This window comes from Nicotiana sylvestris, chromosome 9 (genome assembly GCF_000393655.2).
Source record: "Nicotiana sylvestris chromosome 9, ASM39365v2, whole genome shotgun sequence".
Classification (NCBI taxonomy): Eukaryota; Viridiplantae; Streptophyta; class Magnoliopsida; order Solanales; family Solanaceae; genus Nicotiana; species Nicotiana sylvestris.
Genome location: NC_091065.1, coordinates 93123240 through 93195328, shown reverse-complemented (window position 1 = coordinate 93195328; position 72089 = coordinate 93123240). Strand labels below are relative to the sequence as shown.

The following is a 72089-nucleotide window of genomic DNA, read 5'->3' as shown; positions in this document are numbered from 1 at the left end:
GCATCTATATCAAGGGTATGCCTTTTTAGGGGTCTTACAAGTTCGATATATAGCCGAAACTTTGTGATCGGGTTTATGCTTTTAGTAAGGTCTTACATGTTTTACATGCTGTTGAGGTCTTACAATTTTGTATACTTTGTACAAGTATTGTTCATGCCTTGCTTGAGGTCTTACAGATATAGCTGCTGCCTTCTATAAGTCTTACGAGACCGAGTCTGCCCGCTCGGGGTTTTATGGCCTCGAGTTTTGATAAGTCGATAGAGGTGGAACTTGACGGCAGTCCCCGAGTCGTCGAGGGTTTCTTGACTCGGGAGCCATTAGTTGAAAACTTTGTATTGCCTCATCGAGGTCTTACGATTTTGGAGATCTCGACCCTGAGGTCGTGCATTTTTTGAGATTTTGATACCAGTCCCCAAGTATTCAGGGTACTTTCGGCATTGGAGATGTTTCGCGATTTTCATGTTGCCTCATCTGAGGGCTTATGATTTTGGAGTCCCGACCCGGAGGTCATTCAGGTGTTGAATTGTTAACGCCAGTCCCCGAGTGTTTGGGATATTTTTGGCGGAGAAGTCATTCTTACGGTTGTTTCGAGCTTCTTTTCGAGTGTGAGATGTTTTGATAAAAGATATTCTTCAATTGTTTGGTACAAGTGTACATGATTTTTCTGTCGGGGGCCCTACTATACGGGCACGGTTCGTTAGACCGTTTGGCCTAATACATCATTTTCCTATTGGGACCCCATTTGGCGTTCCTTGGCTTTTCTGAGCGGATGGCCTTCCGGGGGGGAGGGGGAGGGGATGCCCCCCAGTGTTCGAGGTTGATTACAAAAGAAGCCTGGAACACTTGTTGGATCTTCCTAAGGTAGCATATGGATGTTGCCTCGTTAAAAACCTTGCGGGTAATACCCTTCTCGGGATGAAACCCGGTCAACAGAAAAGAGTGAAACGGATGCTTTAAAACCTTAAGATCTTTGAGCTGGGTTAGCGTTTTGACTGCTTCGGTCGGGCGCCTACACAAGGTTCAAGATGAAATATGATATAAACTAAAAAGGAGGTGGTTATACCTTAGTGGCGATGGCGCTTTCGAACCTTGGACGTGGCCTCGCGGCTGCTATTTTTTCGTCGATTTATCTCTTAGTCCCTCTACTATAAGGGACTTTGGCATTTCGGCTAGTGGCGTCCGTCTCAAAAGATCATGTGGATGACATGTCAAAGAATTCCTGAAGATGGCCATTGTCGAGTAATCGGGCCACTTCCTCCCGGAGTTGCCGACAATCTTTGGTCTTGTGTCTGTGCGTGTTGTGAAACTCGCATACTAGATTATAGTTGCTTTGTGAAGGATCCAATTGTACAGGCCTGGGCCATCTGGCGTCTCTGATTTTGCTGATGGCGAACACGATGTCTGACACATTGACGTTGAAGTTGTACTTTGATAAATGAGGTGTCTTCATTGGCCCCGCATTCCTATTGAATCCGGCTCTGTTGATGAGTCCCCGAGGATTTTGTCCTCGGTCTATCCTTCAATCGTTGCAAGGTGGGTTGCGCCTCGGGGCGTTCCATCTGTCTTCGGTATATGGTTGATATCTTTCTTTGTTTGTCTTTGGCTCCTTCGCCAAGAGCCTACTTGGGTATACTGAGCCCGAGGGGGCTCCTAGCTGGTTATCTTAGACCCTAATTTTTGATTGGTACCGGTTGTGGATATCCGACTAGGTTGCGGCGGGATATTCGACCAGATTCTCTTTTAGCTGCTTCGAAGCCACCGAACATCGCTCATTCAGACCTTGAGTGAAGGCCTACACCGCCCAGTCGTTAGAGACCGGTGGCAGTTCCATTCTTTCCATTTGAAAGCGAGATTCAAATTCTCGCAACATATCGTTCTCCCTTTGCTTGATCTTGAAGACGTCGGATTTCCTCGTTGCTACTTTGATGGCTCCGGCATGTGCTTTTATGAAGGAGTCTTCTAGCATGGCGAATGAGTCTATGGAGTTAGGATCTAGGTTGTGATACCACATCATGGCCCCCTTTGAGAGTGTTTCCCCAAACTTCTTCAGTAGGACAGACTCGGTCTCGTCGTCATTTATATCGTTACCCTTTACTACGCAAGTGTAAGAAGTAACGTGCTCATTGGGGTTGTATTTTGGGAGTTTTGGCATTCTGAATTTCTTTGGAATGGGTTTCGGGGTTGCTTCCTCGGGGAACGGCCTTTGTATGTACTTCTTCAAATCCACACCTTCCAGGACCGAGGGTGCGCCCATGATATGATCGACCCTGGTGTTATAGGTCTCGACCTTCTTATCGTTGGCTTCTATCATTTTCTTGCCCGATTCGATCCTCCTGGTGAGATCCTTGAGCATTTTTACGATGACAAGGTTAGCTATCGACCCGTTATTGCTCGATCTCTTCGGTACTTGTTCGGCTGGGGGAGCTGTCCTCGGAGTATCTACCACTTGGCTAATTTTCCGGTCGGCATGGGATTTTGAAAGATGTACTTCAGAGGGTCCATCCTGGATATGGGGTATGTGGTATAGGCATATAAGTAATGCCTCAATTTCTGAGCTGTCCAGGTTAAAGCACAGCAAGTGCACTCCAGCAAAGAGTATCGTGCTTCATAGGGTGTAAACTTCTTACTCAAGTAGTATATGGCTTGCTCCTTTCTCCATGTCTCGTCATGTTGTCCCAAAACACATCTAAAAGCTCCATCTAATATAGATAGATAGAGTAGCAAAGGTCACCCAGGTTCTAGTGGGACTAAGAATGGTGGTGTGGACGGGTATTCTTTGATTTTGTCAAAGCCTTCTAACAATCTTTGGTCCAACTCGTTTCAGCATCTTTCCTCAACATCTTGAAAATGGGTTCACATATGACAATGGATTTTGCTATGAAGCGAATGATATAGTTGAGACATCCCAGGAAGCTCATCACGCCCTTCTTGCTCTTTGGTGGCGGTAACTCTTGAATAGCCTTAACTTTGGACGGGTCCAACTCGATTCCCCAGTGATGACTGGTGATTTTACCACTCATTCTAGTATCTTTTCTTTAGCTTTTATGTCTTTTAACTGTAATATGAGGTCGTTTATGGTGTGTATTGTTAGATTTTCAGGTAAATGATGTCATGAAGTGATTTGAATTCAATTGGAGTGGAATTGAGCAAAAAAGGGTGAAACCATGCAAAAACTCCACTGTGATTCTGCATCTGCGGAAGGATGGTCGTAGAAGCGATCACGCCTCTGCAAGAAAAGAACCGCTTCTGCGGAATTGTCTGAGCTTACAAGAAACTGCATCTATGGTTAGATTATTGCTTCTGCGGTGGCACATCTGTGCCTGGTGAACCGCATCTGCGGTTATAGAGATTTAGTTGGCATTTCGCTTCGGCGATGGAATCTCCGCATCTGCGGAGCCGCACCTGCGAGGATTCTTCCGCATGTGCAATTAATGGGATCAGACCTGGGCAATTCAGGCATTTCACATGTTTTCAACCCCAAACCGTTTTTATACTCGTCCTAGTAGATATTTTGGCATCTTTGGCTTATTTTTAGTTCTTAGGGCTCGAGAGAACAAGGTTAGAAGCTAGGGCTTTGCACACACACTTTTGTCTTAAAGATTTGAAGCTTTTGGTTGAGAATTTCTTACCCATTTATGTTGCTTTCTTCATTTCCTTGCTTTGTATTGTATATTTAAGTGAGTAGTATTTTATTCAACACTTGAATCTTGTTTATGGAAATATTCATGTTTAAAGTGTGGATTAAATATCTTGTTGTGCTTATGTATTGAATGATTTTTATTCTTTTATGAAGTGGGTTATTGTTAATTTAATTATTCTTGTTCTTTAATGTTTCCAAAGGGATTAGCTAACCCTAGGACTCGCCCAGTAACTCTGAATTAATGTTGGAAAAGATAATTTGGGGTTGGGAAAGATTAATTAACAAGAACTTGAGGTTTTAACCCTCATTTTATAGATTCTATCTAGGGATAGGATTGAACTACTTGTAGCTATTCCGGGTGTGCTTGATCTCTTAATTGTCTTAGGGATAATTCAATTAGGAAGTCTTGTTAGTTTTCGGAAGAAGCTAATTAAGAATTATTATACGTGGGTAATTAACATAAACTCGCTCATATTTGTAAAATCGTGAAATACATTGGATCATTACTTGAATGTAATTCCCAATGCAACCGTACTTGTAGCCATTAATCATTTTACTTGCTTTCTAGGTTAGTTTACATTTCTGCATTTGGATATAAACATTTTATAAACAAAAATCTAAGTGTTTGGCATTGTGCGATAAGTGATAATTCTCTTACATTCCTAATTGCCTACATATTGTTCTCTGTAGGATTCGACCCCAACTCATAGTTGGGTAAATTATATTGCATGTGATCGTGTCCATTTACTTTTTAGTAGTGAATTTGGACGTCATCAAAATTGGCGCTGCTGCCGTGGAACAATTTGGCGTAATTTAGGTTATTTGAGAAATAAGCGTAAGTGCTTTGGTCCAAACTTCTGAATATTTGTGTAATTAATTTTTCTTACCTTGGTCTATTTTTCTTGTTTGTTTCTTGTTTATTTTCATAGTTTTGAAAAATGGAATCATTTAATGAAAATTGGTCGGATGGTAATTGTTCATACTTTGATGACCCTTGTCTCTATTGTGGAGGACCACACTCGTGGAAAAATTATTTAAATTCTCCCGGGGGTGGATTGTGTGCACAATCTCAAACCTATGAGTGGAGTATTTGTGATAAGTGTGGTTGCCAAAATGGTCATTGGGATGATTGTGCTTATTTGTCCTTCCCTTCCCCACGCCCTCGCTATGATGATTCTACTTTTTGTGATGAAAATTATACGGCTATGGAAGTGGAAGAAGTTGAGCATGGCCGAAATGGAGAGTTCAAGCTCATGTTGGAGTGCTTACTTGAAGGAAGAAACAAAGAACAAAGTGCCTTGGAGGAGCTTTTGAAGAATAGTCTCCAAAATGACTTAGCACTTGAAAGGTCGCACTCACAATTGGGAGAAATGTTTGAAGCTTTAGAGGTCCAAAAATCCTCAGAAGTTAATGATAGCCAAGAATTTTCCTTATGTGGAAGCCGAAAATCCTTCCTTGGCGCTTGATCAAAACCAAGAAGAACTCTCAAATGCTCAAAATGAGAAGATGATGCTCAGTTGGAGACCATTCTTAAAAATGAGGAGAAACATAACTTTGCACTCGAGGACTTGAAACAACGCTTGGATCACAATGATAAAAATATCCACACTTTGGAAGAGCAAATGAAAATATTGGTTGAGGCTCATTATGCCCACCAACTTGAGAGTGTTGAAGGAAGTCAAGAAGAGTCCAATTTCGAGGAAGAAAGTGAGCTTTACTTTGAGGATTCAAGAATTGAACATCCGCCAACCAACTCCATGAGTGTTAGTGATGCCAATAAAAATATGGAATTAGAGTCAACCATTGTAAATGAAAATGTGGTTGAGATTGACTCTAATCCGGGGGAAAAAGAGGATATCAAAATCCGAGAAAAATTGCAAGTTGGAGGTTTGAAGTCACATTCCATGCATTTTTCAACATTGGAATTGTGTGGTGATATGGAAGTTGAACTACATGAAATAATGAAGGACTGTGAGGAGGAAAAACTGATACCATACATCCTACAATTCGAGGGAACAAGAAAGCAAAATGACATTCCTCACATGAGAGCCAAGAAGTACAAAATGAAGAATTTAAGGCTTGGCTTGATCATCGACTTACCACCCCATCGCTCATGGTCACAAGCTTGATTCCAAGCTAGGTGCTCAGTTCATATCATCCAAGTGGCGAGAAAAGTGGTAAAGTTGACTTACGTTGTGCCACGACGTTAAATGCGGCGCTTAGTGGGAGGCAACCCATCATTTTCAAAAAATTTGGTCATTTTTGAAATTTTCTTTTTTAGAATAGCTTAGTATATTATTTTTGACCAATCTGCCAAGTTTCAGATTTTTTGGAGTTGAATTAAGGAGTTCGGAATATTGGAGTGCACAAAAACAGTGGCTGAAAATCTGTGCATCAATCTTCTGGTGTAACCGCATCTGTGGATTTTTTATCGCAGATGCGGTCACGTAGAAGCGGATTTAATACCGCAGAAGCAGCAGTTTCCGCAGAAGCGTTCCTTTGGCCGCATAAGCGGCACCGTAGATGTAGAAATCGAGTAGGTTTTAAAAAAAACAGAAGTCTCATTCCCTCGTGTATATTCTACATTTGTTCCCCCAGCCCTTACTTCCCCAACTCTAACAATCTCGAAAACATCCACTACTCTTGATTTCTACTGCACTCACACGAGACTCAGGTACTTTGAGATAAAATGGACCAAAACATGAGTGAAAGTGCCCCACAACAACATGAAATTGAGGAGGAGGTTAAGGAACTGTTTGATGACTCACGCTTCATGTCGGTTGACTGTCAGCGCCGATATTATGACAACCTCGTCCACAAAAAGATAGTGCTTGAGAAGGGGATCAACGAGGAAAAATTGGCTGAGAAGCTCCCAGATTTCTATGCCTGTCTCTATACCTCCGGATGGTCATGCTTCATTCCCACTCCATGCAAAGCTAATAAGGAGTGGGTTCGTGAATTCTATGCTAACCTTAAGCGCACAGACTTTTCCAACCCACAACTCATCATTAGAGGAAAATTGGTAAGGTTTGGGATAGATCAGATAAATGACACCCTTGGGATTCACAACTATCCAATTGAGCCGGTGCAAGAGAAAGATCAGTGCGACAATGGGGAATGGCTTGTCTCCAAACTCTACCCTCTAAGTATGAGACCCAAATGGGGAAACAGGAGAAAAGGTTTGAGGTCAATTGACTTCACAGTTGAAGCAAAAATGTGGCTATACATCATATGCAACAGATGTCTCCTTATGGAAACGTCTCAGATGTCTCCTACACCAGGGCATTGATCATTGCATGCCTCCTGGACGACATTCCTGTGAATGTCGGTTACTATATCCTGCGGGAGCTAAGGGAGTATTTGCGGGACAAAGACGCAGGGATGATGTTCCCTTCGTTGATCACACAGTTATGCATGAGAACAGAGGTTGAGGTGCGTAGCACCGATCGATGGCTACCAGCTGATAAACCTTTTCATCCACTGAGAGTGACAAGAGAGGGTAGTGCAGCCAAAAGCAAGAAAAGGAAGGTCACCACCATGGCTGCTGGTTCAGAGTCATTTTCACAGGCAGCTGCACCTGAGGGACCATTTGGGGTGCTAAGATCCAAGCTTGCATCCATCCGGGAGTTAGTGTCACAGCTTTCAAGTGGGGCTTCATCCTCCCAGCTTGGGCCCTCGTACTTCTCCAGGAAGAAATCAAGAGTTACTTAGATGCGTAGAAGAGTCAGAAAGAGTCTCATGAGAAGATGGAAGCATCAGTTACCAGACTTGAGTCAGCCTACGGCAACTTGGCCAAGGCGCATGCATATCTCTAGTCAGACTTCAAGAAGGAGAAGGAGAAGAACAATAAGAAGAGCAAGTTTATGATAAAAATGTGGAGAGGCATAAAGGCCATCTTCAAATGGGGACAGCCAGGCAAGAATGGGGGACAAAGATGATAACGAGGAGTATTCCTTCATGTCAGAAGTTGTTGGTGATGGTGATGGTGATGATGATGATGAGACTGATGATGATGAGGCCATGAGTTCAGCACAACATTGATCAACCGTCCTCCCACAGTTTGCTAGTCTGATGCAGACCTCAGGGAGACCCTCAAACTATTTGTGCTTTTTATTTGATATTGTGCAGTGAGGACACTGCAGTGTTTTTAGTTGGAGGTGGCTGTAAGAGTATACTGTATTCATGTTATGATATTGTGTGCCCTTGCCGGGCTTATTTTTTTGCTATGGATACTGTGTACCCTTGCCGCGCTTATTGTGTTGTTAGGGATATTGTGTGCCCTTGCGGGGCTAGTTTGTGTAGCAGGTGCTCTTATTGAGCTTGTTGTGATTAGTCTAATTTTAGTTTTCTTTCGTTATTTAGTTTCTTTAGTAGCTTGTTATTATTTGTATTAGTCGCTTTTATTTTAGTACTCTTTTTAGTAGTTTTGTTCTTTGAGTTTTTTTATTATTTCCTTAGGTTCTCTTCATGCTACGGTTCTTTCCCAAGGAATATTTCTGAAGTGAACTGGGTGACTTTTCCCTATGATAGATGGCGTGATAACTTTCTTAAGGGAATTAGTCTTGTTTTTGCTAGGGGGATACTTTTGGATTATTTGGTACTAATAAAATTAGTCTCTTGTATGTGAAATGTGAATTAAGAATACGCCTCCGAATTTTGGTTTTGAACTAAAACAAGTAAGTTGCATGGTAAAGAATAATTTTTGTGATAAATATTTGTCTCTTTTAGTGACTCTTTGCCCACGAGTTTGAATAATATTGTTCTAGATGCTCTTATTAGAAAATAAAATTGATCCATCTTGATTAAATCATGTGTCATGTGTGTTAGTGTTTGTAGAAATAAATCTTGTGGTTACTTATATCATCTAGAACTTGTCTGGTTGGTCTTTCAATACTAATGATAGTATGTTTGGTTGGAAGGATGATCTTAAGCATTCTTTGTGTTATTTCCAAAACCTCCTTAGCCTTTCAAGTCTACCATTGCATAAATAATATCACTAGTACCGTATTTGAGCCTTTAACCTTTTCTTTGCCCACCTCATTACAAACCTTTCCCCTTTTGTAAAATAATTCCCTCTTTTGAACTCTTCCCTCCTTGAACATTGAGAATGAGGCTAAAAGCCTAAGTTTGGGGTGTGGTGTCAAAGTGAAAATTGGTAAGGTTGTACATTGAGTGTAGGAACATATACCTCAAGTTGTTCATATTAAATTATTCAAGCACCAAAAGAAAAATATGTATATTTAAAAAAGGAGAAATATATGTATGTATATAAATATGGAGCCTTGAAGAAAATTAGAGAGGTATTTAAGGTTGTTCTATGTTGGTAACTAGATGCCAATGAGGAGGCTATGTTGTTTGAAAAGAAACAAAGTGAAAAAAGAAAGACAAATGTGAGTAGTGTTCAAGGAGGGTGAAGTCACTTGTATCCAAATGCTTATCCGACCCTTCCCTAAACCTACATTACAAGCTTAAAAAAAGTCCTTATGGGATCTCCAACCGAATGTTCTTGATTAGGCGATGAATTAAAATAAGGGCAAGCTTATGGTATGAGATGTTGTAACACTTGAAATTCTTTGTGAGAGTGAGTGTCTTTGTAAATTTGTCCCTTATGTTGTATTGTAAATAGAGTGATTTTGGTACTTTCTTTCTTGTGAGGGCACATGAATTAGAAAGGATTGGTAAAATTGAGTAAGTTGAGCATATGTAGTGGACTAGTTCTTTTGAGTCACTTCTTGAGGCTTATTCTTGTCACTTGATTATTTTTAAACTCCCTTGCACATTCTTGAAGTTGTTTTTAAATGAGGGAGTCATTTGGGAAAGATGCACATACTTGAGCCTAATTATTAGTACCAACCAAATCCATAAGTATGGTGCTTAATTGGAGAATGTGATTTGTAAATAATAGCAATACCACTGGTGTTTTAAATGGTAAAAATCCTCATTGAAGTGTTGGTTTTGATTTGTTTGAGGACAAGCAAAAACTTTAAGTTGGGGGTGTTGATGAGTGGTGATTTTACCACTCATTCTAGTCTTTTTTCTTTAGATTTTATTTCTTTTAATTATAATATGAGGTCGTTTATGGTGTGTATTGTTAGATTTTCCGGTAAATGATGCCATGAAGTGATTTGAATTCAATTAGGGTAGAATTGAGTAAAAAAGGGTGAAACCACGCAAAACCTCCCCTGTGATTCTTCATATGCGGAAGGATGGTCACAGAAGCGATCCTGCTTCTGTGAGAAAAGAACTGCTTCTGCAGAATTGTCTGAGCTTATAAGAAACCGCATTTGCGGTTAGATTGCCGCTTCTGTGGTGGCGCATTTGTGCCTAGTGAACCGCATCTGCGGTTATAGAGATTTAGTTGGCATTTCGCTTCTGCAATGTAATCTCTGCATCTGCGGAGCCGCACCTGCGAGGATTCTTCCGCAAGTGCGGTTAACGGGCATCAGACTTGGGAAATTCAGGAGTTTCACATGTTTTCAACCCCAAACCATTTTTATACTCGTCCTAGCAGATATTTTGGCATCATTGGCTTATTTTCAGTTCTTAGGGCTTGAGAGAACAAGGTTGGAAGTTAGGGCTTTGCACACATACTTTGGTCTTGAAGATTTGAAGCTTTTGGTTGAGAATTTATTACCCATTTATATTGCTTTCTTTATTTCCTTTCTTTGTATTGTATATCTAAGTGTGTAGTATTTTATTCAATACTTGAATCTTGTTTATGGAAATATTCATGTTTAAAGTGTGGATTAAATACCTTGTTGTGCTTATGTATTGAATGATTTTTATTCTTTTATGAAGTGAGTTATTGTTACTTTAATTGTTCTTGTTCTTTAATGTTTCCAAAGGGATTAGCTAACCCTAGGACTCACCCATTAACTCTGAATTAATTTTGGAAAAGATAAGTTGGGGTTGGGAAAGATTAATTAACAAGAACTTGAGGTTTTAACCGTCATTTTATAGATACTACCTAGGGGTAGGATTGAACTACTTGTAGCCATTCCCATGTGCTTAATCTCTTAATTGTCTTAGGGATAATTCAATTAGGAAGTCTTGTTACTTTTTGGAAGAAGCTAATTAAGAATTATTTTACGTGGGTAATTAACATAAATTCGCTCATATTTGTAAAATCGTGAAATACATTGGATCGTTACTTGAGTGTAATTCTCAATGCAACCGTACTTGTAGCCATTGATCATTTTACTTGATTTATAGGTTAGTTTACATTTCTGTATTTGGATATAAACAATTTCTAAACCAAAATCTAAGTATTTGGCATTGCACGATAAGTGATAATTCTCTTACATTCCTAATCGCCTACATATTGTTCTCTGTAGGATTCGACCCCAACTCATAGTTGAGTAAATTATATTGCATGCGACCGTGTCCATTTACTTTTTAGTAGTGTATTTGGACGTCATCACGGGTCCAACTCAATTCCCCGGCGGCCGACAATGAATCCCAATAGCTTTCCTGTGGGAACCCCGAATGCACATTTTGCGAGGTTCAATTTTAGATTGTACCTCCTTAGCCTGTCAAAGAACTTTCTCAAATCCGTTATGTGATCTGCGACCCTCTTGGACTTGATGCTGACGTCGTCAACATACACCTTTATTTCCTTATGTATCATATCATGGAAGATGGTTGTCATGGCTCTCATATAATTAGCCCCAGCATTTTTTAGACCGAATGGCATCATCTTGTAGCAGTATACTCCCTACGGTGTGATGAAAGCTATTTTCTCTGCGTCTTCTTCATCCATCCAGAACTGGTGATAACCCGCGAAGCAATCTACAAAGGATTAGAGTTCATGCTTGGCACAATTGTCGATCCGGATATGTATGTTTGGCAGTGGAAAGTTGTCCTTGGGACTTGCTCTATTTAAATCTCGATAGTCGACACATACTCTGGTTTTTTCATCTTTCTCCGTAACGGGTACCATGTTGGCTAACCAGGCTGGGTACTCAACTACCCTGAGGACTTTGTCCTTGATCTGCTTAGCGACATCCTCCTTGATTTTAAGGCTCATGTCTAGTTTGAATTTTTTGAGTTTCTGCTTCACTGGCGGACACATTGGATTAGTAGGCAACTTGTGAGCCACTATGGATGTGTTTAGACCGGTCATGTCATCATATGACCATGCAAAGATATCCTCTTATTCCTTCAAGAAACGAACATACTCCTCTGGCGGTGATAAGTGAATGCTTACGCGAGTTTTCTTGACGGTCTTGGCGTCTCCCAAATTTACTGTTTCGGTTTTGTCCGGGTTGGACTTAGGTTTATTCTCAAAGTTCTCAACCTCTCTGACAATTTACTCAGGTATTTAATCTTCTTCCTCTGAGTCACTATCCTTATGTTGTGTTGTCTCATTACAAGTCACAGTCATCGGTTCATCAGGAAAAGTAATAATAATGCTGTAGAAAAATGTTAAAGATAATAATGAATAATAAATAGCAATGTATTGATTAAATTTGAAAACATCCAAAACAAGTACAGCTCGATGAATTGAGCAATTATTTTGAAACAAAATACATCTTTAAAATAAAATTATTAAAAACATCTAAAATGCCTAGCATTGCTATAGAAATAAATTAGGCTAAATGCCAAGCTACCCAGGGACTCAGCGGGCTCAGGATGGTGTGGCAGTCCAATTCCTGAGAACAACTCCCTTTTCCACAGTCTGAATGGTGAGGCCTTCTTCCCCCTCCTCCTCAATTATCGTACTGAAATCCATTTCCTCTTCCTTTAGGAACAAATTCCTCAGCCTAGCTAAAGCTTCTTCCTCTGCAGTTCCCTATATTGTGTCAGCCTGATGAAAAGTTTGACCCAGATGTGGCACCGGTTGCTCGAAAGAGTAATAAGGTCCAAGCCATGGAGGCGACCAATCATCATACTCCTGCCATGTATACTGGTATCCAAACCCAAAGGTTGTACCATAACTTTTCAGTTGTATTGGTTTAGTAATGCCCTGGAGATTCTTCCCAAGCCCTTTGTCGGGTTCATACCCAGACCATGCTAGTATGCTTTCTATTTTGTTACTCCACCATTTGTCTTTCTCAACTGTATTGACATGTTCGATGTGGTGATAAGTTCCCCTCCTACCCTTCTTCTATTATCGATAATCGGGATGGTTTGACTGGTATAAATAGGATTACATCTATCTTCATAAATGATCACCTCCTGATGGTTCCATTCGAACTTCACAGCCTGGTGTAGTGTGGAAGCCCCAGCCCCAGCGGCATGTATCCAAGGTCAACCCAATAGAAGATTGTATATAGTTGATATGTCAAGCACTTGGAATTCAACATAAAACCAAAGGCTTTGGGACACATCAAAGGCTTTCACATTCATACTTCCTACCCGTATCTCATGAAAACCTTTGCCCAATCTTTTCAGAATAGTCAACGGACAAAGGTTGAAGCTTGAACCTCCATCAATCAGGACCCTGGCAATGAATTTATCTTCAAACTGCACTGTGATGTGCAATGCCTGATTTTGACTTAAACCTTCGGGTGGTAATTCATCCTCGCGGAAGGTGATCTTATGACTCTCCAACACCTGCCTTACCATGTTGGCCATTTCTCCGTAGGTGATATTGTTAGGCACATAGGCTTCACTTAACACCTTCATCAAAGCATTCTTGTGTGCCTTCGAATTTTGCAATAATGATAAGATTGATATCTGGGCGGGGGTCTTGTTCAAATGATTGACAACGGAGTATTCGTTCGCCTGTACTTTCCTCCAAAGATCATCCGGTCCAGTTTCAATGACAATTTGTTTAGTAGCAGCCTCCTTACTCGATCCTCCCAAGTGTTCAGGTGTATAGATCCTTCCCATTCTGGTTATTCCTTGTGCAGCATTAGATTCTTCCATTTTTGCTTTTCCCTTTAGCCTAGCTTTGGCAATGTAATGCCAAGGTATAGCCTTAGAATTGAAAGGAGGTGTGGTTAACACTGTCACTGTGAAAGGCGTGACCACTTCTATCTCAAATGGAGCAGGTGTGGCTGTGGACGGAGCTACCTCTACCTCAAATGGAACTGATGCGGTTACCTTAACCTCGACTGACGACTGCATCTGCACTATAATAGGAGTGAGTGTGATTGCAGGTTTAAAGTCATCGCCTTCCCGAATAAGCCCGATTGACCCCTCATGATCCCATTCCTCATATGTCTTTATCACATGTATCCCGCCGCCCCTATGATCTGGGAGAGGATTGTTGCGGGCATTGGGTGTAGCTTCTTTGGCCTGTATGATCTTGCTATCAATCAATGTCTAGATTTTATCTTTCAATGTTCGGCACTGGTCAATGGTGTGCACTTTCATACCGGAATGATACGCACAGGTTTTGTTTGGGTTGACCCATTGAGATGAGTTCTCCACTGCCACAACAGGAGTAGGAGTGACATTACCCGCGGCCTTCAACCTTTCGTACAGTTGAACAATGGGTTCAACAATAGCGGTGTATTGCCTGGGTGATTTGCGATCAAAGTTAGGTCGGGGTTTCTCTTAATTTGGACGAGTTGGAGGTAAATGATAGTAGGCTGGCTGGGTGTTATAAGTATGATAGGCGGTGGTGGGTTGAGAATATCTGGGAGATGAGGATTGATATTTGGGTGGAGGTGTTTGGTATGTAGATGGAGGTGTTTGGTATGTGAGTGGATATTTTGGGCCTTGAGCCACCATTACGGCCCCCACTTCTCTTTTCTTTGATATGTCGCCGACTGTAATGCTTTATTCGTGGCCTGTAGTGCCTCAAAATTTATCACCATCCCACTTTTGATACCTTCTTCAATCCTTTCTTCGAGTTTGATGATATCGGAAAATTTATGATTCTCAATGACCATTAGCCTTTCATAATACTATGGGTCCTATTCCCTGACAAAGAACGTGTTCATTTGTTCTTTTTCTAGTGTTGGTCTGACCTTGGCTGCTTCTGACCTCCACTGAGTAGCATACTAGCAAAAGGTCTCAGTTGGCTTTTTCTTTAAATTCTAGATGTAGAAGACATCTAGTGCATTCTCCGTATTGAACCTGAACTGGTCAACAAATTCTGATGTCATGCTCACCCAGTTGGCCCACTTCTTAGGGTTCTGGCTTATGTACCAAGACAGAGCATATCCAGTAAGACTTCTCATGAAGAGCTACATTAGGATCCTTTCATCTTTTCCGACCCCCACGAGCTTGTCACAGTAAGTTCTCAAATGAACCTTGGGATCACCTATTTCATCAAACATTTTGAACATGGGAGGTTTGTAACTCTTCAGCAGTCCCACGTCTGGTTGTATGCACAGATCCTCATAATTTAGACCTTCTACCCCTTTGCCTCCTTCGACACCTTGAACTCGTCTTGTTAATTTCTTGAGTTCTTCGGCCATGTTCTTGATAAGCAGGTCCTTCTCAGTGGATTCTGGTGTATAGGAGATTGGTTGAGTAGAGTGAGGTACGATTGCCACATATATAGGGTTGTTTTGGTGAGTGCCAGGGACTTGGGTGTAGTGGTGGTCGTTGGTTGAGTTTTGAGGATCGAGAATAGGTTGTGGTGTGTTTTGAGGAGTGTGATAGGTAGTGGCTTGTGGGTACTGGATTGGTTGATGATGGTGTTGTGGTAGAGTTGGTATTGGTAATGGATTGGGATATTGAGGTGGAGTTGCATATTGATGTGGTATGGGAGGAGGCTGGTTTGGTGTATTTTGGGGAGGTGATGGGTTTTTGGTATTTTGTTTGTTGATGTCAGGGACATTTAGGGTGAGGGAGAGGTTTGTTAAGTTGCGGACCTTCTAAAATTCTCCCTGTAACTCCAGTATCTTTTATTTCAACCGCAAAACCAAGTCATTTGGTGCATGAGTACTTCGACCGTCTGAAGTTTTCGCATTCTCAGCATTTTCCTTTTGAATACCAGTTAAATCATCCATCTTAGATTTCCATTTGCTTCTCATATCACTTAGAGGAGGAGGAGGTGGAGGGCCTCTAGATTTGGTATGATATGTTGATGATGCCAGTATGTGCAAACCAACCTTAGGGGATGGGAATAATAATAAAAATAAAGAAAGACAAAAGGTAAACAAGTTAGTAAGGGTTCTGAAAAGTTTGCATTATTTAAACATATATTGCGGGAATATAAATTCTCATCCTAATTTGGGAGCCTCGTTGTGCCCGAGGTAGGCCTAGCAACAAATAGATTTGGGGAAATTTAGTGCCAATAATTGCATCATTTCTTTAATGTAAAAATAGACGACCCCAAAACGAAACTAAATAAGATAATGTTACTAATGGCACTTGGTCTTATTACATTTAAAAAGCAAGTAATCCTAATCTATTTGGTCCCACAAGGACACTCTCTAGACTGGATGCTCTTGTCGATCAGTTCCCCCAGTTCAGGCAGGTTCAGTAGTAAGAATGCCCTTGCCAAATGTCCTCCTTCGTTTCCCTCAGCGTTCTGGCAATCAGTGACTCTCTTTCTCATTTTCCCTTCAAATTCCATCAGACTGTACTCCAGATATTCCAGCCTTTCGCTGGATTTAACAGCCCTCTCTTTCCATTCATTGATCATTTCCATGTCAGCCTTATGCTGGTCCATATGCTCAGCTTCAAACTCACGAGTTCCTTTGCGCAACTTGTTATACTTCGCATGTGCTTCGGCAACTTCGTCTATGACCTTGTTTCCTGGACCAACCCTTGGCTCGAAGATCCCTACTATGTTATCATCCAACCATGAGGGGTAAAAGTATGTATGACCCGCTTGATATCGATCCAGCTCGATGGTATCCTTTTCCATGACAATCTTCAAGTTCCACATATGTCGTGCTTCATTTTTATATGGGATGGCGTCACCCTGAAAGTCGGCTATGAAGTGACTCATTTTAGCGACTCGAGGTATGACTTGTCTTCTGCATGCCTGTCTCATAACCCTGAGGGAGCATAAGGGTATATGCCCCTTAACCCAATCAGTACCAAGTGGGGAACATCTACGGATCTGATGATGAACTCGTCGGTAGGGAACCACTCGAACATCCATTGAACCTGGTCCTCAGTCAAATTGTTGAAAAACTGCACCCATCCTACAGCATCCTTAGGTTGAGCAAACATGTCTGGGATATAGATCATTCTCTTGGGATGATGAAATGATATGTGATCATTCCACGGCCTTCGCGGAAATTCCTGACGGTATTGTCCCTTTTGGAGATGTTCTAGCAGCCAAACTTGCAGCAGCAAATTGCAACCCTTGAAGAATCTGAACCCCTTCTGATAGCGTTCCAAGGCCCGGTACATATTTGCAATGATCATAGTGGTATATGTCTGTCCCTCGATCACGTCCATCAAAATTTTGGCCACCATGGCCAGCCTGGTATGGATTCTGTCTGCTTGGATCGGGAACACTAGCATACCCAAGAAACACACGATAAACACAAAGACCCTACGGTGAATCCAACCCAAGGAGGTGATAGAGAATTCATTAACAAAAATACGGTAAGAGCTGTTGTGACCGTATCGTTCATAGAGGAAGTCGAAAGGTATGTAGGAGTTCTTCAAGCACTCCAAGTCATCATTCCTTATTAACCCCATCATCTTCAGAAATCCCCTAGTGGTGCAATTTTCTGGTGCCAATAAACTAGGGCTATCCCAAAGTAGCCCAGCAAATCCCCCTATTTCTTCCAGGCGAGGGGCCATTTCTATGTTTTCGAAGCAGAAAACAGCACTTTCTTTGTCCCAGAACATGGTGGCAGCCTCGATCAACATTTTGTTTGGCTACAGGTCTAACAAAGAAGGCAGATTTCCTAAGACCCTTTTCACATGATTTTTGTCACTTGAAGGAAGATTCCTCCGCCAATCTAGAAAAAGTGAAGATATGCTATCGACCATGCCGAACCTGGGGACTTCGTGCCTCATTTTCTGCAAAACAAAAGATGGTTAGGCCCTTTTCCCCTCCAGGTTCGTCTATTTATACAACAATGATTAGCATATTGGCACTTATTTCTCCAAAATTAATGCACACAATCATGGTTGCGTCCGTTGGGATTATGGAAAACCGATGGACTTTTGGGTGAGGCTTGTCTTAAAGGGTTATTATGTGGACAACATATTAACCCGGCTAAGTTTGACCATGATGCATGTACAATTAATCAGAGTAAGGTTGCTATGAAGGTCTAGACTTGGGACCCTTAAGCGGACAACTTGAGGGGGAAAGGGACAGAACTATCGAACGCACCACTGATCGACTAGTTTTACTGCAAATATGTCTTTTCGAATTTGAAAGGGTGATCTATAGGAAGAGCGCAAACACTCATCAAGCGTTGTTATAGGATTGATTACGCACGAGTGGAATATGATGTTGAGCATGATTTATGCAACCATAAATAGCATGTTGTCAAGTATTTGCACGTATAAAAATTAAATATGTGGTATTTAAATAATTGAAAGACAGTTACAAGAAGAAAACAAGGAGTCAAGTCAGTTTTGGGAAATAAAGGAAATCATAAATTAAATCCAAGTAAGGGGGAAAGGGAAAGGGTGCACAGGATAAAGCATACTTAAGACTAATTTACTAAAACAAGTTCATTATGGTAACAACCTAAAATATCCCCAATAGAGTCGACATGCTATCGCGGCCCCTTTTTCCTTGCGGAGCCCGGGTTTCGACATTCATAGGGAACAACTCATTTCCTTTTGGGAATTGGGTATTTGAATTTGAAGAGTCGTCACCTAACGGATTTAAGGTGTGTTAGGGCACCTAGAGAAAATAACTCATGAAACCGGTTTGCATTACCAGAGACTTGGCTAAAGGCTCGAAATAACCTTGAGGGGAAGGTGTTAACACCCCTCGAGGTCCACAACGATGGGTCCTGGCCAAATTTATTTTTTGTGAATTAGTCATTTAACAGATAGGCAGTCTAAGCACACATATGTAAATAAGATGAGGGAAGTCCTATGTTTGTTAGCCTATAGGATCACATCGGTACAATACACGGTAAACCTTCCTAAACTAGAGGGGTTACACGTGGCATTAGCGCACAGGTCATCATATCCTTTACTACCCAATTACCCTCCCCTTGGTCATAGCCTAAAGCATTCTAGCAACCTTAAAATGTATCCTATGCGTGCACTACTCGTCCCTTTATTTATATAGTCCCGGAGGTATTTAGGACTTCTAGTTAAGGTTGATCTAGACTCTCCTACAGTAATAAAAAGGAGAAAACTCTAGGCGACAAACAAAACACGTAGGACTGGACTAAGGGTAGAACAGTTAAAAGGCTCACATTTTACCTCCATAAATAGAGCAAGCAAGTACGTCTCAAATAGTAGTGTTTCAGACACTTCTAAAAAGAATCCTAATAATAGGATATCTAGGTGAGCGCAAATTAGAACATATGCAAAGTTTTATTAAAGTGGGGAACCAATACCTAATCAGTTGCCTACTAATTTTAGAGGGGCTTGTTGAATCTGGACAGCTAACAAAAGCATAGTTTTACAGTATACAGGATTTTAATCGCCCTACAGGATTGCCTAGGCGTGTATCAATGATGTCCTATGAGCATGGTATCTAATTAATCGGAAGTACAATAAACCAGTAAACAATTTTGAATAGGTAGTTTGGTTCGATAGACCCTATAGACATGCTGTCTAGATGTGAGGACTGATTTTAGACAATGGAAACTAAATGCAGCAATTAATTTTAAAATATTGTTGGTATGCAAAGACTGATTTTAAATTACAGGCAAAATGTCCAGAATGCAAGATTGATTTTACCTTATAAGCATGGTTTCTAAATGTTGAATATGCTGAAATCCTATTTAGCATGACTCCCAAATGCAGAAGATTGATTTGAAACTTATAGGCATGATATCTAAAAGTGCAAGATTGATTTTTAACCTATAGGCATAGTATTCAGAATGCACTCAAACAGACAAACAACACAATGATATGATTTAATTGCACAAGTTTATTTGAAACCTATAGAAATGATATCTAGAATGCACAAAAGTGAGGAATATTGCAATGTCCTATAGGCATGGTTTCTAGGATGTAAACACTAATTTTAAAACCTATATGCATGATATCTAAAAGTGCAAGATTGATTTTTAACCTATAGGCATGGTATCTAGAATGCATGCAAATAGACAAACAGCACAATGATATGATTTATGATTGCAAAAGTTGATTTTAAACCTATAGACATAATATCTAGAATACACACACGTGATGAACATTGCAATGTCCTATAGGCATGGTTTCTAGGATGTAAACGCTTATTTAAAACCTATAGTCATGATATCTACCCATTCCTAACAAAAATATGTATAATAATCCCTCCCAGTTTTACTAATTTCCCCAATATCTATTTACAACGAAATTAATATTACAACCCCAGCGTAAATGAATTATAGGAATAAACAACTATACTATAGGGAGCTTGGATAGGCCAAAGCAAAACCTGGAAAACCAGGCCTTCAAATAGTCCCAAGTGCCATATCTCATAGTGCAAGAGAGGGTACCCTTGTGTGTCAAAGTTCCCAAGGGCCACAGGGACCCCGAGCAGTGCTCACACCAAGGTCCTCTTTAAAGATCAACAGCTTATGTAGTGTGGAGTAGCCAGCCCTAGTATGTCAAAGTTTAGAGGGGTCTTATGAACTCCAAAGCAATGCTCACACTGGAGGGGAAGGACCCTAGATGTTCTAAAAATTTTGATGTGGATAGTGATTTATAAGAGTAATTTTGAGAAAAGCAGTTTTAGACTTTCAGGAAACAAGAAGCAAACAGAGTCATTCAATTCCTGGAACTTAGGCAATGGTTCCAGTAGACAAACAACATTCAGATGTAGGATTACATAAGTTAGCTATTACTAAGTGACCAAACACAAAGACAAGGCATGTTGGGGATCGAACAATCACATACAAAGGGGCAGCAGGGATTGTGGAGCAAAGTTGTTAAAGGTGAACATCTAGATAGGGAGAACATGCTAGTAGGGAAGTAGACAAAAAACATGTCTAATTTTGTACATGAGTAAACATGCAAATTTGCTGAAAGTAGAAACACAGATCCACCAAGGACAAGTGGCAGCTATATCCAAACGTATGAATATCTTTCGAATCAGCACCCGACGTCACCAGCAACTCCACTCCAAAATCTGCAGGGAACGTGCAGAAATGCAGTATCAGTACAACCGACCCAATGTACTGGTAAGTATTTTATCTAACCTCGTCGAAGTAGTGACGAGGATTTTAGTTAAAAAGATGCTTATTGCAATAACATGTACAATAGTTTAACAGAAAAGCAATTCAAAGTATAATGTATAAAAGTATCATACACAACTCGGCGAGCCAGTCAATAATTACTAAAAAGAACCACAGTAGAATTTTCACGATCTTTCCTTGTACGAGATATATGTCAAAAATGTCAAATGTCAAATCACATGGCACGGTAACACCTTTCGTGTTTTTACCTCATCCTCACCATGTATAAGTAAATTTATGTAACAAATCTATTAGCACGACAACACCCTTCGTGCGTTTAACTCATCTTTCCCAAGTGATCGTATAACAGAGATAACCAGATCACAATAACACAATAATAGGAATTACTAAGTAGGGGATACACAAGTAACATCAATGGACAAGGATACACATTTGGGTCACGGTAAAGGACTAAACAGAAAGCACGTGAGTAACAACAACAATTGGAAAATAGGATATATCAACTTCAATTAACTAGCATATTGGAGGCCTAAGTACAAATATACCAATTAAGAAAAAAACACATGTTCTTTACAAGTGAACAATTAAGGGCATGAATGGCTAGCATGGTGGAAGGCTTATACTAAAATGCAATATAATAGATACAATATGAGTATAATTATAAAAGCAGGAATAGACATGGTAATTGCAAGTTAAGCAAGTAAAAGACATGGACAGTGCAACAACAATTGTGATAACAGTCAAGAGCAGTACAATAACAACAAGTCACTCCAAATATGTAAATACAACAGCACAGCTCAAGACAAGGGCATAGCCGTATACACGGGAAAATATATCACATCATAATGCATGTCCCTCGTCCTCACCTGCATGGAAACATCCTTCGTGCCATGACCTCACCATAACATACAAACATAACAATATAAATGAAATGACACGTCATCATCCTTCGTGTTTTACACTCTTCCTCACATGATAATGAATAAATAAATGGCACGGCATCACCCTTTGTGCTTTACACTCTTACTCATATGATAATGAATATAAAATGGCACGGCATCACCCATCGTGCTTTACACTCTTCCTCACATGATAATGAATATAAAATGGCACGGCATCACGCTTCGTGTTTTACACTCTTCCTCACATGATAATATATAAATAATGGCATGGCATCACCCTTCATGCTTTATGCTCTTCCTTACCAAGCATATGTAAATAAATGACAAACAAGGCAGGAAGCATAAATAACATCAAGGAGAGTGCTTAAACGGATAATCCAATCACATTCCAAATCACAACATTCCAAGTCAACAATAGTTCAACAACCCTCAAGAACCATATTATTTAAATACTTCCATGAATCTCATAAATGGTCCACAATACAAGTATAGAGTCTAGCATCTTAAGAACATTTGTTGTAGTAATGTAGTAATGATTTTGCATAGAGATGACCAATTTAGACACGCCAATGTATTCTTACAATTTTTATCTCGTTGATCAAGTTATAACAAACTAAGTCTTGATATCTATTATTTAATTTTATGTCCTCAATATCTAAGAGTCAAGTAAGGCATTAAGCAGAATGTCACTGAAATTCTACAAACACAATTATAACATAATCCACCCCCGAGCATGATTAACCCTGACACAGACATATACGCTCGTCACCTAATATATGTATCACCCCCGCATGTAGCATACAAATGACAAATAGGAGGAAAAATTCCCTCAACAATGCTAGGATAAACACTTACCTCAATTCGGCTAATCCAACACTCAATTTTGCCTTTTCATCTACAAATTTGCCTCCGCTCGACTCAATCTAGCCAATGATGACTTGAATACACCACACAATGCAAGAGAAAACAATTTCAATTAATAAAGCTACGATTTTTATTCAATTTCTAAAAAGTCAATAAAAGTCAAACCCCGGGCGCGCCCGGTCAAAGCCCGGGTCCAAAGGTAGGCCTTGACTACCCATAGCCCCACGAGTACAAATATGTATTTGTTTCAAATCCGAGTCTTATTCGAATCTCAAATCTTAAATTTTTATTTTCCAAAACTTTGACAAAATCCCCAAATTTTTCCATAGTTTTCCCATGAATTTGATGTTAAATCTTGTATAAAATCATGAAATATAGTTGGAAGTTGATTAAAGATACTTACCCAATGATTTGGTATGAAAATCCCCTCTCAAAATCCCCTCATCTCGAAGCTAGAGTTCAAAAATATGAAAAATGAAGCAAAAACTCGGAATTCTCAGCACTTAACAGGCTGCATATGTCGCATTTGCAAACAAAACTTCGCATTTGTGAATGAACAGTGTTCTTGCAATTGCCTTAAAAGATTGGCAATTATGGATGAATACTGCTTTCACAAATGCCATATAAGGTTGGCAATTGCGGATGAACAGTGTTTTCGCAATTGCATAAAAGGTTCGCAATTGCGAATGAACTGTGTCGCACCAGAATTAAGCAAAACCCAAACTTCTCCGAAATAATCTGAAACCACCCCGAAACTCATTCGGAACCTCTTGGATACAAATCATATATGAATTTCAATCATAAAATACGCTACGGACCTGCTCGTACACTCAAAATACTCAAAAGAGGTCGTCTTAACACGATATTGACCATGGTAAAACTCCCAAATTTCTTAACTTTACTAGTCTCTCAACCAATGATCCAAAAATATACCCAAGCCCCTTGGGACTCCAAACCAAAGGTGCACACCAGTCTAAAAATATCATACAAACTAGCTCGCGCGATCAAATCGCCAAAATAATACCTAGAACTATGAATTGGACACCAAATCAAATGAAATTTCAAGAAAGCTTTGAAATCTCTATTCTTACCACCGGACGTTCGAATCACGTCAAACCCACTCCATTTCCAACCAAATTTAACAAATAAGTCCAAAATATTATATTGGACCTGTACCGGGCTCTGGAACTAAAATGCAGACCCGGTATCAACAATGCCAAACATTCTATCAATTCTTAAAAACATTAGATTTTTTTCAAACTTTTAATTATCAATAAAAATTTATAACTCAAACTAGGGACCTCGGAATTCGATTACGGTCATACGCCTAGATCCCATATTTCAATACGGACCTATCAGAACCATCAAAACATGGGTCCAGGTCCATTTACTCAAAGAGTTGACGGAATCAACTAAAATTAACTTTTTAGGCAAAAATTCTTATTTTTATCACTTTTGTTTTAGCATATAAGCCTCCCAGTCAATACCCGGACTGCGTACGCAAATCAAGAACGGCTTGAATGAGGCTCTAAAGGCTTTGAAATATAGAGTTTTGTCCTAAATCACTGAGCGAAGTGCAGATACTCAAAACGACCGGTCGGGTCGTTACATCATCTACCACTTAAACACACGTTCGTCCTCGAATGTGCCAGGAGTCGTTCCAAAGCTATCAAATCATGGTGTAACCTAACTATGCATAACCCAGGGGTGATCCCACGTCACTTTGTTCCACATAAGCTCGCCAACACAATACAATTAGAGATCCTTATTTCAACCTTGTTCCTGAAACCTTAGAACTCAATCTCTATCATCCAGAATTCATTGCAAGACCCGAATCCCACATTTACAAATTGTATAAGTCTGAACAAGTTGTATCAAGTCACAATCATAACCCAAGATGTAATCACATGATATACCCATCACTTCGACACTCGCATTAGAATCTGCTGACCACCATTATTGCCCAAAACAAATCCGGTGCATGTAGCAAACCTCATATCGATTAGAACCTCGTTCAAAACCCTCATACCCTACCGATGATGAAAGAAACACGCATAACCGCTTAACTACTCATCTGATCATTATGCCAAGAAACTCTTTCGCCTGACCAGGGCCATTGTCCACATACTCAAAAACATATAGTGTTATTTCTTTCAAACCTTCCTCATCCCAATACAATAGCGCAAATCTCAGGTCTAGAAACCTCATCTCAGCCAATACGAGTAGCCACACACAACCTGGTTCCATACACTAACAAGAAATAATTCTGACATGACAGATAACAGTAAGAAAACTAAATAAGAAAACTAAATAAGAAAACTACTAAGCAAGTTAAGCAGGTAGGGAAATTTTAGCATTTTACTATGAACTATTTTCAACAAGGTGAAAGCAATATACATGAAATAGAAATAAGGAGCCACATTTCATCACTGTACCGTTGCAGCGTGCAACCTGATCCCATCATATCAATCCATATAGGGTACCCTTCAAGCCATAATGCTCGGGTTCACTGATCACATGTGTGTCAATATCAAGCACAACCGAGTGCACAAAAAATAACAGTGGGAAAAATTATTGGGAATAAACAATACTGAGAAAGACAAGCACAACTATGGTGCAATAAGAAAACCAACATCACAAAGGCTACCTCGCCTATAATGCCATAAGGCCTAAACTGAATCGCAATACATGTTTGAAGAATCATGTAACACTTACAACCCGTCATAGTATGAGAGTGAAATATATAACATAAACCAAGGCATGAATAACATCCATTCCACTTGATGATATACATATGGCAACAATTGCGCAAAACAAACAGGCCCGATCCGATATAGAATACACATTCTCATTAAGCTCGAAATAATACCCAAACCAAATTCCGATCTTCGTCAAATATGTAATAACCCTACAAAAGTCTATAGCAAATTTCCCATAACACCTACCATCAATCATCCAATCCTCTACATTGCTTCTCAACTGGTAATCCAGAAATAGTCTGTCAACAAGAACATTCAATCACTGAGCCTCACGAATACCAGAATATTCATACTCAATCTCAACACCGCTACACAATGGCTGACACGTAACTCATACTATGTCATCTCACGGAGAAACACCCATAAGTCAAAACACATGGTACCTGCCAACCGGCGAACTCTACTCCGATAGGAACACTTAGTGCCAGCAAAACCTTAATTACCCGAAACCGTCCGTGCCATCAAGAACTCATATCCTTCCTTCTGAAATTATCTGCACCCTTATACCTGCAAATTTCAACCCCACACGGCGCATCGCCTCTAGCATGCTACTCGAAACATTACGAAAATCCCATAGCCAACTTTGAAATATAAGCAAATTGAACACCTCATCAACCGAGAATTTTCATTTAACCAAATCCAGGAAAACAGCACCACATGCAATATAGCCTCTATACCTGCAGGAAACATCAACTCTGATCGTGGTCATAACCATAATAAGTTCTTCGGAACTTATTAACACATAATCACGTAATCAGAACCAATTGCCTCAAACTCAATCGAGTCACGCTGACTGACAACCCGAAAATAACTCAATCTGATATGATCACCCTTGAGGAAACTTCTGGGAACTAGAAGTTATTTCTTGTATCACCCCAACCTTTCTTGACAAGGAAATACCGCGGATCTGGTTACCATTCACTTTTCCGTAGACAAGTTTAAAAGTCTTTAAATCCACTCATCCTATTCTGATCTTCAATACGCAACTAATACGCGTTGAGAAACCCATGTTTCACCAACACATGCCCATTCAAAGAAATAACCATGAAAGCTCTTGGTTCCGAAACTGATACGGCCCATGATATTACAATCTGATCGTCATTTGCAGCCTCCACCACTTAGCTCGAAGCCATAGAACACCTCATCAACAACCCAAAGTACCATAAATGAACAACTAGAAGATCTAACACTGCATCTTCTTCTGAGGCTAGGGTGCACATCGCGACGATGATCACGCGTCAACAACCCGTCGTAATCCATCTTCAGCATCACTGATCGTCGACACATAGCGAATACTAAGCGCACAACATCACATATGAGCGATTGGGAAGATTCAAAGTCGTAGGTTTCAAGCTGAAACAAGGCCGCATGATAAGGAAAGAAGAAAGGGAAATTTTTCCTAAATGCCTTGTAGCCTCCCGAAGATAGGTATGGACGTCATCATACCGATCCGTAGGACTCTACTAGACATTTTCTCATGACTCGCAGAACCTACGAACCTAGTGTTTTGATACCACCTTATCACGACCCAAAAATCACAAGTCGGGATGGCACCTAACTTAACCCTCTAGGTAAGCCAACTAACATGAAAAACACAATACGACTGAGATAATAAGAAATAGAGAACAGCTAGCTGAACCTTTACAAGTTTACCAAGACTTGGTAGTACGAATCACGAGCTTCTAAGATTTGTAATTTCAAAACTGATACAAGTAAATACATATTCTGTTTGAAGGTTACATAAATAGATTAGCAATAATCTAAACTACCAAGGACAAGTGGCAGTTATATCCAAATGCACGAACATCTTCCAAATCAGCACCGACGTCACCAATAATTCCACTCTAAAATCTACACGGAACATGCATAAATGCAGTATCAGTACAACCGACCCCATATACTGGTAAGTATTTTGTCTAACCTCGTCAAAGTAGTGACGAGGCTTTTAGTTAAAAAGATGCTTATTGCAATAATATGTACAATAGTTTAACAGTAAAGCATTTCAAAATATAATGTATAAAAGTATCATACGCAACTCAGCGAGATAGTTAATAATTACTAAAAAGAACCACAGTAGAATTTTCACGATCTTTCCTTCTACGAGATATATGTCAAAAATGTCAAATGTCAAATCACATTGCACGGTAACATCCTTCGTGCTTTTATCTCATCCTCACCATGTATAAGTAAATTTATGTAACAAATCTATTAGCATGGCAACACCCTTCGTACGTTCAACTCATCTTTCCCAAGTGATCGTATAACAGAGCCAACCAGATGACAAGAACACAATAATAGGAATTACTAAGTAGGTGATACGCAAGTAACAACAATGGACAAGGATACACATTTGGGTCACGGTAAAGGACTAAACAGAAAGCACATGAGTAACAACAACAATTGGAAAACAGGAGATATCAACTTCAATTAACTAGCATATTGGGGCCTAAGTATAAATATACCAATTAAGAAGAAAACACATGTTTTTTACAAGTTAACAAGTAAGGGCATGAATGTCTAGCATGGTGGAAGGCTTATACTAAAATGCAACAGAATAAATACAACATGAGTATAAGTATAAAAGTAGGAATAGACTTGGTAATTGCAAGTTAAGCAAGTAAAAGACATGGACAGTGCAACAACAATTGTGATAACGGTCAAGTACAAGACAATAACAACAAGTCACTCTAAATATGTAAATACAACAACACAACTCAAGATAAGGGCACAGTCGTGTACACGGGAAATAGATATCACATCATAATGCATGTCCCTCATCCTCACCAGCACGGAAATACCCTTCGTGCCATGACCTCACCATAACATACAAACATAACAATATAAATGAAATGGCATGTCATCATCCTTCGTGCTTTACACTCTTTCTCACATGATAATGAATAAAAAATGGCACGGTATCACCATTCGTGCTTTACACTCTTACTCACATGATTATAAATATAAAATGGGACGGCATCACCCTTCGTGTTTTACACTCTTCCTCACATGATAATGAATATAAAATGGCACGACATCACCCTTCGTGCTTTACACTCTTCCTTACCAAGCATATGTAAATAAAGGACAAACAAGGCAGGAAGCATAAATAACATCACGGAGAGTGCTTAAACAGATAATCCAATCAAATTCCAAATCACAACTTTCCAAGTCAAAAATAGTTCAACAACCCTCAAGAACCGTATTATTCAAATACTTCCACGAATATCATAAATGATCCACAACACAAGTATAGAGTCTAGCATCTTAAGAACATCGGTTGTAGTCATGTAATAATGATTTCGCATATAGATGACTAAATTAGACACGCCAATGTATTCTTATAATTTTCATCCCGTTGATAAAGTTATAGCAAACTAAGTCTCGATATCTAATATATAATTTTATGTCCCGGTATCTAAGATTCAAGTAAGGCATTAAGCAGAATGTCACCAAAATTCTACAAACACAATTATAACATAATCTAGCCCCCGAGCATGATTAACCCTGGCACATACATATACGGTCATCACCTCATATATGTATCACCCCCGTATGTAGCATACAAATGACAAATAGGTGGAAAAATTCCCTCAACAATGCTAGGCAAAACACTTACCTCAATTCGGCTTATCCAACACTTAATTTAGCCTTTTCCTCTACAAAGTCGCTGCTGTTCGACTCAATCTAGCCAATGATGACTTGAATACACCACATAATGCAAGAGAAAACAATTTCAATTAATAAAGTTATAATTTTTATTCAATTTCTGAAAAGTGAACAAAAGTCAAACCCCGGGCCCGCCCGGTCAAAACTCGAGTCCAAAGGTATGTATTGACTACCCTTGGCCCAACGAGTCCAAATATGTATTTTGTTTTCAAATCCGAGTCTTATTCGACTCTCAAATCTCAAACTTTCATTTCCCAAAACATTGACAAATCCCCAAATTTTTCCATAGTTTTCCCATGAATTTGATGTTACATCTTGTATAAAATCATGAAATATAGTTAGAAGTTGATTAAAGATACTTACTCAATGATTTGGTATGAAAATCCCCTCTCAAAATCGTCTCACCTCGATGCTAGGGTACAAAAACATGAAAAATGAAGCAAAAACTCGGAATTCTCGGCACTTAATAGGCTGCAAATGTCACATTTGCGAACAAAACTTCGCATTTGTGAATGAACAGTTTTTTCGCAATTTCCATAAAAGGTTGGCAATTGCGGATGAATAGTATTTTCGCAATTGCCGTAAAAGGTTGGCAATTGCGGATGAACAGTTTTTTCACAATTGCCATAAAAGGTTCGCAATTGTGAATGAACAGTGTCACACCAGAAACCAACAAAACCCAAACTTCTCCGAAATGATCCAAAACCACCCCGAAACTCATTCGGAACCTCCCGGACACAAACCATATATGAATTTCAATCATAAAACATGCTACGAACCTGCTCGCACACTCAAAATACTGAAAAGGGTCGTCTTAACGCGATATTGACCATGGTCAAACTCCCAAATTTCTTAACTTTACTAGTCTCTCAACCAATGATCCAAAAATATACCCAAGCCCCTCGAGACTCTAATCCAAAAGTGCACACCAGTCTAAAAATATCATACGAACTAGCTCGTGCGATAAAATTGCCAAAGTAACACCTAGAACTATGAATTGGACACCAAATCAAATGAAATTTTCAAGAAAGTTTTGAAATCTCCTTTTTTACCACCGGACGTCCGAATCACGTCAAACCGACTCTGTTTCTCACCAAATTTCACAGATAAGTCAAGAATATTATATTGGACCTGTACCGGGCTCCGAAACCAAAATACGGACTCGGTATCAACAATGCCAAACATTCAATCAATTCTTAAAAACTTTAGATTTTTTTCAGACTTTTAATTTTCAATAAAAATTCATAACTCAAGTTAGGGACCTCGAAATTCGATAACAGGCATACACCCAGATCCCATATTTCAATACGGACCCACCGGGACCGTCAAAATATGGGTATGGGTCCATTTACTCAAAGCATTGACCGAAATCAACTAAAATTAACTTTTTAGGCAAAAATTCTTATTTTTATTAGTTTTGTTTTAGCATATAAGCCTCCAGGTCAATACCCGGACTGTGCCCACAAATCAAGAAAGGCTAGAACAAGGCTCTAAATGTTTCGAAATACAGAGTTTGGTCTTAAATCATCGAGCAAAGTGCAGATACTCAAAATGACTGGTCGGGTCGTTACAATAGTAGAAATTACTTACCTCAAAAAGATTGGTGAAAACCCCCTCTCAAGCTTAAAAACGCCCAACAATGGCATGAAATGAGCCAAAAACGTCTAAGGCCTACATTAAATGAAGGCTACTGCCTTTAGTGATTTCCGCACCTGCGGTTCCGCTTCTGTGGAGAAAGGGCCGCATCTGCGGTTTCTGGGCTGCCCACCCTTGGCCGCATCTGCGAGTCAAGGCCCGGACCTGTGAGCTCACATTTGGGGCTAACAATTTACAGGTGCGGTTATGACAGAAGCTGGGCATTCATTTTTTTTTTCCAATTTTTCCAACTTAGTCTGAGCCTCGTCCGGTTGACGCTTGAGGCCTCCGGGGCCCCATTCGAACACACCTACAAGTTTGAAATGATAAAACAGACTCACTCAAACCCTCAGAACACCCGAAACAACTTTAAAACTATGAATCACACCCTAAAACTAATTGATTCAAACATATGAACTTCAAGTTCTTCAATTTACCTCCAATGTGTCGAAACATACTTATACGACTCGAATTGACACCAAATTTTGTGTGCAAGTCTTAAATGATGTTACGGAACTACTCCCCATCTTGGAATCCCATTCGGACCTTAATATCATCAAAATCCGCTCTAAACTAAATTTAAAGAACTTCTAAAAATCTTCAAGACCCAACTTTCACTATTATGCGCTAAAACGATCCCCCATCATCCAAAACCCAATCCGAATATATGACCAAGTTCGAAATCATCACATGAACCTATTAGAACAATCAAATCCCAATTTCGACATCGTTTGCTACAAATTTTAACCGAAGTCAAACTTGGCCTTTCAGACCAACCTTAAGGAACCAAGTGTTCCTATTTCAACCCAAACTCTTCCAAATCCCGAATTAACCATCCCCACAAGTCATAAATCATAAAAAGCAAGTACGGGGAGTCTTATTTAGGGGAACGGGGTACTAGAAAGTAAAATAACCAGTCGGGTCGTTACAAAGTTTATATTAATGTTCTCTATATTGTTAGCTTTATATTGATATTCTTTCCAATGTTAGATTTATATTAACGCTTTGCACAAATTTTTCCATGTTTAGTGAGTGTCTTGACTTACCTCGTCACTAGTCCACCAAGATTAGTCTTGATAGTTACTGGGTACCATTATGGTATATCCATACTACGTTTCTGCATATTTTTGTGCATATTTGGTATACCAGAAGGTGCGACCGTTAGCTAGCTGTGGAGAATTGCTACAGAGACTTCAAGGTATACCTGCCATCTACAGGCCTCAGAGTCACATTATGGAGCTTTACTTTACTACTGTTTACTTTGATTCCAAACAGTGATGTAATTGATATTTCTATTTACTCTCAGTAGTGCTTATGACTCTATACTACCGGTTTTGGAGGTTGTATAACTATTACTAAGTCTTAGCTACGTTATTTCATTTATCAGTTTAATGTCTAATAGTAAGTCGGTTATTTCTATTAAATCTCATCATGTGTTAGGCTTACCTAGTCTTAGATACTAGGTGCCATCACGATTCCTAAGTTGGGGTTTTGGGGTAGTGACATGCTTATAAGATTTATTTGCATATCTTCTTTATATGCCGGATTGCTGACTGAGCAGAGTGTGTTTGCTTATTGTGTGCACCAAGATGATTTTATCTGTGATTCATGACTTGATCATATTATTGTTCTTTTATTGTTGGAGTTATGAATTGTATAGGTGGTTAGCGAGTATCGTTTATTGTTCTTGCTTCTATTACCTCAATGAGGTTAGTTATGATACTTGCTAAGTACATGGGGTCAGTTTTACTCAACCTACACTTTGCACCTTGCGGTGCAGATCTTGCAGTGCAGATCTTGCAGGTGAGTTTATGTGGATAGCGGAAGCTAGCGTTAAAGATGTTCTTGCTTTCTGGATATAGCTACCACTTTTTCTTGGTAGCTTTAGATTTTTAATCTGTTAATGTATATTCCAAACAAATATTGTATATTTTCATATCAGCTTTGTAAATCTAACTCTTAGTGGCTCATAACATGTACTACCAATTCATGGGTTATTGTATAGAAATTCAGTTATTTCGCTTATTGATTCTTATTATTCTCATTTGAGTTGTATTGACTGTTGTTTGGATTTCCTAGCGGGTTAAGTTAGGCGTCATTACGACTAGGTCGATTTTGGATCTTGACATATATCAATCCTAATTTTTCAATTTAAGACTATAATTAATTAGAAATACCTAATTCTACCATATACCTTAACCCAATATTATTCATCTTTTTCTTTAATATAAACCTTAATTCGGCAATACCCATTTCAAGAACTAGTTTGATTCTTCATGTAATGTATTTTTACTTTATAATACCTTTCACATACTTAATCCATAGACATATTCAAGGATAGAGTGAAAAAATTATCTCTTTCAATAAAAAGCCCTAACTTGAGCTCTTTTTGGATTTCTTGAAGATTCAATACATTTGTTATGGATTTGATCGATAACTATGTTAATATTAACAATATAATATTCTTGTATTAAAAAACTCACCTTGAAATGTATTTTGGGTTGAAAAGCTTTGTTTTCTCTCTATAAATCAAGACTTGGCCAAAATTTATGGCATTCTTTCTCTTCAGCTAGGATTTCTCCTTGGTTTCTTCGGCCACTAGCTGGAATCGGCCAAGCACCAAGTTGCATGGCCACACACTTTTGCGTGGCTAGCTGCCTAGCCACATGTAGCTTGCGCGGTAATCTTATACTCTCTGGTAAAAAATTCATAACGCCATGCACGAATATTCAAATGACAAATAACTTGAAGCACAGAAATTTAGACTTGCAGATCCTTAAGTAGATACGTAACGCACAAGATAACTCATTATATCTTCGCAATTATGCTCATTGCAATTTGAGTTTTGTGCAAGTTCATTTGAAACTTTAGTTCATTATGTAGTTTACAACTTGCCTTGGTTCTTAGGAAATCCTTAGATTCTAAATCACATACAATATACCTCTTACACGTAGTATCATATTCAAGGGGTATGGCAGTAGTCCACGGCTTCCTTTTGCACACAAAATATTATTTCTAATCATTATTAGAGCACTTTAAAGTCTAAAAATCTTACGAAACTTTATGGAACTTTACATGTGAAAGGGCTCATGTTCACCTTTTATATTTTCTAGAATTACATGGGTCCTAATCCCAACTTTGGTTGATCTCTAGTAGTTAATTTTCTCTAAGAACATGCAGCACATGAAAATTTCTTAATAAGAAGAATATTTTCGTTCTTCAATATTATTCATGTGGATTCTCAATTATTTTGCACATCCTATTTGATCGGGATGACTAATCTACTCATGCCAAGTAATAAAGTCGTTGGAACTAGTAAACTTTTTATTTATTATGGCTTATTATTCAACCACACTAATACTTGCCGCATGAAAGACGGATAACCTTTCACATTCATGTTACCTGTTATGATTGTAATAGTATGAAGATATTCAATCTTTTCATCAATTATAGTCTCGATATGATAGCCACTTTGGCATATCTTTTATACTTACTACAATCTAATGCTTCATTGATAATAAATTTAGTCTTCCAGGTAATAACAAATTTGCTCTTTCAAAGCTTTCAGTTAAATTTATACAACTAGAAATTCATAACACCATTCATATGGTAAATATTTCCTTTAGGGAAAAGTCAATATCATTATGGTCATCATAAAAATTATTATAAGCAAGACACATGTCTTGCTTTACTTTTTTCTTCAATAAATTTTTCACAAGGCTTGGCAGAAAATTATTGATGTACCATAGTACGCGACTGATGACATGTTCATGCGGGCACGCAATTATATTCAATCTCTTTATTTCTCTCAAACATCTTCTAAAGGTGAGTGGTGAGATTTTAACGACCACGAGCATGTATATATTCATACGTTTTATTTAATAACCACATACACTTCTAGAAAAATCTTAATTATCTGGACATGCGTTATGATTTTTCAGTATAAACTCATTATTTCGCTTCAATATTTTGTATACTTGTTTATATGACCTGCATCAATTTCATTTTGAAAGATCAAGTATGCTTTCACTTTGTGTTTCTTTCTTTGATGGAGGCTTCATAAAGCTTGGTAAATGTTTAGGTATACGGCAAGCAGAGGGTTGATAAATATTGATAAAATGTTCGGGCATACGACAGTCACGTGCTCAAAGTCGTTTCATACCACATCGATGGAAAACATTATCCTCACCTTGTGAAAGATTATTTTTTGAATTAGTGTTATCCTTTCTATTATAACCATGGTGACGATTCTTATATCATCCATTTCTGCACCAATGTCTATTCATATGGTGTCTTAAAGCTCTTTCAAGATTTGCAACTTCATGAGCTGTTCGAGAGGCATGATACATATTGCACATATCTTGGACTATAATCATAACGAGCTTTTGAAAAATTACCAGACTCAGGGTGTGTTTGGTATAACGGAAAATGTTTTCCGCGAAAAATGTTTTCCCAGAAAATATTTTCTTAGAAAACAAGTAGTAATTTCATTTATTTTTCGGTGTTTGGTACGCAAATTAAAGAAAATGACTTCTCAAGAGTATTCATAAATAATTTAGATATAATAAACATGAAACAATAAACTTTCAAATCAACAACCTTCCGAACCCACAAATCTCATAAACTTTTGAACCGCTAAACTTTCAAAATCGCGGAATTTCGAACCCGTAAACTTTATAATTTCTAAACCCATAAACTTCCAAACACATAAACCTCGGAACTCATAATTTTGGTACTTGTAAAATTTTAAGCCTTTAAACCGATAAATAAAAAAAATTAAAACTGAAAAATATATTTACAAAATATTTTTTTCGGGGGGGGGGGGGGGGGGGAGGTTGACAGTAAAACGAAAAAAAACAGAAATTTAAATTACAAAAAAAAGTAATTTTTTTTTTGTGCAGAGTGGGGGGTGGTGCAGAAAAATGAAAAAACAGAAATTTGAAATTGCAAAAAAAAAAAAAAAGTATTTTGGGGAGGTGGGGTGGAGGGGTAGTAGGGTGGGTTGTAACGGAAAAACTAAAATTTGAAACCCCCCTCCTATTTGGAGAGGGGGTGGGGTGGGTTGGTGAGAGTGGGGAAGGTTGAGAAGGAGTTTTGGAAAATGTTTTTCCTTCGCCGGATAAAGAAAATATTTCCATCCGATTGGAGAAAAATGAGTTCATAAGGAAAATATTTTCCAAAACATTTAAGCCAATCAAACATGAAAAAATTGAAAAACATTTTCCGAAAAATATTTTCCTTCGTACCAAACACAACCTCAAAGATCATATCTTGCTCGTGAAGTGCCACAATCCAAATCTGTATAAGTTTTGCGTATATAAAAATATATAGCATTGAGCAAGACATATATGTATGTATATGGTTTGTTGTACTGAACTTTTGCTAGATAATTTCATCAATTCAAGGAAACCAAATTAGCAAGTACTTGCGATATGGATGAATAAAATCAAGTTTGGAGGTGACAAACCCCAGTACTGTTACTCATAGGCCAATGTCATGCAAAAACAATTTCAAGGTATGCATGCATTTAACAAGTAAACAAGTAAACAATTCCATTTTTTTTTTAAAATGACACTGTATAGCCGCTCTTAATCGCCGGAAAAAATATATATATATATATATATATATATATATATATATATATATATATACATACAAATTTTATATGAATTTTTACATACCTATACACTATTGGAAACATTATTACCAAAATTGTCCATGTTTAGTTAATTACCCCGACCTAAATAAGTTTTTTCTACAAATATATACATTTCACCTTAAAAGGTTTCTAATCCATTATTTGTGTATTAAATCAAGGGATTTAGTTACGCCATTTTCCTTTTTTTTTTCCTCTTCTCTTTTCTTATTTTTCTTCCGCCTTAAATTTGTTTTTATTCTCACTTGCATGAAGTAAAATTATCGACACCGCATATCAAACCTTTGTTCACATTAACCATTTTTGGAAATAAACTAAGTTTCAATATATGAAAGATATATACATTTATCATGCATTCATGCTAAGAACTTTTAAACTCAAATTTTTGTAATTTAAAAGATACAAAATCTTATACATGATATCTGTTAAATGTAATCATAAAGTTGATTCTAACAATAATCTAATTCATCGTCTAATAGTTGGGCAAGATTATAGGACATATACCTAACCCTCGCACGTTACTTCAATAATCTCATATGCCCTCATAGTTATTTTCAAGCATTTAAAACGGTAACAGATTATGTTTATAATGCATAATCTAACTGGTTATATCATTCCATCAAAGTCATGCCTCAGAATCACCCCGCTAAAACAAGTAGAACAGAAATCAACAGAACGCTTTGCCTTTTGCATCTAATTTATACATAGTAAAAATAAATTTCATACAATTAATTATATATTATGTAACTTATCTACAACTTTCATATATTATTTCTACCCAGTTATATACAACTACAATATCATACCATGTAAATACAATTTTTAAACAAATTTGATACCATATGTGTTTTGTATATTTTATATCTGATTTATACATAGTAAAAGTAAATTTCATACAACTAAATATATATTATACAACTTATCTACAATTTTCATATATTATTTCTACTCAATTATATACAACTACAATATCATACAACTTAAATACAATTTTTATACAATATTGTTGAAATTTCATACAATATTTAAATAAAATATATATATATATATATATAAAACAGAATACGATTTTTCTATAATTTTACTCTAACTTTACTACAATTTCTGCAGTATAATGTATGTCATGTCTTTATCATCATCATCATCTTCTTCTTCTTCTTCTTCTTCGAATTTCAATCTGAAATTCAGCAAAAATCAAGTCTAATCTTCACCAAAACACCCTCAAAATTGAGATATAAACTCCAAACAAATTCCCAATAGTTTGCAACAACACCCCATCCAAGCACATAATGATTTTTGAAAACCCAAATTCGAATTCAAACACTACTAGAAAATAGGCCTACGGCACACCACGAGTTCCGTTGCCATATGAAGAAAAATCGTTGCTATAAACCTAATGCCACGGTTTAGGCTTTGTTGCGGGATCAAGCGTCGCTATAGGTCTATTGCAACGGTTTACAGCAACGGTTTACAGCAACGGTTTCTTAATCGTTCCCACAGGCACATCTACCGCGACGGTTTTACTATGGTCAATTACAACGATTAGTAGCGAGTTATGGCAACGGTCTTGAACCGCCGCTATAGGTATTTTGCGACGGTTGAGAACCGTTGCTATAGCCATTACAACATTTTTGACATGGTTTGTTTTATATCTATTGAAACGGTTATTAAAAGCAGATGCAACGAGTTATAATGAGCTACTGCAATGGTTAGAAGGAGCTACTGCAACAACTATTTGGACCTATTAATGGTTGTTATCAGCTATCGCAACAGGATAATATAATACACTAAAATTAATATATAAATGATGAAATGAAAATATATTCATCAACAAAATCATATTTCAAAACACACAACCATGATAAAAGCAAAATATACAATAAAAGTGTTTAATAATCTAAAAGTTGGCATATATAAGTTTGCAAAATAGGTCAAAAACAAAAATATTCTTAGATTGTCTGAAGATTCTACAACCAATATTTTTAGGTAAGGTCTTCACTGCTTTCATCTCCCCCTTGATCATTTGGTTCACATGTAAATTCAACAAGAACAACAAAAATCAGAGGATAGGAAAAAGAAAAATATTTTCTTCTCAATATCACTATTATTGTACTATATATTAAGACCAATAAAATAATATAAGTACTTAAAAGACTGAACAAAAGATGAAACTAGTCCGATCAAACTCTAACACAATGGTCAGATCACACTACAACTTTTACATGTGAAGGCCACCTCAAAATCTTGGCTGCCACTAATTAGTAAGTCAAAATCTTGGGGCCTTTTTTCCTTCTATAGGAGAAAATTAGACCGTCAACTTGATATGTGATTTCCAATGAAAATAGGCTAACAACTACTAAGCTTAGTTCATGAGAACATTGCAGGCGTTAATGCAAGGAGGAGAATACAGAAGAAAATTAACAGTTACCAGCTTTACTATTTGAGCATCCAAGTATGTGACCTATTGGTCAATGAAGTAGTGCAAACCTGAAGATCATAGTAGAAACCCCAACAAAGAGTAAGACTATGCCAGGGTCACATATAGGAAATATGACAAACTGTTAACTACTTTCTTATAAGTTATAATCTAGTTGGAGCAAACTGCCAGACTAACAACAGCAAATGAAATGCCTCACTATATGTAACTGCTCTACATTCATAGTGCAATCTCCGCTGCATTAACAAATCAGTGTATATGATCAACCATAGAAATTCACAAGATTAGCACACTCATTCCAAGGACAATTTTCTGTCATAAGCAAGTTTTCACATGAGTGCATCACCAAATAATGGAAGCACACAAATAATGCAAGTCGTCTAATTGTTCATCCTTATATACTTCTAAGATAGACTCTGTATCTCTCAATTTTGGTAATTTTACTTTCTAGAGACTGTTTCTTTTTTGTGGGTATATTCCAAGTCTGTATCGGACTCAAGTATTTTGAGTGCTCCTCAAAATTTTAAGAAACTTATTTAAGTAATAGAACGTGTAACTGGCAGTACGAAAATATGAAAGCAAGTGTACTCAAGCTGCAGCTGAACTGTGAGATTCATGAAAATATGGCAGTACGAAAATATGAAAGTTGTAGTACAAAATTTTAGAAACGATGTATGTGTGTTTCAAGCAAAGCACATGATATCATAAATTAAAAAGAAGTGTGATAAAGAAAATGCCAACTCTGTTTCCCATGAACATCACCACGATGTACTCCCTCTGATTATCATGTATACATTGTCTATCCAACAGTTATGCACTATCAAGTTCCTCAAAATTTCTCTGCAGTTAAAGCTATCAGAATACATAAACCGAGTTTGTCAAAACAACTGTACAACATCCAGAAGCTAGTCCCAAAAAGATGATACTCATGTAATCAAAAGAAAAGCAATCAAGGAAGCAATGACCAATAACGTTTCTTGCAGAAATAGCTCACAAGCTGCAAGGACTTAAGCACCAAAAGATGACTGCAATTTTATACCAAGCCTCAAGGTGATTGCAATTTTAGACCAAGCAATGAATAAAAGTACAAAATCATACGATGACTACAAGCTTATATGAAGCTATAAAGCAAGGTATACAGGGAGCTAATCTACCTAAAGAAAGAATAGAGTTGTAGCAGCTAATGCCAACAAAATGGTAAATGCAGAATAACCAATGCAGAATTGAACAGGCTAGAATTGGAACTGCTTGTCTTGCTAGATTTTGGAGTTAATGTGAGTTCGCGAGTTTTTGAAAGTTATTGCCAGTATTTGGAGAAGGAAATGTTGAGCATGTTGCGGAAGCCAAATGTATAGAGTGTGAATAAGTCACAACTACTATACCAAAAATTATGACAACCACCAAATAATAAATAAGACAATAAAGCAATAATAAAGGGAACACCAGAATTTACGAGGTTCGGCTAATTTTGCCTACTCCTCGGACACAACCAAATATTTTATTCCACTCCAAAAATACAAGTGAAATAATACTAAAGAGAGAAGATACAAATGCCTTAAACAGATGAGAAGGCAAATGAGAGGTGTGTATCAATCCTAAACATTAGGCCTTCTTTTATAGGGGAAAAATCCCCTCCAAACTTAACTCCCAACCAATGTGGGACTTTGGCATTTTGCCAAACTTCAACAAATCTCCACCTTGGCAAAATTCCACATTTTCAATTCTCTCTCAATAACAAATTTTGGTTGTGTCTTCATCTTCAATCTTCAGTGTTCAACAATGTTGATCAAATCCAAACAATGTTGAAACTTGACCGCAGTCACCACCTTTGTCAGCATATCAGCAGGATTCTCTGTAGTATGAATTTTCTTCACCGTGACTCCACCTTCTTCTATGATTTCTCGTACGAAATGATACCGAACATCAATGTGCTTCGTCCTTGCATGATAAACTTGGTTCTTCGCTAATTGAATAGCACTTTGACTATCACAAAAAATTGTGATACCTTTTTGTTCAACACCAAGCTCCTTTAGCAATCCTTGAAGCCAAATTGCCTCTTTCACAGCATCTGTAATAGCCATGTACTCTGCCTCTGTTGTAGACAAAGCAACTGTTGACTGCAAAGTAGACTTCCAACTAACTGGTGCCTTTGCAAAAGTAAACACATAACCAGTAGTTGATCTTCGTTTGTCCATATCACCCGCAAAATCTGAGTCACAATATCCAACTACAGACTGATTGTCTTCCTGCTCAAAAACTAACCCGACATCTACAGTATTATGAATATACCGTAGAATCCACTTCACAGCTTGCCAATGCTCCTTCCCTGGATTGTGCATATATCTGCTAATAACTCCAACAGCTTGTGAAATGTCAGGCCTTGTGCAAACCATTGCATACATCAAGCTACCAACAACATTTGCGTATGGTACCTTTGACATATACTCTCGTTCAGCTTCATCCATTGGCGACATAGTAGTACTTAGCTTAAAATGGGAAGCAAGTGGAGTACTAACTGGCTTAGTCTTGTCATCTATGCCAAAACGTTGAAGTACTCTCTTCAAATATTCCTTTTGAGATAAACAGAGTTTCTTTGAACGTCTATCTCTAATTATCTCCATGCCAAGAATTTTCTTTGCCTCACCCAAATCCTTCATCTCGAACTCCTTCTTCAGTTGAATCTTCAACTTATCAATTTCTTCCAAATTCTTGGAAGCTATCAACATATCATCAACATATAGGAGAAGATATACAAAGGAACCATCTTTAAGCTTGTGCAAATACACACAATGATCGTATTTGCTTCTCTTGTACCCTTGCCGCAACATAAACTCGTCAAATCGCTTGTACCATTGTCTAGAAGATTGTTTCAATCCGTACAACGATTTTTCAAGTTTGCACACCATATTTTCTTTTCCAGCAACTTTGAATCCTTCTGGCTGAGTCATGTAGATTTCCTCCTCCAAGTTTCCATGTAAAAACGCAGTTTTTACATCCATCTGAACTAGTTCCAAATCCAATTGTGCTACCAAAGCCAACATATTCTAATGGAGGAATGTTTTACAACTGGAGAAAACACTTCATTGTAATCAATTCCCTCCTTTTGAGCATATCCTTTGGCCACCAATCTTGCTTTGTAGCGAACATCTACTTGGTTAGGAAATCCTTCCTTCTTTGCAAATACCCATTTGCACCCAATTGCTTTCTTTCCCTTCGGGAGATTGGCCAATCTCCATGTATGATTCTGATGAAGGGACTGTATTTCATCATTCATGGCAATCCTCCACTTATCTTCTTCTGAACTTTGGACAGCGTCTTTATAAGTAGTAGGAACATCATCAGCTACAATTGAGGTTGCACAAGCAACCGTCTCTATGAGACGAACAGGTTTCGTTATTGTTCTTTTTGGCCTGCTGGTTGCTATTGATTCAAGTTGTTGTTGAGATTCCTGAGTTGGAATCTCCTCTACTGGCTCTCCTTCCAGAGGGTAATCTTCATTTGTTTCCTCCTCTGCTTCTTGTGTAGGAAAAATAAATTTTCCCTCAAACTCCACCTGCTTAGAAGCACCTTCATTTTGTTTGGTATCTTCTGTTACCTTATTTACCATAGCAAATTCATCAAAGGTAACATCTCTGCTGAATATTACTTTCTTTGTCATAGGGCACCATAAGCGATATCCTTTGACTCCAGAAGTAATTCCCATAAAAATAGCCTTCTTTGCCCTTGGATCCAATTTTGACTCCGTCACATGATAATATGCAGTTGAGCCAAACACGTGCAAAGAGTTATAATCTACAGCAGGTTTTCCGTACCATTTTTCAAATGGTGTTTTGCCATCAATAGCAGCAGATGGTAGACGATTAATGAGGTGACATGCATATGTAATTGCCTCAGCCCAAAATTCTTTGCCCAAGCCAGCATTGGACAACATACACCGTACCTTCTCCAGCAAGGTCCGGTTCATACGTTCTGCCACTCCATTCTGTTGTGGTGTATGTCTAACAGTGAAGTGTCGGACGATGCCATCATTTTCACAGACCTTATTGAAATGATCATTTTTGTATTCACCTCCATTGTCTGTGCGAATACACTTGATCCTCCTGCCTGTTTGATTCTCCACCATCGTCTTCCATTTGAGAAAAATTCCCAGCACTTCATCTTTGTTTTTCATTGTATACACCCACACTCTTCGAGAAAAATCATCAACAAAGGTTACAAAATAGTGCTTCCCACCCAATGAAGGTGTTTTGGAAGGACCCCAAACATCAGAGTGTACATAATCCAAAATGCCTTTAGTATTATGGATCGCTGTACCAAATTTAACCCTTGTCTGTTTCCCTTTGACACAATGCTCACAAAACTCCAAGTTGCAAGCCTTTACTCCTTTTAACAATCCTTGATCTGATAGAGTTTTCAAGGATTTTCCTCCAGCATGTCCCAAGCGCATGTGCCATAGCTTGGTTGCTTCTGCCTCTTTGTCGTCACTGGATGTCACTGTCGCTGTCCCAATAACTGTACTGCCACGATAGCGATACATATTATTATTCTTCCGATTAGCCTTCATTACCACTAGTGCACCGGAGCATACTCTCATCACTCCATTTTCTGCAATGATTTTGAACCCTTTTGATTCTAGGGCTCCCACAGAGATGAGATTCTTCTTCAAATCCGGTACATATCGAACATCTATCAATGTTCTGATCATTCCATCATGGTTCCTTAATCGTATTGAACCAATGCCATATGAGGTAAGAGGGCTGTTATCCGCTGTGTGGACGACTCCATATTCTCCTTCTTGAAATTCCACGAACCAGTCCCTGTTGGGACACATATGATAGCTACAAGCCGAGTCCATCAACCATATGTCTGATGATGTTGATGACTCTGTTGTAACTAATGAGAAGTCTGAATCATCACAATCAGCTACATTTGAATCCATAATAGCCTTTCCATTGTTATGTTTGGCCTTATTCTTCAACTTCGGACAGTCTTTCTTCCAGTGCCCTTTTTCTCGACAAAAGGCACATTCATCTTTGCTGGGTCTGGATCTTGACTTGGATCTTCCCTTCTTTGTCCTCGTTTGATTTTGAGGACGACCCCTCACAAATAGTGCTTCTCCTTCTCCGCCCTTCTGTTTTTCTCGCTTTCTTTGTTCATAGCTGTACAAAGCCGAACAAACTTCTCTGAGAGAAACTTCGTCATTTCCATGGAGTAGAGTAGTTTCAAGGTGCTCGTACTCATCAGGAAGTGACGCCAACAACATCAAGGCCAAGTCACCATCATCATAAGTTGTATCCATATTTTGCAAATCTGTAACCAACTTATTGAAACTGGTGATATGTTCATTCATCGTGGTACCAGGAACATAGGTGAAGTGAAACAGTCTCTTCTTCATGTACAATTTATTTTGACTGTTTTTCTTCAAAAATTTATCCTCCAGTGCTTTCCATAATTTACTTGCAGAAGTTTCCTTTGTGTATGGATATTTCTGCTCTCTAGCAAGGTAGGATCGAATGGTACCGCAAGCAACACGGTTGATAATTCTCCAATCTTCTTCTCCAATAACATCTGGTTTCTTTTCTTCAATGGCCAGATCTAGCCCTTGTTGAAAAAGGACATCTAGAACCTCGCCTTGCCACATCCCAAAATGTCCGGACCCGTCAAATATTTCGACCGCAAATTTCGCATTTGACACAATTCTTGTCATAAGCGAAGATGCCAATGATGACGTATTGTTGACACTTGATGTAGATTCTTCTTGTTTATTGTCTCCCATCTTTGACACAAATATTATTTAATAGCTGACGACACAAATCAAGATTATTTCCTTTCTGGTGTGGAAGATCAGACTAAGCTGCAACCACAGAGCATACTCAGACAGAACCTTGACTCAGTTACCAAGATAAATCTTTTCTGATGTGGAAGATCAGACTATGCTGCAACCACAGAGCATACTTAGACAGTACCTTGGCTCTGATACCAATTGTTGCGGAAGCCAAATGTATAGAGTGTGAATAAGTCACAACTACTATACCAAAAATTATGACAACCACCAAATAATAAATAAGACAATAAAGCAATAATAAAGGGAACACCAGAATTTACGAGGTTCGGCTAATTTTGCCTACTCCTCGGACACAACCAAATATTTTATTCCACTCCAAAAATACAAGTGAAATAATACTAAAGAGAGAAGATACAAATGCCTTAAACAGATGAGAAGGCAAATGAGAGGTGTGTATCAATCCTAAACATTAGGCCTTCTTTTATAGGGGAAAAATCCCCTCCAAACTTAACTCCCAACCAATGTGGGACTTTGGCATTTTGCCAAACTTCAACAGAGCAATGGACCAAGCCTCAAGATTGAAAGGCCAGTTTCAGTCAGATCAATATTACTAAACTTATTTTGCGGAGATGGGGATACAGTGAATTGAATCTTTTTTTACTTCAGCTTCAATCATTTAAAGGAATATTTATCTCCAAGTTCCAGTTAAATATATGATATGATTAACAGGCTCACGTTGCAATTTTTAGTTTCATACATATTCTTCTTTTTATATAGCTGAACTCTCAAGACACAAAGTCATCCAATACAAAACTGAAGGTGAATGATCAAAAAGAGTATCAAATAGGCATATCATGTCTACAGGTCATGCAACCACCGAGCAATAAACTGATGATATAGAGATTGAGGTAATGAAGTTCATTAGGCAGAATAAAATAGGCATGCTTGCTTTGCTTGAGCATGGAGTCCAGACAATATGGTTCAAATATGGAGTTCCATATTACTGTGGTGTATGGCTTACATACTGTTAGTGATAGGAAAGCACTATAGCATGAATTGAGATCAATTGCTAGCTTGCAACAGGGTGCTTGGATTGCAATGGGTGATTTCAACGCTATTAGACATCTAGATGATAGATTCAATGTGAATCCAGTTCAAGAGTTTGAAGTAGCTGACTTTAATAAATTTTTGATGGATACTAATTTGACAGAATTGAAGACAGCTGGGAGATCTAACCTTGATTTATAGAAATTACATAAATTGCACAAATTAAAAATTAACCAATCTATAACTAATCTCAAAAAATTCTAACCTTGATTGTTGCTACCAAAAGATGGCCTTTTGATTGGTTGAATAGCTACTTGTGCGGAGGAAGCTTCTCCCCATGAACGACCACACAAGGTTGCTAAAATAGTAGGATCAATTGGCAATCCTGAAAGCTGAAACTGTACAAAAATATCTCCTAGAATTTCTTGTCGCATCATTCTCTTTTGTTCCTCATATTGTTCCTTCTGTTTTTCAAATTCTTCCTTCTATCTCTCAAATTGTTCCTTTTGTTCCTCAAACATTCTTATCATCCTCTCTTCCATTTGTTGGACCAGATTATTTGTAGCATGTGAAGAGGGTTCAAAATGTCCCATTTTTCCTTTCAAAGAAGTTCTTGTAACCCCTCGTCCATATAATCTAAGTCGCCCTGAATGTTCAGGTCCCAAAACGGCTGCAAATGCATTAACAGAGCTGCTGCCATCTTCACTTTGTTGTGCTTCAATTTTTTCCATTTCAGCCTATAATGTAAATATTTAAAAAGAGAATTCTGGTAAATAAAAATTCAGTAGGAACAAATAGTTTATCTCAATAAAAAAGCAATTAGATAGAATTCGCACAATTTTACTAGTTGTATCTTCATCAGAATCCTTCTATGACCTTCCAGGTTTTCTTGATCTTGTAGCCACAAAGAACTCTCGTAGTGATAACGGGTCAGAAGTGTTCTTCTCTTTTCCCTAGATACATTAAGAGTGGTTATCAAAAATATTCTTAAAAATGACAATATGATCATATTTACTGATAAAAATTACACCAATTCATTGCGGACTATAGCAAAGCTTTTTTTGCCGACAGTGTGTGAATTCTTCAATTGTTTTCGATTCTCAATATTGGTCTTGGACATTCTCTGCAAATAAATAATTCAACAAGACAAGACAAAGAGGAGTTCAGTTCAGTTGTACCATTTGTTTCTAGTTGTTGCAAGTAGTAAAACTTACCTGGAACTTTTCAGAGTTCCAATATTTGAGGAGATCCTTAAATTGAGATGCTGGAATATATTCAGACCTTTTTTGCATTCGAATTTCATCATTCGCATAGGCGTCAAAGTGGTGTTCTTTCAAATTGCTCTTCTGTCTTCTCCAAGCAGCTTGAATTGCATCCAAAGTCCATTTTTTTGCAGTATCAGGAATATCATATTTCTCCTATAAATTGATTTAGTGGGTTAGTGCAAAAACTATTAAATTTATTCAACCAAAAATTGAATTGGAAACATCAAACCTTGGTATACGCCCATAAATCTTCTTTTGTGTCCATTTTTCTCCAATCAAATATATCAAGAGGGCAAAGACTCGCATTCCTTGCTAAAGTGACAAGGAAACTACCCAATTCTGCCACAACATCTTTTGTAGGACCAATAGGTTGATTGTTCTCATTTACTATGATCAATTTCCGCTCACACCTTCCATGTACACTTAGCATCTTTGTTTTACCTCTTTTCCTTTTTCGAGCAGAATCGCCTACAATAATACAAACCATAGATAACCATAAAATTATATATAGTTCAATTTTATAATTGAAAAGGAATCAGTATTTGTACGAAAATTCTTGCCTTGCTGTTCACATTGTTCTTGTTCATCAACAGTTGTAGAATTCAATTGCAATTGTTCCTCTAATGAATCTGTTGTAGGGGTGGTAGTTTCGCTTTGCATATAGGCTACTACACCTGAATTTTGTGGTGTTAGTATCTGATGGTCTTCAACTAAATTTGGCAGAAGCTCATGCTCTTCACTTGACCGTATACAGCTAGCTGGAACATTTAATTTTCTGGTCAGCGATAACTTTTTTTGATATGCCAAAGAGGCAAGTGTTCCAGTATTAATGCATGTAGAGTTTTTTTATTTTTTTCTTTTGTCTTGAACGTTCTTCTTGTCCCATGACTATCAAAATCTATCAAGATGATACAACATAAATAGTTAGAGCCAAAATCAGTATATGTTTCGGACGTTCTTCTTGTCTCATGACTATCAAACTTTGTCAAGATGATAAACCATAAAACAGTTGGAGCCTCAATATTCTTTCCTTCGATAGCTAAATTGTATCAACATTATGAGGACAAGTAGGAATATAACTACTCATTTTTTCAAATGCATATCACACTCATCAGACTTTAAATCAAGATTGACATGAAGAAACATACTTGATTTACGATCCAAAATTACATAACAGTTAAAGAAAATAAAATTCAAATAAAATTACAGCATAGTCAAAGAAGAAATATCAAATAACATCCTTTTCCATTTTCTTTGAAAGTGATGGTACAAAGAAGAAAAGAAGAAAATGCAAAAAAGAACTATTCTGATGTTTTCATATTTGTATATTTAAAAACAAAGTTCAGAAGCACATTCTTCAATCATCAGCATCCATCCAATCCCAATCAGTATCATCAATATCATCCTCCTCTTCTGATGTTTCTATATTTGTATCTTGTGAAAGTTCTGCATGAGATGGCATATCAATGACATCACTAGGTAGATCTTCTCTGGACCATATAACATTAACATTGGGTAAACTAATTGACGAACCAATGTTATCATCAAGATCCCTCCAAAATGTGTCTGCAATATTATCACAATTTTCCTCTTCCAAATCATACAAGTCAATAGGGACTTTGTTTCTTGGGTAATAAACATCTTTCTCAATTGGATCCTCCACATAAAAACTTGATGCACTTGAGATGCCAATACAAAAGGGTCATCGACACTACATAATCTGTTAAAGTATACCCGAGTCAAGCCATATTCATCTATTTCATTATGAAACCAATCACATCTAAACAGTATAACACTAAAACAACCCCAATAATCAATGTCAATAATATCCTGAATAGATCCATAATAGATAACCTCTCCATCGATAGGATTTGAATCTCTAGCACTAGCAAAACTATCAGTTGTGGCTGACAGAGTCACTCTATTATTCTGAGTCTTGAGTCGACTATCTCGTTCCATCGTATGAAATCGGTATCCATTGATGAAATATCCAGTATATCTTTTTGCAACTATGTTAGGCCCTTTAGCTAGCCACCGTAAATGATTGGGCACTTCAACAGTTTTAACTTTCTCTTTGAACCAATTGCCGAATTTCTGACTATGATTGTGTGCTCTAATCTACGCATTTGATCTAGTATGATTATCAATTAAACTCTTATGTTCCCTGCAAACATGTATATTTCAAATACATCTATTAGGCCTTTATGGATAAAGTATAAAATATCATATCATATAAATAAATTAATAAAGTTTATATTAAAAATGACAATTATCTTACTGGATAAACATCTCCATTTGTTCATCTCCAGTATTGAACAGAACATATCGATGTGCTTCAAAACATAATTGTAGATCCATGGTAAATGCCTTGCCTTTCTTTTTCTTCTTACTTCCAATTGGATGGCCTATCTTAGGGAATATAGGTGACAAATCATCTCCCTCTATTTCAGCCCCCACATCATCTTCTATTTGATACCTACTAAATCTTGTTTTCACCTCATCAGGTAGGTATCTCGAACAAAATATCAAGCACTCTTCGGCCAAAAAACCCTCCGCTATTGAAACTTCTGGATGATATCGGTTACGAACAAATTCCTTATACTTACACAAGTTTCTCTCAATAGAATACATCCAACGTAAATGAGTCGGACCCCCAAGCTTAATTTTATTTACTAAATGGATAGGCAAATGTTCCATTATATCAAAAAAAGTTGGAGGAAAGATCTTTTCAAGGTCACATTCAATTTCATTGATTTGAGATTGCATTTTATCAAGATCTCTTCGCTTTATAACCTTGCTACATATGGCTCTAAAGAAGTTCCCCAACCTAATCAAGGCCAAAGAAACATTCTTGGGCAACACTTTTCTAACGGCAACCTGAAGCAAGTAATGCATGATAAAACGAGCATCATGACTCTTTTACCCTGATATTTTCATTTCCTCCACTTCCACACACCGTGATATATTTGAGCACACCCTTTTGGTAATTTGACATTTTTTAAAACAGTGCAAAACAACTTTTTCTCTTCTGGCTTCATGGAGAAACAAGCTTTAGCCAAATAAACTTTTTTATTATCCTTATCTTTTAATGGTTGAAGCTCTTTTCGTATCCCCATCTCTTCCAAGTCATAGCGAGAATTTACGTGGTCTTTGACTTTCCAGGCATATCCAATAAAGTCCCAAGCAAACTATCACATATGTTCTTCTCGATGTGCATTACATTAAGATTGTGTCGCAATTTATTATGTGCCCAATACTGTAATTCAAAAAGATTGATTTTTTCTTCCACGGACCCTCATTATCTCGGCGTTGTTTCTTTTCACCCTTTCCAAAGATATGATTAAAATCATGCAGTTCTTCTAACACTTCTACACCTGACAAGGGAGTAGGTGCTCTTTTGTGATCCTCCTTACCATCAAATGATTTTTTATCTCTTCGAAATGGATGATCAGGAGGCAAAAAAGCTCGATGACCCAAGTAACACATCTTGCGACTATGTTTGAGATATTGAGAGCATGTGTCATAATTACAAGTTGAGCATGCCAGTCTACCCTTAGTGCTCCATCCGAAAAGCATTGATAGTGCTGGAAAATCACTAACTGTCCATAACAAGGCTGCTTCAGCATCATATGTTTCTACCCCTGTCTCCCACAGTTCCTTCAATTCAGCAATTAGTGGTTGTAGGTACACATCTATATCATTTCCTGGAGAAGAAGGACCTGGAATAATCATTGACAACATTATATACTCCAGCTTCATGCAAATCCACGGCGATAAATTGTAGTTCATTAGCATAACAGGCCACGTGCTATGAGAAATGCTCATGGTTCGAAACGGGTTAAAACCATCACTTGAAAGACCCAATCTAACTTTACGTGGATCTCGAGAGAAGTCCTTGTGCAAGAAATCAAAATTCTTCCAAGATTCCCCATCAGCAGGATGTCTTAAATTCCCATCATTGGGTCGTTCAATAACATGCCATCTCATAGCTGCAGCTGTTTCAGAGCACATGAATATCCTCTAAAGTCTAGGCTTTAAGGGAAAGTACCTTAAAACCTTTGCAGGGATTTTGGAGCTTGCATTAGTCAAGCCATCAACAACATTCTTCCATCTAGAAGTTCCACATACAGAGCAATTATCATTCTTCTCATTTTCATTCCAAAAAAGCATGCAATCATTATGGCAAGCATGTATTTTTTCATAATGAAGACCCAAATCTTGAATCAAATTTTTTGCCTTGTGGAAATATTCGGGTAGCTGAGCAAATGGAAATGCCTCTTTTAACAAGTCTGAAAAAGCCACATTACTCAACCCGTGAATGCATTTGAATAAGAACAATCGAATGGTGAAACTCAATTTAGAAAAATTCTCACACCCTGGATATAAATCTTGTTTTCCTTCCTCCACTAATTTAAAAAATCTCTTTGCATCTTCAGATGGTCCCTCTCTCACTCCTTCTTCATGCCTCATGTCACCCTTAACATTTCTAAAAGTATCATGAAGGAGTCCATCGATATTATCATGCATGTTGGAACCTTCATCATCATTGCTTGGATGTGGATTATTTCTCGAGGAAAACTTTTCCCCATGAAAAATCCATTTGGTATATCCTTGAATAAACCCATAACAAACTAAGTGATCCTCTACTACATTTCTATAATGCCATTGACAATTAGCGCATTTGTTGCAAGGACATAATATTTCACTGCCTTGGAAAACCCGTTGATGATAGGCTATAATTACGTATTTTAGTCGATTATTACACTCTAATTTACTGCACTTTAGTTGAGTTTGCGCTTTAATCGCTAGTGTTTTGCACTAATTTTGTGTTTTATGCCTTGTAGGTGTGATTCCGAGCTATATAGATGTTATGGAATGAATTTAAGTGGTTTGGAGCTTTGAAGTCTGAGTAAGAGCTCAAGGAATTAAGCCGGGATCGCGTTCGGGGATCAACGGATGATAAAACAACAAAACGAAAACTCGAAGAGGCATATTGCGCACTGTCTAGTAAAATAGACATAACATTTTTCTCAGAACTCCATTTGGGCTCCACAATATATGGTTGGAAAGCTAACTCAAAGGGCTACAACTTTCATGTTTTACGTTTTTCCAAATTCCAAACAAACCGCGACCGCGGCAGAACCGCGGCAGAGCGCAGTCGCGGACAACTGAAGAATCTGAGAGGGTGTTTGGCCGCGGTTCCGGCGCGACCGCGGTGGAACCGCGGCAGGATGCGTAAATTTCAGGGACCAAGGTGCAAAACACGGGATTTTAAGCCCTAAACCCTATATTAAACCAAGGAAGCCGGCCAAGAAAAGGAATGGGACATATTTTTGACATAGATTTGACCTAAGGAGGCAGAGACACAATAGGAGCAAGGCTTGGGAATTCTTCTACAAGTTTTTTCTTTCCTCTTCCTATTTTTCATTGTTGGTTATGACTTTTAGTATTGTAGTTTTACATACTATTATGAATAGCTAATTTGTTATCTAGAGTTTTGATAGAACCTTTTGTAGGATAAATTCTTGTTATGTTTTTATATAATTGAGCCGTAGTATAATCTCTATTTGTTCAACTACGTTCTTATTGTAGTTAATTGAAGAGCTCTCAATTAGCTGTGCCTATTTAGTATGCATAACTCGGGAGAGAGTGCATATTTAGGTAATTGTTGAACAACACCACTCCCAGAGTATATGAGGGATCAATAACCGAGGGTTTAAAGGCGGGATTAGGGATAACGAAGCCTTGGGTGCGATCTGAAGTGAGCTGTATCAAAAGCCAGCTAGCGTAGCTCGGGAGAGTGCGTCTAGTAAATTGTCGTGATTACTCGGGAGAGATTTACGGTAATAAGAGTGCTCATGATCGGTAGAGAATACTTAGGCGAAATTATAGAAGACATAGCGGGAAGGATTCCGACAATTGGGGAAATCATAACTCTAGACCTCCTTAATCTTGTCTCTAACTCTTAGTATCTTTAGTTGTTAATTTATTATTTTAATTTGTTAATCAATTAGTTAAACACAAGAATCTAAATATCTATAAGTTAGGAACTGTTCAAGCTTGTCTTCTTGGTGATAGTGAACAGCTGTAGCTAAGCCTTAGTTCTCTGTGGGATTCGACTCCGGACTTGTAAACCGGATTATATTTGCAACGACCGCATTGTCCTTTTTATAAGGCATAGTTGGGCGTGATCAAATTTTGGCGCCGTTGCCGGGGAACTAACGGTGTAGCTGTAGGTGTACATATTGCTAGGTTTCAAGTTTGAACTTTTATTTTTATTTTTTTGTATTTGATATTTTTTTTGTTTTACTTGTTGATTTAAAAAAAACACGGCATCATTGAATTATGAAAGTTTTGATGTTGGTAATTCTACTTTTAATCCTCCTTATGCATATTGTGATGAAAACCACCCTTGGCAAAATTATCAAAGTATTTCTGAGAGCGAGTTATGTGCACCAACTCAATCTTATGTGTGGAATATGTGTGATATGTGTGGTGGTCAAGATGGTCACTTTCATGGTTGTGCTTATATTTCTTATCTTCCCTCAACCCCTTATTATGATGATTCTATGTTTTCTTGTGAGGATAATAGGAACAAAGAACCTCGGGAAGCTGACCTAAAGAAGATCGAAGATATGTTAAAGTGTCTTATAGAACAACAAAGTAAAATACTGCTGCAGATAGAAAGGCAAGATGAAACTATTTACAACTTAGAGGCTCAAGTGAGTCAATTAGCTGAAGCTTTTAATGCTCAATATGTCAATATTATGGATAGTAGCCAGGAGCAGTTTGCATTAGAGACAGAAATTGAGGTGCCAATGGAGGGGTCCAAAGTAGAACCCCAACACTCTAACCATCTAGAATTTGAGGATGTCGATGTTGAAGAAATAATACTAGAGTCAACCAGGGACGTTGAAGATACAAATTTAGTTGACTCTAGTGTTTTGGGTGTTGATGAGGTCGAAAATCTTGAAGTTCATGTATTGGAACGTGTTGGACCTCATTCCAAACACTTCTCTACATTATGTTCGGACAGTGAAATGGGAATGGATCTTTACGAGCATAAAAAGGAGTCCAAGGAAGAGGTAGATGGGCCTTATATTTTGAAATTCTCAAGGCCGTCTAGGCAAGGTGACACTCCTCGGTCGAGAGCCAAAAAGTGCATAAGACTCTATCTAATTTTTGGCTCGCAAGAATTTGTACCGCCCCAAGAGCATAATCATAAGCTTGAAGCAAAACTTGGGGTGCGATTCATAAGTTCGAAGTGGAGGCAGAAAGTGATACACGTCGTGCCCCGACGTTAAATCAAGCGTTTGTTGGGAGGCAACCCAGCTTTACTGCTTTCTTTTATTTTTTGTATTAATTTTTTTTTATTGTATTATTGTAGTGTCAATTTCTTATTTTCTAGGAGCAAGGAGAGCAAAGGTATTGGAAGGATACAATAACAAACCAAATGGTTAGAACTAAGTGTGAGGTACCCGCACAAAGGACCAAGCTTGGGAGAAGTCTGAGTATCCCATGAGCTGTTAGTGTTTCGGCCTTTGGCCTACCAGGGAGTCTCTTTTACCCTTTTTATTAGTTATGGTGTGCATTGGGGACAATGCACAATTTTAAGTGTGGGGTGAGAAGATTGTCTGGGTGACTTTCTATGTTATTTTAGTTGTGTTAGTTTAATTGAACAATTTTTTTAAATAGAAAAGATTGGACTTTTCCCGACGATGGATCTATTAGACAATTTTCTTGAGGGATTTAAGTCTAAAGAAAAAGTACAAAAAGATTTTCTTTTGTTAGGTAGTGTAATAATTACCCCTTGGTTTTTCTTTAAACCACGGTTCTTTTCCAAGGGTTTTGTTTGAACCGGGTGTAGTTAGTTTTATTTTTTTTAGGAGTAAGAGCCAGTGTGAGATGAATTGAATTGAAGCAATATCTCTTGACTTTGTTATGCCTTGAGAATAGTGAGTACTTTGGTTGTGACGCTTAAGCTCAGTTTTTGACTCTTGTATAAGTACCTTAAATTGTATGTTCTTAAAATTGCTTAACTGCTTTGACTAGAGTGTCCGTGAATCCAATCCTGAGTGAGTTATGTGTCATGTGTGTGAGAGGTTTGTTGTATTCTATGCATTGCATTTGATGTCTAGAACTTGCCCCGTGTGTTTGCAAAGCGAAATAGTAGTTTTATTCAGTCTAGGAAGTGATATAGGCATTTCTTTGTTGAGCCAGATATGTATATTGTACCCGCATAATTGTTATGTATCGTAGTTAACCCCTTTGAGCCTGTAATCCTGTTTTTTTGGCAACCACATTACAAGCCTTACTCATTTGTTTGAATTAACCATCTATTTGAACCATTGTAACCTCTCATGAACACTTGAATTGTTAGGAACTTTGTAAAAGTTAAAGTGTGGGGTGGTTGGTTTGGCTTTTGAGTGGAACCAATGAAATAAGGAGAAAGGTGCACTGATTTGAAAGAGCAAGAGCCACTTGAATTGACAAAGAAACGAAAAGAAAAAAAAATAGTTGCATTGCTGTGAAAAAAAAATATTCTTTGATAGTGGTGACTCTTGATATAATTGTGCTTAAATAATTTGGGAGTTGATGTATATTGATGTGAAGGTGGAGTTTGGCTTGACATAAGTATGGGGTTTGAATGTTAAAGTATATGTATTAAAGTGCTTAGGGAGGTGTATTCACTCTTATATCTAAATGTATCCTACCCGTCCCATAGCCTACATTACAACCAAATAAAGTCCTAATTGATCCTAGATTGAATGAGCTCCATTAGTAGAGTAGTACACTACGGGCAAGCTTATGGTGCATCTTTTGTGGCATATGAATGTTATTTCTGAGAGTGAGTGAATTCTTTCTATCTTGAGTTCCTAAGTGTTCTTAAATTTTATTGTGTGGAACTACTCTCTTTTGTTGTGTGAGGGCACTTGATTCATGAAGGAAAGGTAATGTCAGTGACCTCTATGTTAGAGTAAGTAGGTGAATTGTGAATAATGCGTGGTACTTATGAGTCAAATCTTGAGGTGAAGATGTTACGCTTTTGTGCTTAGTCTATTTTAAATACTCTTGGTGTGATGAGTTAGGAGAATTGTTTAAAAAGGTCGTGTCTATAAAAAAAGTGTAGTTTGATTGCTCGAGGACGAGCAATGGTTTAAGTGTGGGGTGTTGATGATAGGCTATAATTACGTATTTTAGTCGATTATTACACTCTAATTTACTGCACTTTAGTTGAGTTTGCGCTTTAATCGCTAGTGTTTTGCACTAATTTTGTGTTTTATGCCTTGTAGGTGTGATTCCGAGCTATATAGATGTTATGGAATGAATTTAAGTGGTTTGGAGCTTTGAAGTCTGAGTAAGAGCTCAAGGAATTAAGCCGGGATCGCGTTCGGGGATCAACGGATGATAAAACAACAAAACGAAAACTCGAAGAGGCATATTGCGCACTGTCTAGTAAAATAGACATAACTTTTTTCTCAGAACTCCATTTGGGCTCCACAATATATGGTTGGAAAGCTAACTCAAAGAGCTACAACTTTCATGTTTTACGTTTTTCCAATTTCCAAACAAACCGCGACCGTAGCAGAACCGCGGCAGAGCGCAGTCGCGGACAACTGAAGAATCTGAGAGGGTGTTTGGCCGCGGTTCCGGCGCGACCGCGGTGGAACTGCGGCAAGATGCATAAATTTCAGGGACCAAGGTGCAAAACACGGGATTTTAAGCCCTAAACCCTATATTAAACCAAGGAAGCCGGCCAAGAAAAGGAATGAGACATATTTTTGACATAGATTTGACGTAAGGAGGCAGAGACACAATAGGAGAAAAGCTTGGGAATTCTTCTACAAGTTTTTTCTTTCCTCTTCCTATTTTTCATTGTTGGTTATAACTTTTAGTACTGTAGTTTTACATACTATTATGAATAGCTAATTTGTTATCTAGAGTTTTGATAGAACCTTTTGTAGGATAAATTCTTGTTATGTTTTTATATAATTGAGCCGTAGTATAATCTCTATTTGTTCAACTACGTTCTTATTGTAGTTAATTGAAGAGCTCTCAATTAGCTGTGCCTATTTAGTATGCATAACTCGGGAGAGAGTGCATATTTAGGTAATTGTTGAACAACACCACTCCCAGAGTATATGAGGGATCAATAACCGAGGGTTTAAAGGCGGGATTAGGGATAACGAAGCCTTGGGTGCGATCTGAAGTGAGCTGTATCAAAAGCCAGCTAGCGTAGCTCGGGAGAGTGCGTCTAGTAAATTGTCGTGATTACTCGGGAGAGATTTACGGTAATAAGAGTGCTCATGATCGGTAGAGAATACTTAGGCGAAATTATAGAAGACATAGCGGGAAGGATTCCGACAATTGGGGAAATCATAACTCTAGACCTCCTTAATCTTGTCTCTAACTCTTAGTATCTTTAGTTGTTAATTTATTATTTTAATTTGTTAATCAATTAGTTAAACACAAGAATCTAAATATCTATAAGTTAGGAACTGTTCAAGCTTGTCTTCTTGGTGATAGTGAACAGCTGTAGCTAAGCCTTAGTTCTCTGTGGGATTCGACTCCGGACTTGTAAACCGGATTATATTTGCAACGACCGCATTGTCCTTTTTATAAGGCATAGTTGGGCGTGATCAAATTTTGAAGTGTGGGGTGTTGATGATAGGCTATAATTACGTATTTTAGTCGATTATTACACTCTAATTTACTGCACTTTAGTTGAGTTTGCGCTTTAATCGCTAGTGTTTTGCACTAATTTTGTGTTTTATGCCTTGTAGGTGTGATTCCGAGCTATATAGATGTTATGGAATGAATTTAAGTGGTTTGGAGCTTTGAAGTCTGAGTAAGAGCTCAAGGAATTAAGCCGGGATCGCGTTCGGGGATCAACGGATGATAAAACAACAAAACGAAAACTCGAAGAGGCATATTGCGCACTGTCTAGTAAAATAGACATAACCTTTTTCTCAGAACTCCATTTGGGCTCCACAATATATGGTTGGAAAGCTAACTCAAAGCGCTACAACTTTCATGGTTTACATTTTTCTAAATTCCAAACAAACCGCGACCGCGGCAGAGCGCAGTCGCGGACAACTGAAGAATCTGAGAGGGTGTTTGGCCGCGATTCCGGCGCGACCGCGGTGGAACCGCGGCATGATGCGTAAATTTCAGGGACCAAGGTGCAAAACACGGGATTTTAAGCCCTAAACCCTATATTAAACCAAGGAAGCCGGCCAAGAGAAGGAATGGGACATATTTTTGACATAGATTTGACCTAAGGAGGCAGAGACACAATAGGAGCAAGGCTTGGGAATTCTTCTACAAGTTTTTTCTTTCCTCTTCCTATTTTTCATTGTTGGTTATGACTTTTAGTATTGTAGTTTTACATACTATTATGAATAGCTAATTTGTTATCTAGAGTTTTGATAGAACCTTTTGTAGGATAAATTCTTGTTATGTTTTTATATAATTGAGCCGTAGTATAATCTCTATTTGTTCAACTACGTTCTTATTGTAGTTAATTGAAGAGCTCTCAATTAGCTGTGCCTATTTAGTATGCATAACTCGGGAGAGAGTGCATATTTAGGTAATTGTTGAACAACACCACTCCCAGAGTATATGAGGGATCAATAACCGAGGGTTTAAAGGCGGGATTAGGGATAACGAAGCCTTGGGTGCGATCTGAAGTGAGCTGTATCAAAAGCCAGCTAGCGTAGCTCGGGAGAGTGCGTCTAGTAAATTGTCGTGATTACTCGGGAGAGATTTACGGTAATAAGAGTGCTCATGATCGGTAGAGAATACTTAGGCGAAATTATAGAAGACATAGCGGGAAGGATTCCGACAATTGGGGAAATCATAACTCTAGACCTCCTTAATCTTGTCTCTAACTCTTAGTATCCTTAGTTGTTAATTTATTATTTTAATTTGTTAATCAATTAGTTAAACAGAAGAATCTAAATATCTATAAGTTAGGAACTATTCAAGCTTGTATTCTTGGTGATAGTGAACAGCTGTAGTTAAGCCTTAGTTCTTTGTGGGATTCGACTCCGGACTTGTAAACCGGATTATATTTGCAACGACCGCATTGTCCTTTTTATAAGGCATAGTTGGGCGTGATCAAATTTTGGAATGCCTTATCAAGAAAATCATTCACTCCGCGGATATACTCATCGGTGGATTTTCGGAGACTCATCCAACTTTTATCTCCATTATCCATTTAATATTAAATCCCCTATGAGTCACAAAAGGAAATCATAAAAATTAATCCAAATAATAAATTTCTAGAACTACTGGAGATATTTAACTATTTCACTTATGTAGCAATAAGCCTGTGACATCATAAAGCTTTGTTAAAATTCTATCCTCTACAATTCCTCTTACTATAATCTACTAGGGTGAAGTAGGTGAATATAGCACCAACAGACTATATAAAAGCATGACATCAGAAATAATAGATGCACCAAATGTTGTATTCCTTATTAAAGCTTAATCGGCTTTTAACTTTATCTACTAAGTAGTTAAATACCCAAAACTAGCTTGACCATGAAGAATGAGTAAACCTAAGTAGTGACCTAAATTATCCCAACATAAGCTAGAGAGCCACCGAAAATAAAAAATAAGCCCAAGACTCCAGAGTAAAACTCTTACAAACACACACAAAAAAATGATTCTTCTTCATATGTTCTTCTATCTAGAACAAGTATAAAAGTCATGTGATTACCCCGAGATTACTAATAGAAGAGTAAACTAGTTAACCTTTTAAATAAAGTACTAATAAAATGAATTCACCAACACATGAAATAGAAAATACACAGAACAAACAAGCAAATCTAACAACTACTTAAAACAAAGATTTCCATGTTAAATTATTTTAAATGAACTAAAATACTTGATACAACTAGATAAATCTTTATATTATGAGACGTTGGTAGCACTCGCTCACTGAAAAAGATATAAATACAGAGAGAATAAAAGCATCAAGTTGATAAATTTGGTAGCTACAGATTATGGGATGAGTTTTTCATATTTTTCAATACTTTGGTGGGCTTGTATTTAACTTTCAGGAATAGCACAACTTGTTAGTTTACTATCAATTTATGCCATGAGAGTTCTCTGTAGAGTCTACTAACAAAAAATAGTATCGAACATTGTGACGTCGACCCTAACTCGATTCTGCTAAACTATACTACAATCTCTCCAACTACCAGAAAATATTCAATAAGTAGAGTGGAGAAAAGCTATATCTAAATGTAATTTTTTTTTGTGAGGCATATATTTTGATGTCAAATTATCAATTGTCAAATACACTTCTTGATTTCAGCAGCATAAACAATTCAACTCTATGTCGCAGGTATACAATACAAGAAGTTCTCCAGATACATACTCTTCTTCATACTTGCCTCACTTATTTTGGGTGAAATACACAACAATTTTGGGAAAAAATATGCATAAACTGTGAGACCCCATTTCAAAAATCAACTATTGCGCTTTGTCTCATTGTAACAAAGCAGAGGCTTTTGATTGTAAACCACGGGTATTCATAAAAGTGAACAAAAAATTACTAATATCAGAACCGGATCCAATTTCACACTGAAGATGACAAATATAGAGCAGCTACCCCAATAATTTATTTCCAATTTGTCTTTTACTTGCAAAATAAATAAGTATATAAAATGAATCTTACCCAGTGTAAAGGGAGATTAGGTTTAGATAGCTTCAAACTGGAGAGGCCTCAAAAAGCTCTCTGTCGATGAATGAGAGAAAATAAGTAAGAAGAACAAGTAGTTTTGAAGAAAGAGAGAGATAGAGGGAGAAGAACCTCTTAATATCTGTTTCCCGTGAGCCTTTTCTGGTGGTAATCGATCTTTAGCGTCGATGGCAGCATGATATGTCGTTTAGGGCTTGAATCAAACTTTAGGCTTTTTGTTCTTTGTATTTGTGTTAGGACTTTTAGTTTTTCTTTTGTTTTTTGCTTCAGGCGCTTAGTCTCCCTCCTCTAAAAAAAAAGGCGCGATAAAGAGGGAAAATGGGGAGGGAAAGTCCAACCGACCCAGTAGCCCTTTTTTTGGCAGAAACCGTTGCCAAAGATGCATCTGTTGCAACGGTTTAGGGAATCGTCACGATACATTAATCTACAGCGACGGTTTAATCCCTAATGCAACGGTTTATTCTGCTACCTATATCAGTAAGCCTGATAGGAACATGCGACAGTTGTAACCGTTGCCATAGCTATTTTATTGCAACGCATACATAACTGTTGCTAAATAACTGTTGCGATAGTTCTATTTTTTAGTAGTGAAAGCTTTTAATGGTTATCAATGTTGGAATTGCTGATCTCTCTTTCTTTGCTCTACATTACTATAATTAGGGTTTGAGAAATACAGAGAGACATAGAGAGAGAGAGAGAATGAGGAAGAGAGAATACAGATGAGAAATAATTGACTCATAATATAAAGGGATACTCATTTAATTCCTAAAGTGTATATAATTGGTAAATTTGTATATAAGAGGTAATTAAATTGAAACTTGAGTAGGAAGTGTAATAAAGTTTCCAATAGTGTATAAGTATGTAAAAAACCCCAATTTTATATACTTTTACAACTACCAGATAATAGTTTCGGTTGCGGACAAAAAGTGATATCCGCCTTGTTCCCATTAAACTCAACACATAGGAATGCACTCCTTATAAGCAGGACAATTACTATATTAAAATCAAGTTAATTCTTCTTTCGGTGCGTTAATCATGATGGTCATGATTAGGGGCAACAGACGGGCGGGTCGGATCGGATATGGGTAGATCGAAAACAGATAATGCAAAAACGGATAAATTATTCAATCTGACCTAATACAGATACAAAACAGATTAATTGGCGGATAATATGGATATCCATATTAATCATCGCTTCCTCAATATGATCACTTTTGGGAAATTTCCTAGTATCCTAAACATGAGGAACCCCAATTTGAGTCTTTACAAATGCAAAGATTTATTCATTGGTTATGCATTTTCTAAGTGGATAATATGATTCTTATCCATATTTGACCCATTTTAAAAAGTTCATTATCCAACTCATTTTCTACTGGATAATTTGGATGGATAAATATTTTCTTTAACTATTTTGCCATGTAGTCACGAGTACACTATAACTATGCGCAAAAATCAAAGATGCATAAAAGAGCATCAACCTATGCGTGGATCAAAGAACCCAATTTAAAATTCAGCATGTTCATCTATAAGTTCCATATACTGAAATCAAGTTATTGCATTTATGACTTGATGAAGGTTAACCAAGTTCGTTCTCAAGCTACGCGAAATACAATTATGACATATAAACTATATATAGATTCGTTTGCAACCACCGACAAGATAGAGAAATAGACACAGCACCACCATTAAGATGGCTTTTAAAGAAATTATACCAGGTAGCGAAGTGGTAATTATAGTACTGTGACTCAAACGAAAGTGAAAGGGAAAACTCGCTGACTGCAAGCGGTAATACTTAAATAAGCACTCAACCACCTGCCACTAATCCTTTCCATTGATAACCCTTCTATGGTTCGACGTTCGGTTAGAGAATCCATATTAAACCATCCATATTGGCGGATCAGTTGCCCATTCCTTGACCAATTTCGTTTCAGGATACTACATTACTAGAAATTCGTCAAAAACCAACCAACTTTGGTCGGTAAAAAAATCGGTTTCAACATTTTTTAATTTTTAATTTTTTTTTACGAAACCGACCAACTTTGGTCGGTTTTCTTTGGCGCAAAAATGCGTGAAACTATATTTGAGTCCCGCAAAATTTATTTTTCAAGAATTGGCCGGTCATTTTAAAAAACCGACCTACTTTGGTAGGTAATTTTATTTTTTAATAAAACTGGCCAACTTTGGTCGGTTATTTTTGTGTGAAAATACAATTAAAGAGTATAAATAAATAAAAAGACTATCTTGAAATAAAATGCACCAATGGTCTAATGGTAGAATAGTATCCTGCCACAGTACACACCCCGATTCGATTCCCCAATGGTGAATCTTTTGATTACATAATTAAAATACCGACCAACTTTGGTCGGTTTTTTTTTTGCAATATTTTTTTTTTAAAATTAATTTACCGACCAACTTTGATCGGTAATTAGCGACCAACTTTGGTCGGTATACAAAAGCGATCACTTAAATAGGGACCAAGCCTATTTGGACGGGTTTTGGTCAGTATTTTGCATAAACAGACCAACATTAATCGCTTTTTGCGATCGCTAAAACCCGAATTTCTAGCAGTGGTAGTTCATCATTCATCAAGAGAAGAACAATCGTGTTGATAACATGAATTGAAAGCAACTAGAACAATATAAAACAATAAATGTAAAGAGGAAGAGAGTTTTTCTTATTTCAAGTGTGTTTTTCATAATGTTAGAGCACTCTATTTATAGGATGTAATGTCACCTTCCTAAGAGTTACAAATATTAAGTGACACTTCATATACATTTATTGAATCGGTTCATGAAATGATGGAAAGATGTATGACATTCGTACAATGTGTGTCAAAACATTTTTTTGACACAAACACGTTGAAAAGATTTGTCAAGCATAATATGTTTACCAAATACTAGAAAAAAGTATTCCTCTGGTCAACCACAGAACTAGAATTCAAGTTTACTTCAATCTATGTACTTTTTGCTAAGTTTTGAAAATGATACATAAAACGTAAATTCAAAATAAAAGTGCTCTGACAATATGAATCTCCAAACAGAATCATTCTGAAGATTAGTTCATGCCTCATGGCTGCCAAATTCAACTTCCCTTAGTTATTATTTATTGGGACGAGGAAACATTAGAAACTGACATACAAAAAGAGTAGTAATACAGTACAACCAAGAAAGGCAAATGTAAATGATGACTTGTAACTAAACGATCCTCTTCTTTTTCAAGAAGTTCTTTCGTAACAGCTTCTTATCAGCAACTTCATAATGAAATTTTGCTCCAAACATCTCATATGCACCGTATCCCAAACACAAGCTCAAGTCAATTGTCTCCTTTACATCCTCTATAGAAACCATGAAGCCAAAAGCAGAGAATATCCTGATGGCATTTGCTATCCTGCATATATATTGTCTTTGCTATCCTGCATATATATTGTCTTTTTTCCACTAGTGTAGAAGTCTTTGTTTTACCAGAATTCAGTAAGCTTCCTGAATGAGTGTTCTGTGGATCAGACTCATTCACTTGATCCTCTACCCACGGGCGTCTTCATAAATCAGTGGCCTAAAGCCAAATTTTAATAAGAGACCTTATACTTTTTTTATTAGTATATATATACACACATATGCAAAAAAAAGTTAGTGTTGCCATTTTTTTCACACTTGTTATTTATAGTATAACATTGTAAATGATAAACCCTATAGCTTCACATAGTAGTGTTATTATTTATATTAGTAAGAGGTAACTTAAATAAATAAGATGTTAGACATGTATTTTCAATATGTTACCTTTGATATTATTGTAAAAAGATATTTACTAATATGAAGATTTAAGTAATTTAATTAAAAGTTCTAAAGTAATTTTAGTGTTAAATAGTAGATAATCTTTCTTTCTTTCTTTTGTCCAAGGTTTTTTGTACTTTTTTTGGCAAACTTTAATATTGTCTAACGTGAAATAAAATCATAAAATCCATTATTAAAAAATTTTGGAAATCTAAATCAAAGCGTTACTAATCTCCTACTTGATCATTCTCAATCAAATTTTATATATAGAGTCTCAATTAAGATAAAACAACAATCAGTGAATGTGTTGTTTACTTATCAGATATGATGAAGCTGGTTGAGTAACACGTTCACAGGACAGTGATCTATAAATACTTGTTGATAATTAGTCAGCACGACTTAACGGAACTGGTGGCTTAAAACTAAAATATATTAAATGACCCTGAAATTTCTTTCATAAAATCCATATAATATTGAGACCAAAAAAAAGTGTGAGAGAACAACATATAATATTGGGTTAGGCGCACGTTATATGGTATTGAACACTCCCCTATAAAACAAATATAGCATTAAGTGAAAATGGTAAAAGGGTTGAGCCTATAATCGATCTTGTTTTGAACCTTATGACACTTGTCTGGGAGATTTCTTAGTTAATAAAAATGAGACACAAAAGAACTTGCTTTCTGATGTGTGGATCAATCAAATGTGACAAAAAAGAATAGCTAAGTTAGAGAATCTGAGTTGAAATTAGAAAGTAAAATAGCAAAAAATATGAAAAAAGAAAGAAAGAAAAATAGAATTGATAAAAAGATATATATATATATATATATATATATATATATATATATATATATATATATATATATATATATTATTTAATTTAGCGAGAATTTTTTTTTATCCTATTAACTCATTCAATCCTACCTCTACCACATTTTAAAGGCTTTGGTGTAAAATGAACACCATATTTTACCACATCCCCTCAACAAAAAAAGGGAGGAAACATGACGAAAAGCAACTGAAAAATATAGCTCGAAGACTTGTTGCTCAACTGTTAACTCTATGTGATGGTGATGTTAACATGTGAAAGTCCTTCCTGCCAGCTTTCTTAAGCAAAATAGCAATCAAATGCCAGACCAGGTCAAGGTCCTATGTATTCTTTACTCAAATTTTATGGTTACATTAATAATTCTGCTGGTTGCACCTTGAGGTTTTACTAATATTATCCTTTTTTGTTTTGGGGTTGATTCACTTTAATCCTTTAAATATACAGTTGAGCACATATTATCCCGCAAGCCTAACAATATTGAGCTAATTTGGTCAAATTAATAGAAGGAAATGAACTGGAATTGAAAATTATGGTCCTTCAACAAGGAATTCACATGATCTGTAATAAAGAAAGGCCCTATTGTTTAACCAAAAATTGGGATTTTGGTCAAAGCTTATTTTAGAAGATCTCGGGTTACTGATAATCAAATAGAAATAAGAATAATTGATAAATAGTAGCTGAATATAATGCAAAGTAAATCAATATATTTCAATAGTATTTCATGTCCTTACAAATGATCAGTCTTCTCCTTTTATAGCTATCGCTAGGTAATACGTTTTGTTTCTACCATAACAGAGCTATTATTGATAATTAATGACATTTAATGGCCTTTAATGTAACGTTGCAATTGGTAATCATATTTGATTCATTACAGATTCCTTAATGTTTTCCGTATTTAATGGCCAATAATACGTATCTAAACCTCATTTACTATCAAATTCATTCTCTTTAATCATAAAGAGATTCAAGCGTCTATCTTTCTGAATATCTGCCCGTGCCTGTTGAAGCTCGTGCCTCTTTGATTATTCTTTGCCACCTATCCTCCTTTGACTGGTCCACGTGTCATGACGTATCATCTTATAATAACTTCCATATATGAACTTAATTTTTCCCAATACACCTATCATAAATCATTCTTTTCCATTCGAGCTTACCCAAAATAAACTGGTATACTACGATGTAAAGTGTAAACTAGTTAAAGTTATGCTACTATACTCGCTAAATAGATGTTCTACTTGTATATTGTGTTGCATCTGCTGCTGTAAACTGGTTTTGGATGCTGAAATTGTTAGGGGCTACACTTTAACTGGAATTAATTGCATATTGACTTAATAACTTTCCCCTATAAAACAATATTGAAATTGCGTCATCCGATGGTAATAAAAGAAACGATACAGCTTTAAATTATTCTATACAAGGCTCAACAAAATCCACAATTAAATATGTGTTTTGTGAAAAAATATACCATGGTAGAATAACTTGTCACAAACAATATTGATTGGTAGATTTAAAAATGTAGTACAATGTCCTCTTTGTCCGGCTGAAATTAGGGAGGAAGTAAAAGCATTTGTTGTGAAGAAAAATGTGATAAGAACTCAAATAAGTTACGAAGCGTATGTGAATGCTATTGATGAAGATAATAAAATGGGACCTCTCCTCCCCCCCTCCCTCCAACCAAAACTCAAAAGATATCCAGTGGATATTCCATGGCATGTATGGTGGCGAAAGGTCCTCTTAATCTTTATTTCTTAACAAAACAACAAGAAAAGGGAAAAGGTGATTCTGGATCAGAAGCCAAGAAGATTTTGAGGGATCATCATGTAAGTGATTTTGCAACATGGATGTACGATGCAGGCTCCATTTTAATTCTGTTAACTACAAAACTTTTTATAAATTCATTGAGGCCATAGGATAATATGGCCCAGGAATAAAGTCTCCTAGCTATCATGAAATTAGAGCAACTCATCTTAAAAAAAGAGGTGAAGAAGATGGACAAGATTGTTGAGGAGCATAGATTGGAATGGAACTATAATGACCTGATTAGTTGTTTTGCTTTCTAGAATTTAGTTCCCTTAAATAAGACTTCCGTACGAGCTTTTACTGTTTTATGACTTGCGAGGATTGTTAGTTCGGTATTTGGAAGGGTTCGAGTTGAAATCGGAACACTTGGTTCTTTAAGGTTGGCTAAAAAGGTCAAGTTTGACTTCAGTCAACATTTTGAGTAAACGACCTCGGAATCAGGTTTGACAGTTCCAATAGGTTTGCATGATAATTTCGGACTTGGACGTATGTTCGGATGGGGTTTTGGATGACCTGGAAGCATTTTTGGCGCCTAATAGTGAAAATTGGTTCTTTCAAGGTTTTAAAAGTTCTTTAAATTTGGTTTGGAGAGGTTTTTGGTGATATTAATAACCAAATGGAATTCCAAGATAGGAATAGTTCTGTAATGTCATTTAAGACTTGCACACAAAATTTGGTGTCATTCAGAGTAGTTTAAGTACGTTTCGACGCATTGGGAGTAAATTGAAGAATTTGAAGTTCATAAGTTTGATTCAATTGGTTTTGGAGCGTGATTCTTAGTTTTAATGTTGTTTTGGGCTTTTTGAGAGTTCGAGCGAGTCCGTTTTATGATTCTAAACTTGTTGGTATGTTCGAGCGGGACCCGGGGGCCCCGAGGGTCAATCGAACGACGCTCAGACCAAGTTGGAAAATGGGAGCAACAGCTGAAGCTCCAAGCTGCTATCATAATCGCACCTGCGCTTGGCCAGCCGTAGGTGCAAGCCACGAGCCGTAGAAGCGAACAAGTGAGGGCACCCCAGCCATCCGCAGGAGCGGAGGTTTTGGCGCACCTGTGCAACCGCAAGTGTGAGAACAGTGGTCGTAGGCGTGGAAGGCGCGCAGAAACGATCCCTTTTGTTCGCAGATGTGGAGCTTGTCCTGATAAGGGGAATGCACACCTGTGAGCATTTCTTAGAAGGTGCGAGACCGCTGATGCGCCCAACGCACCGCAGGTGCAAAACTCGCTGGGCAGAATGATTCATTTAATACGGGACTAAAGCAATTTCTAACACATTTCTCTCACTCTTTATGCGATTTTTGGAGCTTCTTGAGAGGGGTTTTCACCTAGCACTTGGAGGTAAGTGATTCCTACAAATTATGAGTTAAATAGATTATAACATGTAAATTAGTAAAAATTATGGGTTTATGTGAAAACCTAGATTTTTGATAAAAATGAGATTTAACCACGAAATTTGTTGTGGAATTTAGTAAAAATCATATATTTGAGTTCATAAGGTTATGAGTAACAACTTTCTTCAAATATTTTCGAAATCCAAGTACGTGGGCCCACAGGTGAAATTTAGGATTTTTGCAAATAGGCTTGGGAAATCACTTTGATAGATAGGATATGAACTTTTAAGCATGTATTAATTATTTTATATAACATTTGACAAGTTTCGAGTCGTTTGGCGCCAAATTGAGCGTTTGGGCACAAACATTGGACCGGAAAGTAGGCCTTGAGATAAAGCAAGTCTCTTTTCTAACCTTGTAAGAGTTAATTAACCCTATAGGGGAATTATAACTAATATGTGCTCCTATGTGTGGGGGCTACGTACGCACAAGGTGACGAGAATTCATACGTAGCTACTAATCATGATGTTGTCCGGGTAGTCTAGGACCCATGTCATGCTATACTTAAAATGCTTGCATCCCTACTTGCTGATTTAATTCCTTAAGTCATATTGGAAGTTGATAAAAGAATTATAAAAGGTAAAATTCACTTACTTGAAGTTGTGAATGGAACACTTAACCATAAATAAGAATTTGTGTTTTACTTAAAATGTTTTCTATTAGTGGAGCGGGGCGAACGCCTCGGTAGTAGATAGATGCATGTATGGTTCGTGCTGTTTGACCCTCGACACTGCACAATTTAAATATTATGTTGGATTGGGACATACTACCTCGGCATAACTTGTGCATGATAAATCTTTGGTACTATTAATAATTGATATTGCTTAAATGCCTTGAGATACAAACTATTAAATGATAAAACTAAACTTGGGATTTAATATTCGCAAATGAAGAATTTACTATTTCCTGTTATTGAGTTTTCAATATTATTCATGAAATCTGTGCTTAGTATAAAATTTTGATATATTATTGGTAGCCCATAGTAAGTGTCAAAACCGATCCCTCGTCACTACTTCTTAGAGGTTAGACTGGATACATAATGAGTACATATTGTTTATGTACTGACATTACACTTTTGCACTTAATTGTGCAAGATCTGAGGCAAGTATATCTGATTACCAGTCCGACTCGCATATTTGATCCCCGCTATGAGACTACACGGTGAGCTGCCCTTCTGAGCTGTTCTACAGCAGCCAAAGTCTTTCTTTTGTTTATTTGTTCTATCTATTCCATTTCAGATAGTAGATTAGAAATCTGTTGTATATTCTACTAGTAGCCCATATACTTGTGGCACCGGGTCTTGGCACACACTATTAGACTTATGATTTTGGGTTTTATATCTACGATTATGATTTCATTTAGCTTCTCTTGTTTTGATTAATTTAAAATCCGTTATTCATTAAATTCTTTAAATTAAGGACAGCTAGTTATTTGAAAAAAAAACTTATTAAGAATGGAAATTACTTGATTGTTCATTGTTGGCTTGCCTAGCAACAGTGCTGGGTGCTATCATGGCCTTAACTAGAATTTGGGTCGTGAAAAAATGGTATCAGAGCACTAGGTTCACGTAGGTGTCACAAGTTATGGGCAGACCTAATAAAGTTTTTCGGATCGGTGCAGAGACATTTGTACTTATCTTCGAGAGGCTATAGGGTGTTAGGAAACTACTCTTTATTCATCTCCTATCGTGCAGTTGATGGTGTACTAAGTTTCTTGTCTTATTCTCTCACAGAAGGTGAGAACGCGCACGGTGAACGTTCCAAACCTGGGAGGGGCTGCTCCCCATGTTTCTTGAGGCCAAGGTAGAGGCAGGGGGAGGGCACCAACCCGAGGTAGGGGACGAGGATGTCCTAGAGGTTCCCCAGTTGCACCCTCGACAGATCTAGTGGATGATCCCATTATTGAGGAGCAGGGCGAGGTGCCCGCAGCAGAGCCATCCCTGGTAGATTTCATGTCAGCCCTAGGCTTTCAGGAGGTCATGGGCCATATGTTGCGGTTCATGGATACTATGAACCTGGTTGGTTTATTTCCAGCAGACCGAGCCACATCTCAGGCGGGAGAGGGAGCACAAACCCCTACTGCCTAGGCTCCGGGGTATGCAGCTGTCGTATATCAGACCCCGAGTGCACTACCCATGGGCAGAGCCCAGCCAGTTGCAGCAGCTGCACCTGAGCCCGAACCAGTTGTGGCTGGCGAGCCGCATAAGCTATTGGATAGAAGGACTAGGCTACAACCTCCTGTATTTGGAGGTGAGCGACATGAGGATCCCTAAGACTTCATTGATCGGTGCAGGGACAAACTGCACAACATGAGGATATTGGAGTCACATGGGGTGGATTTCACTACTTTCTAGTTGGAGTGCCGAACTCGCAGGTGGTGGCAGTCCAGTAAGTTCTCCTCCCATTACTTGGGACCAGTTCACACGCCTATTCTTGGATATGTATATTCCACTCTCTCAAAGGGAAGAGTTGCATTTTTAGTTTGAGAAGCTCTAGTAGGGTCAGATGTCTATGACCAATTTTGAGGCGAGATTCTCTGAGTTATCTTGCCATGCACTTATGATATTTCCTACTAACGCAGAGAAATAGAGTGCGGAGGTTCGTTGTGGGGTTGGACTCAGGTATTCTGGCTACTATGGCCCGGGAGGTTGAGATTGGGACCTCTTATCAACTAGCTTGGAGGATTAAGGGTTAACGTTTGAGAGGTAAAGAGCAGATGCAGAGGAACAAGAGGGTCCATTATTCTGGGGAGTTTAGAGGTGCCCCGACTAGGGGACGAGGTTAGTTTTAGAGGGGTCACCCTAGTAGTCCCACATATTCAGCACCCCTACCTCATCGGGATGCTCCGACGTGTCCCTATTTCAGCGCCATGCTAGAGAGTTCTTACTGCCCACCGGCCATTTAGGGTTATTCTAGTAGGTTCTTGGTCACCAGGGCTCTTCCAGTGCTTACTTTAGTGCCATGCCAGAAAGTTCGTACCGCCCACCAGCTATTCAGGGTTAATCTAGTGGGTATTCAGGCCATCATTGTCAGACTTGAGGGTAGCAGATCGCTGCACCGAGAGGTTGTTTTGAGTGTGGAGATCTCACTCATGTGCAGAGATTTTGCCTAGGCTTAGGGGCAAGGCAGTGCAGCAGGGCCAGCAGCCCATGATTACTGCACCAGCTATCCGGCCTCCTAGAGGCTGAGGGCAGATGGGTAGTGGCCGTCCTAGAGGTGGAGGCCATGTAGGGGAGTTTAGTCAGGTACTGTTTAGTCGGGCGGAGGCCGGCCAGCCGACGCTCCAGCCAGGTTCTATGCCTTTCCGTCCAAACCAGATGTAGTGGCCTTAGATGTCATGATCACAAGTATTATTTCTTTCTGCGGTAGGGATGCTTTAGTTTTATTTGATCCAGGGTGTACCTATTTATACGTGTCATATCTATTTGCTCATTTCCTGGATATTCCTCGTGAGTCCTTGGGTACTCTCATTTATGTATCCACTTCTGTTTGCGATTCTGTCATTATGGATCAGATCTATCAGTCTTGTGTGGTTATATTTTGTGGTTACGAGACTAGAACGGACCTTCTGTTGCTTGATATGACTGACTTTAAGGTCTTCTTGGGCATGGACTAGTTATTCCCATATCAAACCATTCTTGATTTCCATGCCAAGACTATTACTTTAGCGATGCTAGGGTTGCTGAGATTGGAGTGGAAGGGTTCATCTATCATTACATCTAGTCGGGTCATCTCTTTTCTGAAGGCTC

General features: G+C 37.8%; 1 protein-coding gene across 2 annotated transcripts; it reads right to left on the bottom strand.

Annotated features, from left to right (window-relative positions):
* Window positions 1–38240: 38240 nt before the first annotated feature.
* Window positions 38241–60811, bottom strand: LOC104229913 (uncharacterized). 2 transcript variants are annotated; one of them, XR_011402415.1, is made up of 9 exons: window positions 60665–60811; window positions 60530–60589; window positions 47403–47600; window positions 47072–47310; window positions 46792–46995; window positions 46606–46700; window positions 46414–46530; window positions 45843–46314; window positions 38241–38322 (listed from the first exon to the last, which is right to left on the bottom strand). XR_011402415.1 is itself a non-coding variant. In XM_070156614.1 (8 exons), exons 3-8 carry the CDS (start codon window positions 47500–47502, stop codon window positions 46179–46181), a joined length of 891 nt encoding a protein of 296 aa, XP_070012715.1. In that variant the 5' UTR covers window positions 47503–47600; window positions 60530–60589; window positions 60665–60811; the 3' UTR covers window positions 45742–46178. The 2 variants fall into 2 exon arrangements, 1 of the variants encoding a protein (XP_070012715.1); XM_070156614.1 differs by lacking the exon at window positions 38241–38322 and having other exon boundaries at window positions 45742–46314.
* Between the last annotated feature and the right edge of the window lie 11278 nt (window positions 60812–72089).

Bases quoted from the DNA above. Each gene is read 5' to 3' on its own strand.
- LOC104229913 (XM_070156614.1), bottom strand. From the start codon at position 47,502: ATGCAAAGCGAAACTACCACCCCTACAACAGATTCATTAGAGGAACAA. The intron at 46,701-46,791 runs GTAAGTTTTACT...ATTTATTTGCAG, and splicing joins GGAACTCTGAAAAGTTCCAG to AGAATGTCCAAGACCAATAT. The intron at 46,315-46,413 runs GTGCGAATTCTA...TTTACATTATAG, and splicing joins AAGATACAACTAGTAAAATT to GCTGAAATGGAAAAAATTGA.